The sequence below is a fragment of the Bufo bufo genome, chromosome 6 (assembly GCF_905171765.1).
Source record: "Bufo bufo chromosome 6, aBufBuf1.1, whole genome shotgun sequence".
In the NCBI taxonomy this organism is placed as follows: domain Eukaryota; kingdom Metazoa; phylum Chordata; class Amphibia; order Anura; family Bufonidae; genus Bufo; species Bufo bufo.
Window position 1 is genome coordinate 112497248 of NC_053394.1, and position 72089 is coordinate 112569336.

The following is a 72089-nucleotide window of genomic DNA, read 5'->3' on the forward strand; positions in this document are numbered from 1 at the left end:
TGATATACGCATGGGCGTGATCAGTGTAACGGTTGCGGGCATGTTTGGTGTGGGCCGACTTCTCCCTTTTGCAACCCCACTACCTCTTCCAGCCTGTTGCGGTGCTACGGATCCCTCCCCCTCTGTACTGCTGTCCTTGCTCGGCTTTTGACCTTACCATGTTGGGTAAATGACCTCATCGTCCAACAACTCCTCTTCCACTTCCTCACTCTGTTCATCCTGCTGTCTTGACCTAACCACAAGCTCAGTGATTGACAACTGTGTGTCATCGTCATCCATCTCGTGAACTAATGATTGACGTTCACCATCGTCATCTTCTTGAGACTGTGAAGGCTCAAGAGGTTTGGAATCAGGGCACAATATCTCAGGTCCCTCTTCAAGCATGCTGGCCGCGAGGACCATATCTAATAGTGGAGCTAAAAAGAGCTACTGGGAATATCTGAGTGTGGGATCACTCATTTGGCAGGCCTCTCCATGGTGGGAGGAAGGATGATCTGAGCGAGGAGTTGGCTGACCAGACTCTTGGCTACAGAGACTGGACTTGGTGGAAGAGAGGGTGGTGCTTAGCCCACTGGAAGCATTATCGTCAGCAAGCCAACCGACAAACTGTTCACACTGGTCTGACTTGGACAGTGTTGTTGTGCACCGCCTAGCTAAGTTGGACATGAAGCTGGGTACGGTTGTATAAAAAAAATAATTTTGTGCACTGGCAGCAGGCACAGTTTCATTGCGCTCAGTGCCATGACCATCAGCATAACACCCACTTCCCCGTCCCTTAGTGCTGGCCTTCTTCATATTTATGTATTTTTTACTGGTTGTGACGCTGTTTTTTTTACTGTCCACAAAAGGCAGTTTTCAAATACAGGGCAGTACATATATGACACAAAACAGCACAGATTTTGGACATTATTTTAGCTACAGATTATTGTAATCTGCAGTACAGACACTGTTTTATGATGTTGTTTATATTTATGACTATATTATTCCCAATATATGGGCCTGAAGCGCACAGACGGTACAGAAATGCAACGCGCTGCGATAAACAGTTTCTACTGCAGACAACAAAACTGTGTGCAGAATCATTGAAATTTATATATATATTGATTTTCACTTTTTCCCAATATATGGGATTGAAGTACTCAGACGGTATAGAAATGCAATGCGCTGCGATAAACGGTTTCTGCCGCAGACAAGAAAACTGTGTGCAGATTCAGAGAAATTTGTATATATATTGATTTTCACTTTTTTCCAATATATGGGATTGAAGCACTCAGACGGTATAGAAATGCAATGCGCTGCGATAAACGGTTTCTACCGCAGACAACAAAACTGTGTGCAGAATCAGTGAAATTTGTATATATATTGATTTTCACTTTTTCCCAATATATGGTATTGAAGCACTCAGACGGTATAGAAATGCAATGCGTTGCGATAAACAGTTTCTGCCGCAGACAAAAAAAAACTGGGTGCTGATTCAGTGAAATTTGTATATATATATTGTTTTTCACTTTTTCCCAATATATGGGATTGAAGCACTCAGACGGTATAGAAATGCAATGCGCTATTATAAACGGTTTCTAGTGCAGACAAGAAAACTGTGTGCAGATTAAGGGAAATTTGTATATATATTGATTTTTACTTTTTCCCAATATATGGGATTTAACACTCAGATGGTATAGAAATGCAATGCGCTGCGATAAATGGTTTGTAGCGCAGACAAGAAAACTGTGTGCAGAATCTGTAAAATTTGTATATATATTGATTTTCACTTTTTCCCAATATATGGGATTGAAGCACTCAGACGGTATAGAAATGCAATGCGCTGCGATAAACGGTTTCTGCCGCAAACAAAAAAACTGGGTGCTGATTCAGTGAAATTCTTCCTATCTATGCCCCTGATACACAGAAGGTATTGCACAGATGTTTGAAGTCACTGCAGACACCTTCTATTAAGATAGCCAATGAAGCGATTTGTTGTGTAAATTAAAACCAAAAAAAGTGCAAATCTGCACTTTAAATTGCTGCCAACACACACAGTAGTCATTAAAAGGACTTTTGGGTCTTTGAAATGTCTTGAGAAAGAAAGTAATTTGTGATCCCAATCTCCCTACACTGTCTGTCCCTTCCTAACAGCAGCTCTCCCTGACTCGCAATGGGCCGAACCTGCGTGACCGGGTGCTATATATGATGACGTGTTCCGGCCAGCCAATCACTGTAATGCCAGTAGAAAACATGGCTAATGGCATTACAGTGATGGCAATACTTACCAGCATGTTTAGTGGCTGCTTAGAAGGCGCCAAACGTGCGGGGAGGAGACTCGAGCATGGCGCTCAAGCACATGTGGTACTCGGCCGAGCGCTCGGATCTGCCGAGCATAGCGATGCTCGAGCCGAACCGGTACTCGGCTTTGCATGCTCGCTCATCACTAATAACCATTTTCCCAAAAAAATCTATTTTCCATTGATTCTCTAAAAACTAAATGCCTCTGATTCCATGAAAAACTTGATTGAACTGGTCATCATATTAATTTGAATGAGGAAAAGATTGTACTTGCCCTGCATTACCACTACTGAAATAAATAAGAGATAAGGAACCATGTACGTTATTGGGATCTATGTACACTGATTATACACTGACCAAAAATATAAACGCAACACTTTTGGTTTTCTCACATTTTGCATGAGCTGAACTCAAAGATCTGAAACATTTTCCACATACACAAAAGACCCATTACTCTCAAATATTGTTCACAAATCTGTCTAAATCTGTGTTAGCGAGCACTTCTCCTTTGCCGAGATAATCCATCCCACCTCACAGGTGTGGCATATCAAGGTGCTGATTAGACAGCATGAATATTGCACAGGTGTGCCTTAGACTGCACACTGCACAATGCCAGAGATGTTGCAATGTTTTAGGGAGTGTGCAATTGGCATGCTGACTGCAGAAATGTCTACCAGAGCTTTTGCCCGTGCAATGAATGTTCATTTCTCTACCATAAGCTGTCTCCAAAGGCGTTTCAGAGAATTTGGCAGTACATCCAACCGGCCTAACAAACACAGACCAAGTGTAACTACACCAGCCCAAGACCTCCACATCCAGCATGTCCACCTCCATGATCGTCTGAGACCAACCACCCGGACATATGCAGCAACAATCGGTTTGCATAACCAAAGAATTTCTGCACAAGCTGTAAGAAACTGTCTTAGGGAAGCGCATCTGCTTGCTCGTCGTCCTCATCGGGTCTGGACCTGACTGCAGTTCGTCGTCGTAACCAACTTCAGTGGGCAAATGCTCACATTCTATTGCGTCTGGAGAGGCGTTCTGTTCACGGATGAGTCCCGGTTTTCACTGTTCAGGGCAGATGGCAGACAGCGTGTGTGGTGTTGTGTGGGTGAGACGTCAACGTTGTGGATTGAGTGGCCCATGGTGGCGGTGGGGTTATGATATGGGCAGGCGTATGTTATGGACATATGAACACAGGTGCATTTTATTGATGGCATTTTGAATGCACAGAAATACCGTGATGAGATCCTGAAGCCCATTGTTGTGCCATTCATCCACTACTATCACCTCATGTTGCAGCATGATAATGCACGGCCCCATATTGCAAGGATCTATGAAAACATCCCAGTTCTTGCATGGCTAGCATACTCACCGGACATGTCACCCATTTAGCATGTTTGGGATGCTCTGTATACGACAGCGTGTTCCAGTTCCTGCCAATATTCTGCAACTTCACACAGATATTGAAGAAGAGTGGACCAACATTCCACAGGCCACAATCAATAACCTGATCAACTCTATGAAACGGAGATGTGTTGCACTGCGTGAGGCAAATGGTGGCCACACCAGATACTGACTTGTTTTTTTAGTCCCCCCCCCCCTTCAGTAAAGCAAAACTGTGCAAATTTCAGAGTGGCCTTTTAATGTGGGCAGTCTAAGGCACACCTGTGCAATAGTCATGCTGTCTAATCAGCACCTTGATATGCCACACCTGTGAGGTGGGATGGATTATCTCGGCAAAGGAGAAGTGCTCACTAACACAGATTTGGACAGATTTGGGAACAATATTTGAGAAAAATTGGTCTATTGTGTATGTAGAAAATGTTTCAGATCTTTGAGTTCAGCTCATGCAAAATGGGAGCAAAACCAAAAGTGTTGCGTTTATATTTTTGGTCAGTGTAGTTTCATGTAACATTACTGACTTGTGTGAGTTATATGCCATCAAATTAGCGCATACCATATAGGCAGCATATATGGCTGCCATGTTGCCCTTGGTCAGAGGGGACAGTTATTTACCTATGAGGGGCTGTCCAGCAGGTGAAGAAGCACCTACCTGCAGCTGGATTAACCGGGCATTTCACGCAGCCTGACAATATCACTCTGGCACCGCTGTTCTGATTAGCGGCACAGCACTGAAACAGTGACAGCTCATGTCCCGTTACCCTACCCAGAAATGTAGTAGCGTATGCTCAGCTTCTGCTCTAGCCTCTGCTCTTCTGCCGCTACTCAGAGCAGAGATGCAGACACAAGGTTTGTCAGGACCAGGTGAGATGTCCAGCTGTGTCAATCAAGTAGCAGGTGGGCACTTCTTCACCTGCAGGGACAACACCTCACATTTGAAGAACTCTTGCTGATGAGAAAAATCTATTTGCTTGGAGGGTTTTTGACTGGCATGCTTTGAAAAACCTTTAGTTTCTGTGCCCCTTTCCCAGATATAATAAAATCTCTGTGCAGTTTTTTCCAGAATCTTGAATTATATTCCACTGGCTTTATTTGCTTCTTGGTCTTGTTATACTTAGCAGTTCCGGGTCAGTTTCTGCTAGGTGTATTCCTCTCATCAACGCTCTCCACTTGGAGAAAGAGGTTGTCATGTAATATAATGTCTGATTCTCAATTTGTACATGAATCATGGGACAACTACTTTAATTGAGTCATCTCAAATCTTTACCATATATGGTAACAAGTGTGCCAATAAACTATTGAAGCACTGAGCCACCACACAGGTGTCTGACCTAGTTGTGACCTAGCTACTTCAGTCATGTTAGGGCATTACTCAAATTAGAGGTAGTCCACTTTAGGAAATCCATTTTTATATACTTTGTTAGAAAGAATTACCAAATCCTCATCCTTTGGCCACAGATTACTAAGACCAACTCTTACTCTTAATCTGTCCTTTATTGCAAAGACAACACAATGATTTGAATTATCACTGTGTAAAGCTTAATTTCCCCTGTAGGGAAAGTGAACATTTACTGCCAGGTTTACCCACATATTATGGCTTATTGCTAAAGATCCCAGCAATGGGACATTTTGTTATAACCATTGTCAAGGGAATCTTCTAACAAGTAAATGTCATCTAAAGCGGATACACCCTTCATATTAAAAAGTAAACTTGTAAAATATATGTGGTTCTATCATGACTTATGATGATTAATCAATGTCATAGAAACATAGAAACATAGAATGTGTCGGCAGATAAGAACCATTTGGCCCATCTAGTCTGCCCAATTTATCTGAATCCTATGAATAGTCACTGGCCCTATCTTATATGAAGGATAGCCTTATGCCTATCCCATGCATGCTTAAACCCCTTCACTGTATTTGCAGCTACCACTTCTGCAGGAAGGCTATTCCATGCATCCACTACTCTCTCAGTAAAGTAATACTTCCTTATATTACTTTTAAACCTTTGCCCCTCTAATTGAAAACTGTGTCCTCTTGTGGTAGTTTTTCTTCTTATAAATATTCTCTCCTCTTTTACCTTGTTGATTCCCTTTATGTATTTAAAAGTTTCTATCATATCCCCTCTGTCTCTTCTTTCTTCCAAGCTATACATATTAAGGTCCTTTAACCTTTCCTGGTAAGTTTTATCCTGCAATCCATGTACTAGTTTAGTAGCTCTTCTCTGAACTCTCTCTAGAGTATCTATATCCTTCTGGAGATATGGCCTCCAGTACTGCACACAATACTCCAAGTGAGGTCTCACCAGTGTGACTTCGCTGGCTCAAGCTGGCAACTGACCAGTAGCCCCTCCCTCAGTTATTTATATACAGCCCGCGAAATTACCAGCTCCCCCCACTCCGTCCAGCAGTCCAGCCCCCAACCATACACCAACCCAGCATCATTAACCACTTACTAGCCTACAGTCTTCCCCCTAAGTCAGCCTCGCTCCGTTGCTATTATTCTGTACAGCGGCATAAGCACTTCACTCTTTCTACTGTCCATAAAATATCATATTTTGGTCTATAATTGTTGGGTCACTTATTAACAATTCATCCCAGGACCCTCTATTCACTATTTGTTTTTTTATGGTAGCAACAGAAAACAATGAATCTACTAGAACAGTAGGGTTACTTTAACACCAGGAATTAGAAGAAAATAATAGACTGAGACTTTCAATGGTCTTGGTTTTTCTTCCAAAAGCAAAATAATCAGCAGTCAGACGGAAAAAAAACAGATAACCTGTAAAGCTCAATAGTAAAAGCAAGCTAGAAAGACAAGATTGACAATAGAAAAAAATCCGCTGGTTGTGTTGTCAGCCATGGCAGAGACTGACTATGACCCCAAGGCAGGTATTCCATGTGTGAAATAAAATAAAACTGAATTTAACAGATCGTTTCTTACCGGAGGCGAGGTGTAAATTCCTGATAAGAAACTAAATGCATGAGGTCGGTGTGGAGATTAATATAAAACTATTCTTTCCCCACCTTTGTCCTTCTGTGACGAGCCTAGAAAGAACAGAAGAAATTATCAGTGAAAGAGGAGGCAGGTTCCAACCCTCAGGAGAAATATCACATTTAACAACAGAAAAGTAGACTCAGCCGGCACTCTGCTTATCATTGAAATACAAGCTATTTTGTGAGTAATGATCCCTTCACAGTGTGCAGCACATTGCTATTAAGTATTTTCTTTTATATTCTATTTTTTAATTAACCTTGTTTGGGAACTTTTGAACTATAGCCAAGGATTTCAAGGTCTTCTAGTGGGCAACCATAGGCTAGCTCTATTATTGAGCCTAATAACAGTATTATAGTAATTATATTGTTGCACATAGATGATCAGGTTTTTTTTTTTTTTTTAATCCTAACACGGGACCCCACTTGAGGATGGTGCAGTTAGGAGGCAGACAAGTAGCAGTGAACATGTATTAAACATACTTGAAGGGGGCACACTGGAAGATTGATGATTATAATCGCAATATATTTACAAGACTTGGCAGTTACGGAGTCTATTAAAAGGCACAAAGCTTGTATGCTTCTAGTGGAAACAGAACAGTCCTTCAGGGAGGGAACACAGTGTAATGGTCACATCCTCTCTTTGAGGGCACACACCATATTAGTTACAGTCTTCTCGGTGAGGGTTCACAGTGTATTGTAGAAGTTTGAACAGGCACTTGGAGAAACTCACGTTAATTAAATTTGGTGGGGCACCTTGGGTTGGCACTCCCTTAGTGATCACAACAGAAGAATTCTCCAGGGCTTTCCTCAGCCCACAGTACAGACATTCTCCAGAAAGTAGTCCAAATATCTAGCAATGCTTTCAGGGAAATTTCTGATTAAAGGCTCTCCCCAGTACTGGTCAACATGACAGGGCAGCAGTTCAACCCTCAAAGTGTAGGAGGACCAACAGCTTTAGCATGGCTATCTGACACAATTCTACTCTCACAAACCTAGCCAGTTTGCTGCACTTGTTATTCTAGTACCATGCTTCCTGACAGCTACACCTCACACACTGTGCTTCTCTACTGCTCTGTACACACTCCAACTATGAGACACGCAACTACGATCTCAGAGGAAATCATGAGGTCCTAGTATCTGAACATGGAACAAGGACCAGCACAGTCCCAAGGTCCACCTGCAAGAGTTCATATATCACATAACAGTAGTTAACTGCAAAACACAGCACCTGTAAAGAAAATCAGTCACAGTGCACATTGGTACACAAGACCGAACACAGCAAATATAACATGGACCAGTTAACCTTACCGGGCCATTAACAGTCCAACACACAGCAAATAAAGCTCACAGTAGATGCACTTTCTAGGAGGTTGTATCTTTGGTAAGATAGTGTCATTCTGGGTTTAATTGGTTTAGCTCAACCACTAGCTTAAAGCTATGTTATAGTTCAAGGTGGGGCAATATTATAATAGTTATACAAATGAGTCAGATTATTATGATCACTTCCTACTTTTACAGTCAGCAGCATGTAGCTGAAGAAGGAAGTCATGTCATGAGCTGGCTTAGTAGGTATATAAGGTGTCTGCAACACATATCCCTTGTTGCTGTCATGGGTAAAAGGGACAATTTATCAGAGTTACAAAAAGGGATGATTATTGGCGTCTGGGCAAATGGTGGCATTATTTCAGAAACTGCACAGTTTGTGAACTGCTTGCTGCTAAGGTAGGACCATTGCTAAAAAGCAACATGAAAACTGGGGAGCACCACATGCTAATGATTAGTGTTGAGCGTGAATATTCGAATAGCGAATATTAATCGCGAATATCGCAACTTTGCTAATTTGCGAATATTACGAATATAGTGCTATATATTCGCTATATCGAATATTCGTCATTTTTTTACATCTGAAAACATGATTCCTCCCTGCTTCTTTCTTGTGGGTCAATGAGTCATTGGCCCACAAACAACTTAAGCAGGAAGGAATCATGTTTTCATATGGAAAATAAAATAACGAATACTCTGAAAAACGAATATATAGCAATACAGGCGTTCCCATGGTGACGGGGATGCTTGTCGGGGAGGAGTATGCCAAAGTGGAATAACTATATATGACGATCTGTGAGGCCAAGTGAGCAGGCTTGACCAATTACTCCCAAAAATTAAATGGCAAAATGTACTGATCCCCTAGGGGACAAAGGGGTAAAACTTAACATTTAATATAAATATTTCTAAAATAGATGAGCGATAACAGGAAGAGCCTCTAGAACAAACAAACATAAGACAGCCCAATAGGGCCTAAACTAGACATACGCAGTATGGTAACAAAAAAGAGATCTAGCAAAACAGGAACGTTCTCACCCATGTATGCAGTAAACCTGGATGGTGGAGTCTCTTTCGTGTTGCAAATATCAGGCGGTAGACATTGTTGATGTGTCACCATACCGGATCAGTGCCAGCGTATAAACCACAGCATAGACAGGAACCGGGAGCAGCAGGCCCTAAAACACCCAACTGGAGGGGCATGGGCTATAACGCCCTACCTGTCTATACAAGGTAATTGCCCCGCAAGGAGCGTCTCCGTCCGGATACCTATCCCTGTGTGGGGCAGATTCCCTAGTACACCCTATTCAGGTAACTCCCGACGTGTCACGTTTCTGTCTTATGTTTGTTTGTTCTAGACGCTCTTCCTGTCATCGCTCATCTATTTTAGAAATATTTATATTAAATGTTAAGTTTTACCCCTTTGTCCCCTAGGGGATCAGTACATTTTGCCAAAGTGGAATAACAGTGCAGATTGAAAAAAAACAAAAAAAATGAATATTCTAAATAACGAATATATTCGCTATATTGCTATAACTTTGTTTTTTAGAATATTCGTCATATTCATCATATTCTAAATTTTAGAATATGACGAATATTCAAAAAAGCAAAGTTATAGCAATATAGCGAATATTCGTAAAATACACATAGGCCCCTTTCACACGAGCGAGTTTTCCGCGCGGATGCGTTGCGGGAGGCGAACACATTGCATCCGCACGGAATCCTGACCCATTCATTTCTAGGGGGCTGTTCACATGATTTTGTGCGTTGCTTGAAAATCGCAGCATGCTCCTCTTTGTGCGTTTTTCACGTAACGCAAGCCCCATAGAAATGAATGGGGTTGCGTGAAAATCGCAAGCGTCCGCAAGCAAGTGCGGATGCGGTGCGATTTTCACGCATGGTTGCTAGGAGACGATCGGGATGGAGACCCGATCATTATTATTTTCCCTTATAACATGGTTATAAGGGAAAATAATAGCATTCTGAATACAGAATGCATAGTAAAACAGCGCTGGAGGGGTTAAAAAAAAAAAAAATCATTTAACTCACCTTAATCCACTTGATCGCGTAGCCCGGTATCACTTCTGTCCCCTTTACTGAATAGGACCTGTGGTGAGCATTAATTATAGGTCAAGGACCTTTGATGACGTCACTCCGGTCATCACATGGTACATCACATGTTCTTTTACCATGGTGAATCACCATGGTAAAAGATCATGTGACGTACCATGTGATGACCGGAGTGACGTCACCACAGGTCCTGCTGCTGCACAGAGATCAGATGAAGCCAGAAGGAGATGTCGGGCCGCGAACAAGTGGACTAAGGTGAGTTAAAAAAAATTTACATTTTTTTTAACCCCTCCAGCGATGTTTTACTATGCAATCTGTATTCAGAATGCTATTATTTTCCCTTATAACCATGTTATAAGGGAAAATAATACTATTTACAGAACACCGATCCCAAGCATTGGGTACCAAACACGCGCGATTTTTCTCACGCGAGTGCAAAGCGCATTACAATGTTTTGCACTCGCGCGGAAAAATCGCGGGTGTTCCCGGAACGCACCCGCACATTTTTCCGCAACGCCCGTGTGAAAGAGGCCATACAGACTGCAATTTAGCTAATATAGTGCTACAGATTTTTTTTTTAATAGTGTACATTTTTTCCAAATCTGAACTTCAGAAGAGATTAAAAAAATGAGACTATAAAAAAAGATTATAGCACTATATTAGCTAAATTGCAGTCTGTATGTGTATTTTACGAATATTCGCTATATTGCTATAAATTTGTTTTTTAGAATATTCGTAATATTCTAAAACAAGAATATATAGCAATATAGCGAATATTCGTAAAATACACATATTAGCCATAGCCATAGCCAACCAATAGGAAAGTTGCCTTATACAGTTAAAAGAAAATCGCAATACGCGAATAATTAAATCGCATATTATTCGCGATAAATAGAATATAAGACGAATATTCAATTGAATATTTGTGAAATATCGCAAAATCGAATATGGCACCTCCCGCTCATCCCTACTAATGATGTGAAAGGTAAATGTCAGCTACAAAGGAGCGTGAAGGCAGACTGACACACTACAGTGCAGCAGCTCACTGGGAAAATGAACCAGGATGTTACCACACCTGTGCTGAAAATAACAGTTCAGCGAACTCTACTGCGTATGGGTGTTACGATCCCCCGAGGGAACCAGCGCTACTGGGAGGCCTGTTCTGATATTGGAGCCCTGGGCCAATAAGGTGGCACACCGGGACTCCAGAGCATCAGGACGTGATGCCAGCAGATCCAATAGGGGTGCTTGTTCTCAGGCTCCTTCTGTTGTTCCCTTGTGTTATTGAAGACTACTTTGGCTGTTTGATTTCTGGACTGGTATTGTGACTAAGTTTTGGCTTCTGGCGATTTGGAATTATATTGATCTCCTGGTTTTGACTTTCTGGCGTGTTGGTTTTCTCGTTTGACTCTGGCGTTTTTGAACATCATTGTCTGACTGGCATTTACCCCTTTACTGGACGACTACTCTTTGTGTTTGTGTGTCGCCCTCACACGTATTCCAGCGTAGGGGCTGCCGCCAAGTTTTGGGGTCACTGCCTAGGGCGACCGTGCAAGTAGGTAGGAATAGTGGGTCCAGGACATTTTAGGACTGCCCTATCCCTGTTTGTGTTTGACGGTAGTCCTGACAATGGGGCTCTGAAGCAGATGGATGGTCGCTACACCTTTGCTAACTAAGTTGTATCAGCAAAAAGCTTCAATTTTCGTGGCTGTATCGGAACTGAACCTCTGCTTATTGGCAAAGGATTGCCTTCTCAGATTAGTCACATTTTCTGCTTCATCGAACAGTAGTGTTGAGCGCAAATATTGTAACCGCAAATTTTTATATCGAATATCGGCACTTCGAGAATGCAAGAAAATGTAGAATATAGTGCTATATATTCATAATCGCGAATATTTCATTTTTTTTCCATCAGGAACTTCCCTTCTTGCTTGTGGCGCAATGAGAAGTCTGCAATATCTTTGTCAGAGCTTAGAAACATTCCTAGCAACCAATAGGGAAGTTGCCTACCCTATACTATATAAGAAACTCCCCAGCAGCCATTTTTCGGTAGTTTTTTGCAGTTTTGAGAGAGCGAGAGCAGTGTCATTACTGTGCTCTGTGCTTTGCAGACTCATCTGGATCCTTATTTAATTAATTAGATAGTTAGTTTGGCTACTTTTTACACCTGCGTTAGGTGCGGATCCGTCTGGTATCTGCACAGATGGATCCGCACCTACAATGCAAACGCTTGTATCCGTTCAGAACGGATCCGTTTTCATTACCATGAAAAAAAAAAAATAATGCAAACGTTCATGATAATGCAAACGGATCCGTTTTGACTTACAGTGAAAGTCAATGGGAGGCGGATCCGTTTTCAATTGCACCATATTGTGTCATATTGTGTCAGTCAATTATCTATGTTGTGGCAGCATCGTATATATGTTATATGTTTACACTACACTATCACTGGTAGAGTGTTATAGGGAAAGGAGGGAAGGTACGCGGACAGGGAACCCCACCATCAGGGGCGACCCCTGGGCAAAGGTTAGATAGAGTGCATATTAGGGAAAGATTTCCCACACCAACCATCTACCTTCCAATTCACATTATACACTGTGTAAGTCTGTATTGTCTGTATGTCATAACTGTGGCGGATACTATCATACAATAAGAGTAGCCGGCTAGAGGCCTGTACTCTATGTATGACATCAAGCCACCACTAAGGGGCATTTATTTAAAGTATAAATAATAAAAAGTATATTTTAAAAGGGTCTGCAAACTGACTTCAGAGAGAAAAAAATAAATAATTTTATATATATACAGTATGTAATAAAAATACAGAGGGGTCCATTATATATCCTAATATTACAGAGGGGTCATTATATATAATAATTATACAGAGGGGCCATTATATATTATAATTATACAGGGGGGCCATTATATATAATAATTATACATGAAGGCCATTATATATTATACAGAGGGGCCATTATATATAATAATTATACAGGGGGACCATTATATATTATACAGAGGGGCCATTATATATTATACAGAGGGGCCATTATATATAATAATTATACAGGGGGACCATTACGGTATATATTATACAGAGGGGCCATTATATATAATAATTATACAGGGGGACCATTATATATTATACAGAGGGGAATATCACAGCCTGATGAACGTTTTAAAAATAAAAAAACAAAACCTTTATTAAAAGTCTGTTTAAAAGGGGGGACGGGACGGACCCATATGTCACAGTCTGTGACCATCAGGCAACCAGTCTCAAAATCTATACAGGGAAGGGGAACAAATAACTCCTCTTCACAGTAGAGGGACTGGGCTAAAACCCAACTTGCTAGCTGGTAATTGCTAAGAATACGCAAGCCAGGGTTAGGGACACGGTAGCCAGTGTGAATGGATACAGGGTGTGTGTATAACCGGTGATCCTGTAAGGTATATATATACAGATGTGGTGGTTGTGCCACCTAGTACATAGATCCTGTAATGCTCAATACAATTGATCACACTGCCTCTGTCAGATAGACGTCTCAATGGACTTAGATACACTTAAATATGGTGCAGAGTTCAGACCAATATATATGTATGGCCAATGGTCAATGATGTTGACCACTGGCCATACATATATATTGGTCGGAACTCTGTGTATCTAAGTCCATTGAGACGTCTATCTGACAGAGGCAGTGTGATCAATTGTATTGAGCATTACAGGATCTATGTACTAGGTGGCACAACCACATCTGTATATATATACCTTACAGGATCACCGGTTATACACACACCCTGTATCCATTCACACTGGCTACCGTGTCCCTAACCCTGGCTTGCGTATTCTTAGCAATTTACCAGCTAGCAAGTCGGGTTTTTGCCCAGTCCCTCTACTGTGAAGAGGAGTTATTTGTTCCCCTTCTCTGTATAGATTTTGAGACTGGTTGCCTGATGGTCACAGACTGTGACATATGGGTCCCCCCCCCCCCCCTTTTAAACAGACTTTTAATAAAGGTTTTGTTTTTTTATTTTTAAAACGTTCATCAGGCTGTGATATTCTTAGTATTTAGGAACGTCTACCAACTCATCTGTTCAAAGTGTGAATTTATTATACAGAGGGGCCATTATATATTATAATTATACAAAGGGGCCAACATATATTATAATTATACAGGGGGGCCATTATATATTATAATTATACAGAGGGGCTATTATATTTTATACAGAGGGGCCATTATATATAATAATTATACAGGGGGTCCATTAATAATGAGCTCTCTGTATAATTATAATATATAATGGCCCCTCAGTATAATATATAATGGTCCCCCTGTATAATTATAATATATAATGGCCACTCTTTATAATATATAATGGCCCCTCTGTATAATATGTATTGGCCCCCATTCTTTTGCCCACCGCCATAATGCCCCCAGTATGGCCCCTAGTACTTACATAAAAAAATAAAATAAATACTTACCTCTCTTCATCGCCTCTTGTAGCCCTTGCTAGGGCGCAGGCGGTCAAGAACACATCACCCTGCCCTCCTGCACCGCGTCATCACGTCACTCAGCGCAGGAGGTCACGGTGGTGTAATCGCAATCTCCTGCGCTATTCTACTGCTTCATAGGCTTCAGGCCTGGTCTGAAGCTTATGAGGCAGAACGAAGGGGATGGGAGCCAAAGGCTTCCATCACCCTCATTATACTGCCTGCTGCCTGGCGCCCCCTACAATTTGGTGCCCAGGGCAACGCCCCCCCCCACGCTACGCCACTGGACATAGTGCTGTGATATCACAACAATATGTAGTGCACCAATCAGTAATATCTACTCAGACCTGATAAAATGTGAAGTTGCATGTATTGCACCAAAAATATGCAAATTATTAGTGCCGATATGCGCAATTGCAAATATATTGGAGCACTCTATCAGGAGTTCTTCCTTACAATCACGAAAGTTGCTGCCAACCATTTTCTCCAGTCTCAGGAAACTTTTAGCAGCTTGACAAATGTAGCAAAAGTAAGCCATGCATGTTTTGCGCCCGCAATACTCGCAAATTGCATTGCCGATTTTCGCAATCAAGAAAATAATGACTGGAGATCGCAAATTCTAGAATTTGCTAATTTATGGTGCGAAATTTTGCGAAAACTAATATTGCCTATGCCGCTCATCACTATAGAACAGATGGATGTTGGCATGTCAGGCAAGAAACACCAGAGAACAAACACCCTGCAAACAAAGATGGAAGATGACAAGCTGATGGTAGCTGCATTCTGGTCTGGGAAATATTTTGCTAGAATTCTCGGGGCCCACTCATCCATGTGGAAGTTACTCTCAACTGATTTGGGTATGAATCCATCCTTGCAGATCACGTACATCCATACATGCTGATTGTCTTTCCTGGGGTGGATGGGATCTGCCAGCAAGACAATGTCACATATCACATGGCTAGAAATTATTTAATTTAATTATTTGGAAGAGCATGACCAAACCTTTTAAGTACTACCGTGGCACCTTAATACCCCAGACGTGAACATGATTGAGCATCAGTGGGACCACCTTGATCATTGTGTTCGCTCTATGGATCCTCCCCAGCTGTGGGATGCACTGCAGTCAGCATGGCTCCAGATACCTGTGACAACCGACCAGGGCCATACTGAGTCATTCCCACTTACGCTCTGGATTACTGATGAGTAAATCAAAGCTGACGAAGTGGAATTCGATCCGAATTTCAAGAATTATTCGATTCGCACCGAATTCAAATTTCCTCACGTTTCATGGTAACGAATCTCATTTTTTCCTAAAATGGCTGCTGCACATGTTAGGACATGGAGCAAGGAACTCTGGGAATGAGGGATCACCCACAATGCCATGCATGCAGCCAATCAGCAGCCAGCCAGCCCTGTGATGTCACAACCCTATAAATAGCCTCAGCCATCTACCAGTGTACTTAGTGCAGGGAGAGACGTTAGCAGGCGCTAGGGACAGTGCTAGGAAGGACTTGAAAACTTATATTTTGCCCAATAGAAGTTTAGGGAAAGATTATTAGAAGTGTAGGGAAAGAGCATTAGAAGTGTAGGGAAAGGATAGGGAGGAATTATTCCACAGCATTGAAGCAGAATAGGGTACAATAGGGGTGTTTCCAGCCTGGGTAATAGGAACAATCCTATTACACCTTGCTGCACTGACTGTGGATCCAAATTGCCAATATACTGCTGCTCATTTCAGGTTTCCAATACCTCTGTAATTCCAGCAAACCGTTCTTGTTATTAGCCGTTGTGTGGTGAAGTGAGAAAATTAAAGCCCCTTTTGGCGTGTATTAGTGGTATAAAAAAACTTTACTTACCGTTCACAGCCACAGTTATATGCTTTAAAGCCTTTTTTTTGCCATGTATTAGTGGGGAAAAAGAAAAAGGGCTTATTAGCCATTGTGTTGTGAAGTGAGAAAATTAAAGCCCTTTTTGGTGTGTATTAATTTCCTTTTTTTTTACTTATTTGATCTAACAGTATGTCAGACAGAGAAGTGACAGGCCCTGCACAGGGGAGGGCACAGTCCTAAATGTTTCTGGCGCAGGCACAGGTCGCAGCAGAGTAAGGGGGTGTGGCAGCAGGGGTCATTTTGAGAGGCCTGAGCTCCCAGTGTCAGCTAGAACTCATGTCTTGACCAGCAACCCAGCGGTTCTTGAATGGTTGACTCGATCCTCGACTTCATCGCAAGGGATATCAGACACCCCCAGCCAAGAGTCAGTGGGTTTGTCAGACACAACCCTTAGTTGTCATGCCCTGTGCCCTCACCTGTCCTCAACCTGCCTCTGTCCTTTTCTGTTCCCTCAGCCAGAGAAGTACTATATGCTGTGGGCTCAGTTTAACTATACAGCGGGGACGAGCTACTAGAAGACAGTCAGCACCTACTGCCCAGCCAAGATCCGGGGTAAACAGCCGCCGCTTCCTCCGGTAGGCGGGCAAGTAGTAATGAGGAGAGTGGCGTGGGAGCTGGTGTTGCGAACTTGCGAGCAGTCAGGCCCCTGGCTCAGAGATCGTTGAGGAGGACATCAGTAAAGTGCAGACAGTACTCGATGATGATGTAGCCGATCGCAATTGAGAGCCAGGTGACGAAGGGGGTTTATCATCATCAGAAAAAGAAGGTGGCAGCTTGCGCGTGAGGCAGCAGCGGAACCAGCAAGTCGGTAACGTGGCTGGGAGTCAGCAGGGTGGCAGCAGTGGGAGGTTGGCAGCCAAACGTGCCCGGGGTAGACCACCTGCTTCGCATAAGCCTACCTACCTGGAAAGTAGTAATGCAGCGGTTCACAGAGGCAGTGGCGGTAGCAGTCAGTCAGTGTGGACTTTTGGGGGTAAAATCACCTACTCAGCGGTGTGGAAGTTTTTTGTTAATCCGCCGAGGGAGGTGAACATGGCCATTTGTCGAATCTGTGGGCAGAAGGTTAAGCGTGGCCAGGGTGCCAATGTTGGCACCATGGCCCTGTGTTAACATATGGAGCGCCACCATAAAGTGGCCTGGAAGAACCGTGGCTCCAATGTGGTGGTCCAGGCTGCCGTAGCAACCGATGCATCACCAAGTGGCACACACCCGATTTCAGGCAGTCAAGGCTCCAGCACCTCAGCCGAAGGGAGCTGTCTGTCCTTCCTATCATCTGCTGGTCCTGATGCTCCTGCTCCTCCTCCTCCTAGTCAGTCATTCCTTCAGATATCGATCACTGAAGCTATTGCCAAGAGACAACAGTATGCGTGCACTCATTCAACGGTGCAGAAGCTGAACGTGTTCCTGTCTAAGTTGCTGGTGCTGCAGTCCCTCCCTTTCCAAGTGGTGGACTTTGCACCTTTCAGAGAACTGATGGCTTGTGCCGAGTCGAGTTGGAGAGTCCCAAGCATCATTTCTTTGCCAAAAAGGCAGTACCAGCCCTGCAGAAATATGTAGAACAGAAGGTGGGTCAGTCCTTGAGCCTGTCAGTGTCTGCCAAAGTACATGGCAGCGCCAACATGTGAGGCTGTAACTATGGTCAGGGACAGTACATGTCCTTTACGGCCCTCTGGGTGAATGTGGTTCCTGCCTAGCCAAACCAGCAACTTGACCAGATAACGCAGCTTCCGCCTCCACGTTGTCACGCCGTTGGTCCTGCGACAATGTCTGCCTTTGCCTCCTCATCCTCCACTTTGTCCTCAGTCTCCGCTTCAGGGAAAATTCACAGTGCCCCACCAGCATACCACATGTGCAGGGCATGGCAGTGTCACGCTGTTCTGCACCTAGTTTGCCTGGGCGATTAGAGTCACACAGGGGAGGAACTGCTCCATGTCCTTCATCAAGAAATCGAATCCTTGATTTATCCGCGCCAAATCAAAATCGGAACCATGGTGATCGACAATGGGAAGAACATGTTCTCAGAGCTGCGTCAAGGAGGGCTGAGCCATGCACCCTTCATGGCGCACGTGTTCAATCTGGTTGTCAAGCGTTTTCTGAACTCTTCCACCCATGTGCATGACATCCTAAAAACACTTCACTGCACTTCAGCCACTCGTACACCGCCAAGCACACCCTCCTTCAGCTACAGTGGCAGAACGGCATCCCTCAACAGAGGTACTCCCCTGTGTAACTTTAATGTTAGCCAGTGGCAGCTCATGCGTGACACCTGCCGTTTGCTCGTGCCCTTTGAGGGGGTCACTTTATTTGTCAGTCACCAGGACTACAGGATGAACAACGTCATTCCACTGATTCGAATCCTGGAAATATGATGGTAAATTTGGCTGGTCAGAGGACTGGAGACGTGGCGCCTATATCTCACGGCCACATGAGCCCTGTGGGGACTGAACTGGAGGAGGAAGCGGAGGACATTGGAGCACAAGCAATGTGTAGCGAAATGGGTGGTTTTTACACACAGGTGACAGGAGAGGAGGAGCAGGACCAGCCGGAGGAGCAAGAGGGAGATGAGGAAGATGAGGCAGATGACCCAGACACACCGTGGCAGTATGCAGTGAATATTAAGGCAGGGAGTCCCGATGCATGCTCACTTGCTTGCTTAGTGACAGCCGAATTGTCACCATTTGTCAGAGGCATGACTACTGGCTCTCCACCATGTTAGACCCTCGCTACCGGTCCAAAACAGGGGTCTTTTTTACACCCGCTTATAGGGAGGACAAACTGAACTACTATAGAGACATCCTATGTAGTCAGTTGGCTGCTGGCTATCTGCACCATCGTCCATCCTCTCGCATGTCTGACCGGGGGGGCCCTCTGCGCTCATATTCCACTGCCATGGCTGCTGGGTGGGGGTGGCAGGAACAGTACCAGCTCCATAAGCAGCAGCCTGAGTCTAGAGTCGCTGATAAGCAGCTTTCTTCACCTTCATAGTGAAGAAACTACTCACCAGCAGCTAGACATAGAGCAGAACCTGAAATAGCAGGTGGTGGCATCAGGGCCGGCTCCAGGATCATGTGGGCCCTTGGGCGATAAAGTCTCAGTGGGCCCCCTTACACAGTGGTAACTCTCTGAGTACAGATAATAGAGTAGATATCACCTGCAGTCCTATGTAACAGCATAGATAACACAGTCATGGCTATCTGAGTATAGAAAATGTAGTAGTGTTACCTGCAGTCCTATGTAAAACCACAGATAACACTAGTGCTGATAATGTGATAGTGTTACCTGTAGTCCTATGTAACACTAGATAACGGAGAAGACACAGTCGGCACTCGGTATGTCAGTAATACGGTGTGCTCGTCTAGGATAAATCCACACGTACTTGCACAAAGAGGACCGGCACTTGCTCAAGTAGTAATTATGGAATATTTAATGGTCACATACAGAAGGCAAGTAGCCTTCTGTATGTGACCATTAAATATTCCATAATTACTACTTGAGCGAGTGCCGATCCTCTTTGTGCAAATGCTTTGTCAAGATAAATCAGGCGTGGACCAGCCAGGATTTCCACCCACCAATGCCTGGTGCATCAGATTACATCCAAAAATACAATCAAATACAGCCACCACAGGAGCTGTTCCTACTCATGGGACAAGATGTAGTCCTACAAGGCTACCGCCATATGCAAAGAGACCAAAATCTAAAAGGGCAGTAGTAAAATATAACTTTTAATAATTAGTCTAAAAGTTCAATAAGCCCGTAATGTAACCATAAAGCCACACCAATTAGGCAATAAACATCACAAAATCCATGTCGGACACGTGTATGTTAGATCAACCAGTAATCTGTAATATACACACCGCTTACCATAATAAATGTGTAGGTAGAGGTAGACAGAATCAACGTCCACACCATTTAAATCACGTCCTCACAGATAGATGAATTGGAATTCTGTTGTATTTCACAATCCTCAAACACGTCACCCCTTCATCGTCTAATTTGATAGTGTATAGTGTTTGAAAGGACAGTAAAAGAGATAGACCCTATCATTGATAATAAGAAAGGGTGAAGATGCCCAGATTACATTACCCATGCTGCCTCACCCAATCCTTGACAAAAGAGACCAGTTTCTTCTGGTTACTTGCCTCAGCTACTATTCTGATGCTGCCACCCGCCTGATGCCACACATCTGATGCCAAGTGCTCCTTCTTACACCCACCATCGTCAGCTTGGTACTGTTAGTGCCACCCACCTTCCCACTCTATCATTGTGACACTCTGTGGTCTCCTGATCCTGCTGCCACCTTTACACTATGTCATTGTGCCACTCACTCTGTGGTCTTCTCATGCTGCTGCCACCTCCACACTATGTCACCTTGCTACTCTGTGGTTTCCTGATCCTGCTGCCACCTCCACATAATGTCATTGGTCATATTGGTCATATGTCATTTTCATGCTGTCCCCACCCTCCCCACTCCATGACTGGGCCACTATTTTGCCTTTTTGGCCTGGTTGACATCATCATTTATTTGACCCTTCTTCTGATCTGTCAGAAGGAAGGAAAAATGAGACACACAACGGATCTGTGTAGCAGCTGTAAGGCCTTTATGGTCCCATCAGAATTGGCTTATGATTTGGTAGCCAAAAGCAGGAATGGGTACAAAACACAGAAGACATGCAAATATTCCATTCACGTGTCATCTCTGTTTTGGGCATTAGCAATACTGATGGATTACTGATCAAATGCTGACCGAGTGAAGGCGGATGCTCAACAGACAGGATCCATTTTTTGGGGGGTTATTGTTCTGACGGATCAGAGGAAAGGCAAAATAATCTGTGACATTAACACAGACTTACTGCTGACACCCTCTCCACTCTGTCAGGGAGGCTCTACTTGTATAGGCGTTTAATAGAACAGGTTCTGTAGACATCTATGTGAAATCAGCTGACGACGGTGTTGAAGAGGTGCGCTCTTTCACGCTATAGTAGGATCTTGGGCCTCTGTACGGTTCTTTATACCTGATACTAACATTGACCTGTAAGGCTGAGTTCACACTTGAGTTATTTGGTCAGTTTTAGCCTCCAAACTGCCCAAAGAAGTGAAGTGTGCAGTGATTCTAAGAGCGATGCCTGTCATCTACATGTCATACTGACTCACAGTATTGTTTCACTACCAGAGCAGACTCCCTATGCATGTTGCTGCAGGGCACAGTGTTCTACACCACTATACAGGCTCTCTGCAGCCAGGAAATAACAGTTTTTAACACGATTCTCCACAAATTAATTTGGATCGAATTGTTTTGGAAAATTCAGCAAACCGACCGAATCAAATTTTTGAGAAATTCCCTCATCTCTACTCTGGATATTAGCCAATGGTCATAATTACAGTATGCGACCTGACTGTGTTTTATTGTGTATAGAGGACAGTGTTATAGTATATAAATTCTTGTATATTGGAAGCAATGCTATAGTTTTTATACTCTTTTGCCTAAGGGCACTATTATAGTATTTATATTCTTGTAAACAGAGGGAATTAGTATAGTAATTATTTCCTTATTCTTAGGGTACTGTCACACGTTCAGGTTTTTTGATGCAGTTTTAAAAACAAAAATCAGGTAACATAAATGTGACTCATAAAAGGAGAGAAAGTATACAGGACAGATACTACTTCTCCTCTTTTTGAATCCACTCTTGGCTTTGGCTTTAAAAGTTGCATCAAATAACCTGAATGTATGGCTGTTACAATGGGGGCAGTAGTTGATCCACTTTTCTCCATAACAAAAAAATAAAGCTAGCGGTTCCGGCGCTGGTATGTGAGGCAGCAGGGACCTTGGCTCCTCACCGCCGCATGAAAAACTCCAGACGCTCCGACTATCTCCCGCAACTTTGGGAAAATATCTGCAGCCCACCAAGCTCCAGCCCCTGTATGGAGCGTTACTTACTCAGGAGCGGGCAGAAATCCTCTTCCACAAGCCGGCGGCAAAGCGTACAGGAGCGTGAAGCTGACCCAGGACGCAGCGGTATCTCCTATAACGGAGGAAGAGAGCGGAGCGCAATCCCCAATACCTGCAGACACGCAGGTCGACATGTTCGGCACAGCAGGGGGCACAGTGGACACTAAAACCCTGGCCATAGAAGTGGCAAAGCTACTGGCTCCTGACATCATCGCCTCCCTGGCATCCACAGTGCAGACTGCCCTGAACAAGCTGCAGGAGGAGGTGACAGGCCAGGGTAACAGGCTTACAGAGGTGGAGCAGAGAGTGGCTAATGTGGAGGAGGAAGCTACAGAGGCCTCTGTGAAAATTCTAGATATAATCCAAATGGCTGACAAGCTGAAAGATAGGATTGAGGATCTAGAGAACAGATCCAGGAGGAGCAATGTCAGAATGGTGGGGGTTCCGGAGTCTGTACCTGTAAAGGACTTGCGGCAACTGTTTGAATACAACCTACCGCAGGCCCTGCATCTGCCGGGTAGAAGGAAGGTGGAAAGGGCGCACAGAGTAGGCCCCCCGAGAGAAGAATCGACACGCGCCATATCTGAGGCGAATAACAGACCCAGACAGCTTATATGCAAATATCTGGACTTTACTGACAAGGAAGAAGTATTGAGAGCATACAGAATGAGGGGGGAGCCACTGGTGATCAGAGGTGTTAAGGTTCTATTGTTTGCCGACTATTCCTCAGCCTTCAGTGAATTATGCTCTAAGCTACACAAAAATGGAGTCAAGTTCCAATTGGCGTACCCAGAATCCGATGCAGTGATGGTACGCTGAAACAATTTGCCGACCCAAAAGAGGCAGGGGACTTCCTACTATCCTCAGGAGAGGGCGTCTCGGAAAGAGACAATCCAGAGCGGCGGGAAGGACCATCCGCCTCAACAAGACGTTCACCTTGGCAGACAGTGCCCTCACGCCACGCGAAGACGACTAGTGGATCCCCCAGTGTGCAACGTTCTCAAGCGGGAAACCGTCTCAGAGACACTCCGTGATGGGGAAGACATATTGATTTGGGACACATTTACAACTTGTCTGAGATGGCGCCGGAAGAAGATAAATGACAACAGCGGCAACGGTGGTGAAGACTGGTTGAGATTACCAGAAAAAAGGAAGTTTAAGAGAAATTTGAGTAGTGATTGTTACACTATATATTGTTTCTTAAATTGAAGTTTTACCAGTTATACTACTTAACTTTCCGGGGATGTCGACTGAATATGTTGTAATTATGTGCAGAGTGGGGGGTGTGTTCGGCTGGGAAACACTTCTCCACTGTAATGTTTTTCAGATCATCAGATCAGGAGCCCTTATGGCTTGGATATATAGGGGGATGGATCCTCGTGCAGTAATGTAGTATGAGAGTTATCTCATGGAATGTCAAGGGGCTGCGCTCCCCTAATAAGCGTATTAAAATCTTACGTCATCTCAAAAGACTGAAAACAGACATTGCATTGCTGCAGGAGACCCATCTCGTGAAATCAGATTTTCCCAGGATGGAGAGGCTGTGGGTGGGAAAGGTCTTAGGATCAGAGGCGGTGGAAAGAAAAGCAGGTGTGTTAATCTTGATAGGGAGACATCTTTCCCATCTTGTCCACAAGGTGGAGACAGATTCAGAAGGCCGCATGGTGTACGTGCACATTTCAGGACCTTTTGGTGATTACAATATTTATAACATATATGCTTCAAATACAGGCCAAGAAAAGTTTATCAATGCCTTGAGCAAAACAATATTGCAGAATTCCTGCTCGAACTTAGTAGTGGGAGGTGACTTCAACATGGTCATGCACACGCAGATGGACAGACAGAATGACAGGTCCAAGGGGAAACAAGAGGTGTTGGCGGGGTTTGCTACCCTACTGTCACTTAGGGACAGTTGGAGACTATATCATCCACAAGATAGAGAGTATACACACTACTCTCACGCCCATGATACTTGGTCCCAAATAGATTACTGTTTCCTATCCAGTAACATCCTTCAAAAAGTTGTAGAAGTCAGTATTAAAGACATGGTTATTTCTGACCACTCTCCGTTGCTCTTGGAGTTAGTGGACCAGTACCCATGGAATAAGGAATACGTGTGGAGATTCCCAAACTTTCTATTGCGCAATGAAAACTTCATAAAAATAATGCAAGGGTGGTGGATGGAGTTTGTGGGAGACAATGCAGAGCATGTTCACTCTCCCTTGCTGTTCTGGGAGACGGCTAAGACGGTGCTGAGGGGCCGCCTGATAGCCTATGTTTCTACCATTAAAAAGCTTGTCAGGAATAAATACGAAGCAGCCAGTGATACTCTGAGAAAGGCATATGTACACTTCACCTCGGTCAGGACTAGGGAGGCTAGAGAAAAATGGGTATTGGCCATGAGAGACTTTGACATGTGGGCAACTAAGCAGGAAGATATAAAGAAAACCCAATATGACATAGAATTTCACAAATACGGGAACAAATCCGGAAAGTTATTAGCATCCCTAGCCAAGGGTAAACGGAAAATGACACATGTACACAGCTTACTTGGGAGGGATGGGAAAAAGGAGGATAGACCGAAAAAGATCATAGAAATCTTCGGTGACTACTTCGCCAACTTTTACAGGAGTGAGGAAGAGGTGGGAGGCGGAAAACCGTTCCTGGAGACCCTGCCACTATCCAAACTCACAGAAGAACAAAGCAATTCCCTAAATGCCCCAATAACGGCCCAGGAAGTGCAGGAAACCATAAAATCTTTCCCCTCTGGGAAGACCCCGGGTCCCGATGGGTACACCCCTGATTTTTATAAAGCCCTGAGTACGCAGATAGCACCGACGCTCACCACTTTATATGCTTCAGTAGCGGCAGGGAACAATATATCGGACCATATGAATACAGCTTATGTCACATTGATACATAAGGAGGGGAGGCCCCAGGATAGCCCTTCGTCATATCGGCCGATCTCCCTGATCAACCAGGATTTGAAAATACTATCTAAAATCCTGGCGAATAGACTGGCCAACATACTGCCTATCCTCATATGTTCAGACCAGGTTGGCTTTGTAAAAGGAAGATCTGCTGTCACCAATATTAGGAAAGTTTTGCTGGCCTTGTCGGTTGCGAAGACGGAGAGATATGCTGGGCGAAACCCTGCCATAGTAACATTAGATGCTGAAAAGGCTTTTGACAGCCTGGGCTGGAGCTGGATGAACTTGGTCTTAGATGAAATGGGGTTCACAGGCCTTTTTAGAACAGTGCTAGGAAAGATTTACCATAACCCTAAAGCAAGGATATGCAATGCAGGCCATATGTCCAGTACATTCAATCTTCAGAGAGGGGCCCGACAGGGATGCCCATTGTCCCCCCTCCTGTTTGACCTGGCTATCGAGCCACTGGCGAGATATCTGGACACACAAGGAGTATTTGAGGGGTTGGAGGTGTGTCAGAAGAATCTGCGAGTAGCACTATTCGCGGATGATATTGTGCTATTTATGGCAGACCCTATTGGGGAATTACAAACTTTGTCAGATTTTGGATCTTTCTCCGGGGCTCCGAATAAACCGGATCAAAAGTGAAATACTCTTCCTTAGAAACAAAAAAGGTGTCGAAACTGGGGGTCAAACAACGTCCATCGCAGGTGTGCCAATAGCGAGATCTAGTATAAAATATCTGGGAATACTTATAGGTAGCACCTTAGAATCCATATATCGGCTGAATTATGTCCCACTGATGGACAAAATAGTGAAGGAACTGAAGAAATGGCATGATTTGCCATTGTCCCTGATGGGTAGGAACCACCTATTAAAAATGATGTCTATGTCCAAACTGCTTTATCCCCTGCAAATGATTCCTTTACTGTTAAAACACCAAGATGTGCAGAAACTAAACAAAGCTTTGACCACATTCTTGTGGCACGGAAAACGGCCTAGAATCGCACTATGTAAACTGATGACTAGAGTTGAGCGAACACCTGGATGTTCGGGTTCGAGAAGTTCGGCCGAACTTCCCGGAAATGTTCGGGTTCGGGATCCAAACCCGACCCGAACTTCGTCCCGAACCCGATCCCCATTGAAGTCAATGGGGACCCGAACTTTTCGGCACTAAAAAGGCTGTAAAACAGCCCAGGAAAGGGCTAGAGGGCTGCAAAAGGCAGCAAAATTTAAATCCCCTGCAAACAAATGTGGATAGGGAAATGAATTAAAATAAAAATAAAATAAATAAAAATTAACCAATATCAATTGGAGAGAGGTCCCATAGCAGAGAATCAGTCTTCATGTCAGCAGAGAATCAGTCTTCATGTCATAGCAGAGAATCAGGCTTCACGTCACCCACCACTGGAACAGTCCATTGTCAGATATTTAGGCCCAGGCACCCAGGCAGAGGAGAGAGGTCCCATAACAGAGATTCAGGCTTCATGTCAGCAGAGAATCAGTCTTCATCTGATAGCAGAGAATCATGCTTCACGTCACCCGACATTGGAACAGTCCATTGTCATATAATTTAGGCCCCGGCACCCAGAGAGAGAAGAGAGGTCCCATAACATAGAATCTGGCTTCATGTCAGCAGAGAATCAGTCTTCATGTCATAGCAGAGAATCATGCTTCACGTCACCCACCACTGGAACAGTCCATTGTCAGATATTTAGGCCCAGGCACCCAGGCAGAGGAGAGAGGTCCCAAAGCAGAGAATCTGGCTTCATGTCAGCAGAGAATCAGTCTTCATGTCATAGCAGAGAATCATGCTTCACGTCACCAACCACTGGAACAGTCCATTGTCAGATATTTAGGCCCAGGCACCCAGGCAGAGGAGAGAGGTCCCATAGCAGAGAATCTGGCTTCATGTCAGCAGAGAATCAGTATTCATGTCATAGCAGAGAATCATGCTTCACGTCACCCGCCACTGGAACAGTCCATTGTCAGATATTTAGGCCCAGGCACCCAGGCAGAGGAGAGAGGTCCCATAACAGAGATTCAGGCTTCATGTCAGCAGAGAATCAGTCTTCATGTCATAGCAGAGAATCATGCTTCACGTCACCCACCACTGGAACAGTCCATTGTCACATATTTAGGCCCAGGCACCCAGGCAGAGGAGAGAGGTCCCATAACAGAGATTCAGGCTTCATGTCAGCAGAGAATCAGTCTTCATGTCATAGCAGAGAATCATGCTTCACGTCACCCAACATTGGAACAGTCAATTGTCATATAATTTAGGCCCCGGCACCCAGACAGAGGAGAGAGGTCCCATAACATAGAATCTGGCTTCATGTCAGCAGAGAATCAGTCTTCATGTCATAGCAGAGAATCATGCTTCACGTCACCCACCACTGGAACAGTCCATTGTCAGATATTTAGGCCCAGGCACCCAGGCAGAGGAGAGAGGTCCCATAGCAGAGAATCTGGCTTCATGTCAGCAGAGAATCAGTCTTCATGTCATAGCAGAGAATCATGCTTCACGTCACCCGCCACTGGAACAGTCCATTGTCAGATATTTAGGCCCAGGCACCCAGGCAGAGGAGAGAGGTCCCATAACAGAGATTCAGGCTTCATGTCAGCAGAGAATCAGTCTTCATGTCATAGCAGAGAATCATGCTTCACGTCACCCACCACTGGAACAGTCCATTGTCAGATATTTAGGCCCAGGCACCCAGGCAGAGGAGAGAGGTGCCATAACAGAGATTCAGGCTTCATGTCAGCATAGAATCAGTCTTCATGTCATAGCAGAGAATCATGCTTCACGTCACCCACCACTGGAACAGTCCATTGTCACATATTTAGGCCCAGGCACCCAGGCAGAGGAGAGAGGTCCCATAACAGAGATTCAGGCTTCATGTCAGCAGAGAATCAGTCTTCATGTCATAGCAGAGAATCATGCTTCACGTCACCCAACATTGGAACAGTCCATTGTCATATAATTTAGGCCCCGGCACCCAGACAGAGGAGAGAGGTCCCATAACATAGAATCTGGCTTCATGTCAGCAGAGAATCAGTCTTCATGTCATAGCAGAGAATCATGCTTCACGTCACCCACCACTGGAACAGTCCATTGTCAGATATTTAGGCCCAGGCACCCAGGCAGAGGAGAGAAGTCCCATAGCAGAGAATCTGGCTTCATGTCAGCAGAGATTCAGTCTTCATGTCATAGCAGAGAATCAGGCTTCATGTCATCCACCACTGGAACAGGCCACTGTCAGATATTTTTAGGCCCCGGCACCCAGACAGAGGAGAGGTTCATTCAACTTTGGGTTGCCCCGCAATATAATGGTAAAATGAAAATAAAAATAGGATTGAATGAGGAAGTGCCCTGGAGTACAATAATATATTGTTAAGGGGAGGTAGTTAATGTCTAATCTGCACAAGGGATGGACAGGTCCTGTGGGATCCATGCCTGGTTCATTTTTATGAACGTCAGCTTGTCCACATTGGCTGTAGACAGGCGGCTGCATTTGTCTGTAATGACGCCCCCTGCCGTGCTGAATACACGTTCAGACAAAACGCTGTAGTCCGCACATGTTAAAATGTGGGCAACTCTGCTGGCATTGCGCAGGCACTGCAGCATGTAGTCGCTCATGTGTGCCAGGCTGCCCAGAGGTAAGGACAAGCTGTCCTCTGTGGGAGGCGTATCGTCATCGTCCTGCGTTTCCCCCCAGCCACACAACAGTGATGGGCCCGAGCTGCGTTGGGTGCCACCCCGCTGTGAACATGCTTCATCCTCATCCTCCTCCACCTCCTCCTCATCCTCGTCCTCCAGTAGTGGGCCCTGTCTGGCCACATTTGTACCTTGCCTCTGCTGTTGCAAAAAACCTCCCTCTGAGTCACTTCGAAGAGACTGGCCTGAAAGTGCTAAAAATGACCCCTCTTCCTCCTCCTCCTGGGCCACCTCCTCTTCCATCATCGCCCTAAGTGTTTTCTCCAGGAGACATAGAAGTGGTATTGTAACGCTGATAACGGCGTCATCGCCACTGGCCATGTTGGTGGAGTACTCGAAACAGCGCAACAGGGCACTCAGGTCTCGCATGGAGGCCCAGTCATTGGTTGTGAAGTGTGTCTGATCCACAGTGCGACTGACCCGTGCGTGCTGCAGCTGAAACTCCACTATGGCCTGCTGCTGCTCGCACAGTCTGTCCAGCATGTGCAAGATGGAGTTCCACCTGGTGGGCACGTCGCATATGAGGCGGTGAGCGGGAAGGCCGAAGTTACGCTGTAGCGCAGACAGGCGAGCGGCGGCAGGATGTGAACGCCGGAAGCGCGAACAGACGGCCCGCACTTTATGCAGCAGCTCTGACATGTCGGGGTAGTTGCGAATGAACTTCTGCACCACCAAATTCAGCACATGCACCAGGCAAGGGATGTGCGTCAAGCCGGCTAGTCCCAGAGCTGCAACGAGATTTCGCCCATTATCGCACACCACCAGGCCGGGCTTGAGGCTCACCGGCAGCAACCACTCGTCGGTCTGTTGTTCTATACCCCGCCACAACTCCTGTGCGGTGTGGGGCCTGTCCCCCAAACATATGAGTTTCAGAATGGCCTGCTGACGTTTACCCCGGGCTGTGCTGAAGTTGGTGGTGAAGGTGTGTGACTGACTGGATGAGCAGGTGGAAGAAGAGGAGGAGGAAGCCGAGTAGGAGGAGGAGGCAACAGGAGGCAAAGAATGTTGCCCTGCGATCCTTGGCTGCGGAAGGACGTGCGCCAAAGAGCTCTCCGCCTGGGGCCCAGCCGCCACTACATTTACCCAGTGTGCAGTTAGGGAGATATAGCGTCCCTGGCCGTGCTTACTGGTCCACGTATCTGTAGTTAGGTGGACCTTGCCACAGATGGCGTTGCGCAGTGCACACTTGATTTTATCGGATACTTGGTTGTGCAGGGAAGGCACGGCTCTCTTGGAGAAGTAGTGCCGGCTGGGAACAACATACTGTCGGACAGCAACCGACATGAGCTGTTTGAAGCTATCTGTGTCCACCAGCCTAAATGACAGCATTTCATAGGCCAGTAGTTTAGAAATGCTGGCATTCAGGGCCAGGGATCAAGGGTGGCTAGGTGGGAATTTACGCTTTCTCTCAAATGTTTGTGAGATGGAGAGCTGAACGCTGCCTTGTGACAAGGTTGAGATGCTTGATGACGCAGGTGGTGGTGTTGGTGGTACATCCCATGTTTAATGGGCGGCAGGTGCCAACGTTCCTCCAGAGGCAGAGGAAGAGGCCCCAGATGGTGGCGGTCAGTAGCAGGCGGAGTCTCTTGGCGGCGGGTGTTCTGCTTTTGCCCACTGCTCCCTCTTTTGCTACGCTCGGTCTCACCACTGCCTCTTCCTCCGAACTCTGAAAGTCAGTGGCACGACCTTCATTCCATGTGGGGTCTAGGACCTCATCGTCCCCTGCATCGTCTTCCACCCAGTCTTGATCCCTGACCTCCTGTTCAGTCTGCACACTGCAGAAAGACGCAGCAGTTGGCACCTGTGTTTCGTCATCATCAGAGACGTGCTGAGGTGGTATTCCCATGTCCTCATCATCAGGAAACAAAAGTGGTTGTGCGTCAGTGCATTCTATGTCTTCCACCGCTGGGGAAGGGCTAGGTGGATGCCCTTGTGAAACCCTGCCAGCAGAGTCTTCAAACAGCATAAGAGACTGCTGCATAACTTGAGGCTCAGACAGTTTCCCTGGTATGCATGGGGGTGATGTGACAGACTGATGGGCTTGGTTTTCAGGTGCCATCTGTGCGCTTTCTGCAGAAGACTGGGTGGGAGATATTGTGAACGTGCTGGATCCACTGTCGGCCACCCAATTGACTAATGCCTGTACCTGCTCAGGCCTTACCATCCTTAGAACGGCATTGGGCCCCACCAAATATCGCTGTAAATTCTGGCAGCTACTGGGACCTGAGGTAGTTGGTACACTAGGACGTGTGGCTGTGGCAGAATGGCCACGTCCTCTCCCAGCACCAGAGGGTTCACTAACACCACCACGACCATGTCCGCGTCCCTTACCAGATGTTTTCCTCATTGTTACCGTTCACCACAATAAGAAAAATATTATTTGGCCGAATGTATTGAATTCAAATTCAGGCCTTTTTTTTACAGACACCTAACATTATCTGGCTATCTATTTAGGTAACATATTACACTAATACAGGCACAGCAGTAATGACAGATTTAGCTGAATATAAATTTGAGGCCTATTATTTAGGCGCTGGTGACAGGTATACGTTTACTGACAGAATTACACTTGGATATGCACAGTAGCGTGTGTGTGAAGTTATTGAGAATGACCCTATCAGCACCTTGAATCTAATATACCCTTTTAGGGATAGATTTAAAGTAGGCCTGATACAGCAGAAACCACTAATTTAGAAAATTGCTAGGTTGGGAATTGTATTTCAACCCAGAATAAACACTGTGCTTTGACGGACACAAAATAACTTGACCGGCTACAGCAATAGCCACAGATTTAGCTGAATATAAATTTGAGGCCTATTATTTAGGCGCTGGGTGACAGCTATACGTTTACGGACAGAATTAGACTTGGATATTCACAGTAGCGTGTGTGTGAAGTTATTGAGAATGACCCTATCAGCACCTTGAATCTAATATACCCTTTTAGGGATAGATTTAAAGTAGGCCTAATATAGCAGAAACCACTAATTTAGAAAATTGCTAGGTTGGGAATTGTATTTCAACCCAGAACAAAAACTGTGCTTTGACGGACACAAAATAACTTTACCAGCTACAGCAATAGCCACAGATTTAGCTGAATATAAATTTGAGGCCTATTATTTAGGCGCTGGGTGACAGGTATACGTTTACGGACAGAATTAGACTTGGATATGCACAGTAGCGTGTGTGTGAAGTTATTGAGAATGACCCTATCAGCACCTTGAATCTAATATACCCTTTTAGGGATAGATTTAAAGTAGGCCTGATACAGCAGAAACCACTAATTTAGAAAATTGCTAGGCTGGGAATTGTATTTCAACCCAGAACAAAAACTATGCTTTGACGGATACAAAATAACTTGACCAGCTACAGCAATAGCCACAGATTTAGCTGAATATAAATTTGAGGCATATTATTTAGGCGCTGGGTGACAGGTATACATTTACTGACAGAATTACACTTGGATATGCACAGTAGCGTGTGTGTGAAGTTATTGAGAATGACCCTATCAGCACCTTGAATCTAATATACCCTTTTAGGGATAGATTTAAAGTAGGCCTGATACAGCAGAAACCACTAATTTAGAAAATTGCTAGGTTGGGAATTGTATTTCAACCCAGAACAAAAACTGTGCTTTGACGGACACAAAATAACTTGATCAGCTACAGCAATAGCCACAGATTTAGCTGAATATAAATTTGAGGCCTATTATTTAGGCGCTGGGTAACTGCTATACGTTTACGGACAGAATTAGACTTGGATATGCACAGTAGCGTGTGTGTGAAGTTATTGAGAATGACCCTATCAGCACCTTGAATCTAATATACCCTTTTAGGGATAGATTTAAAGTTGGCCTGATACAGCAGAAACCACTAATTTAGAAAATTGCTAGGTTGGGAATTGTATTTCAACCCAGAACAAAAACTGTGCTTTGACGGACACAAAATAACTTGATCAGCTACAGCAATAGCCACAGATTTAGCTGAATATAAATTTGAGGCCTATTATTTAGGCGCTGGGTGACAGGTATACGTTTACGGACAGAATTAGACTTGGATATGCACAGTAGCGTGTGTGTGAACTTATTGAGAATGACCCTATCAGCACCTTGAATCTAATATACCCTTTTAGGGATAGATTTAAAGTAGGCCTGATATAGCAGAAACCACTAATTTAGGAAATTGCTAGGTTGGGAATTGTATTTCAACCCAAAACAAAAACGGTGCTATTACGGACACAAAATAACTTGGCCAGCTACAGCAATAGCCACAGATTTAGCTGAATATAAATTTGAGGCCTATTATTTAGGCGCTGGGTGACAGGTATACGTTTACGGACAGAATTAGACTTGGATATGCACAGTAGCGTGTGTGTGAACTAATTGAGAATGACCCTATCAGCACCTTGAATCTAATATACCCTTTTAGGGATAGATTTAAAGTAGGCCTGATACAGCAGAAACCACTAATTTAGGAAATTGCTAGGTTGGGAATTGTATTTCAACCCAGAACAAAAACTGTGCTTTTACAGACACAAAATAACTTGGCCAGCTACAGCAATAGCCACAGATTTAGCTGAATATAAATTTGAGGCCTATTATTTAGGCGCTGGGTGACAGGTATACGTTTACGGACAGAATTAGACTTGGATATGCACAGTAGCGTGTGTGTGAACTAATTGAGAATGACCCTATCAGCACCTTGAATCTAATATACCCTTTTAGGGATAGATTTAAAGTAGGCCTGATACAGCAGAAACCACTAATTTAGGAAATTGCTAGGTTGGGAATTGTATTTCAACCCAGAACAAAAACTGTGCTTTTACAGACACAAAATAACTTGGCCAGCTACAGCAATAGCCACAGATTTAGCTGAATATAAATTTGAGGCCTATTATTTAGGCGCTGGGTGACAGGTATACGTTTACGGACAGAATTAGACTTGGATATGCACAGTAGCGTGTGTGTGAAGTTATTGAGAATGAGCCTATCAGCACCTTGAATCTAATATACCCTTTTAAGGATAGATTTAAATAACCACACTAATGATGGTTAAATGGACTTGGTGGCAGCTTGCCCCTGATGTAGGATATAGCCAAAAAATAACCACACTATTGATGGTTAAACGGACTTGGTGGCAGCTTGCCCCTGATGTAGGATATAGCAAAAAATAACCACACTATTGATGGTTAAATGGACTTGGTGGCAGCTTGTGCTGGCACACCACAAGACACAAAATGGCCGCCGATCACCCCAGAAAAAAGTGACTGAAAAACGCTCTGGGCAGCCTAAAAACAGTGAGCAATTGAATAGCAGCAGTTCAATGATCCACAGCTGTAGATCGATCTCTGAATTAAGTGTTTTGGAGGAGTTAATAACTGCCTAATCTCGCCCTAACGTCGCAGCTGCAACCTCTCCCTACACTTGTAACAGCAGAGTGACGTGCAGCGCTACGTGACCCAAGCTTATATAGAGGCTGGGTCACATGCTGCACTGGCCAATCACAGCCATGCCAATAGTAGGCATGGCTGTGATGGCCTCTTGGGGCAAGTAGCATGACGCTTGTTGATTGGCTGCTTTGCAGCCTTTCAAAAAGCGCCAAGAAAGCGCCGAACACCGAACCCGATCCCGGACTTTTACGAAAAGTGACCACTAAAGAAAAGTGTGGCGTTGCCTTCCCGGACATCAGGGGGTACAATTTAGCTTGTATGGCGAGGCATATAGCCGACTGGATCAACGGGACGAGTCATTACTCAGTGTTGTCCTTGGAGGTAGGGTTTTGTGCCCCCTGGTCGCTGGTGGCATTGCTGCATTCTAGACTGTCAGTTATCCCCTCTTGGATAAAACAATCCATCATAATAAAAGACACCATAGCGGCCTGGAGGATCCTGCGTAAGCGATACTGGCTCTCTTTCAGGGTGTCATAACACTTACCGCTCTGGAATAATCCAGAATTCAAACTGGGACAGACAAACAGCCTTTTCTTAGAATGGAAAACGAAGGGTATACTCTTAGTGCAGCATCTCTTACAGGCTCAAGAGCCTAGGTGGCTTAAAGAGCAGGAACTAATAGCCAAATTTTCCTTGAGACCCTTCCAGACTATACAATATGCTCAAATAAAAATGGCCATCATGTCCAACTTGGTGGTTGTTCACAAGGAAATGACCCGAAACACTTTGGATAAAATACTGGACTTGGGGGGTGGGGGAGTATCAATCTTGCAATTATATGCCAGACTAAAAGAGGCAGACTCTCAAACAGACTGGGTAGATGGGTACAAAAAATGGGAAGAGCAACTAGGAATTGAAAATGAATCGCAAATGAAGCATCAGGGCTGGATGAGAGTCAGGAAACATATTATAAATGAAGTATGGAGGGACACGCAACTGAGAATAATACATAGGGCTATATTTGGATTCAACATACCCCCACACCCTGACAAACCTGACAGACTAACACATTGTCCAAAGTGTAAACAGGGATATACTGATTTATTCCATGGACTATGGGAGTGTTCGCACAGCAAAGACCTCTGGAAAGTGGTGGGAAACATGGTGCAAAATATTTGGGGCCAGTCGGTACAGGTCACGCCACAACTATTTTTGTTCCACTATGAGACTGAGGATCACAACACGCGGCCTCTTCCTGTCTTGTTCCACTCAATATGTCTAGTGGTTAAACTATGTATTCTGCAGAGGTGGTTACAGACAGAGGTGCCCACGCTACAGAATATTGTGGAGGAGCTGAAGAAACTCTTCCACTTGGAACGTATAGATACTTTAAGAGTAAAAGATAAAAAAACAAAGAACCTATTTAAAAAATGGAGGAAGTTTATTATTACATACATGACAGAAAACGAAATTCAGGGCACATTGGGCAAATTGAAGGGCACATTGGGCAAGTTATTGTTGTGCACACCAAGTGAGTAGGGGTACTGCCTTGACACCCACTCAAACCCATGCTGAAGATGATGATAAGCTATATGTAAATTGTTGCATCTTTAACAAATGAACTGAGCCGAATTGCAATGTGTTGTGAGATATCCTGGAAAAATTTAGATGTTATTGTTATTAATAATATGTTTATGTTCTTGTATTGTTGGGGTCTGCGTACTCCCCCCCCCCCTGTATGTGAGAAGAAAAAAAAACACTCAGCCCAGCACTTAACAGAGATATGAGGGCTGTGAGGAGCTGCTATGGACGGGATATGATCGTAGCTGAATGCGATCAAACAGCTATTTGACCGGCAGCTCTTGTATCGTTCAGGCTCCTATAATAGAGGTCTCACACTGGCTGATAAGCAATTTATTTGTGTGATTCCGGGGATTACAGCAGCCGCTGGCGACAGGTCATTCGGTCGCTATATCCGGATTTTAAGATGGCGCCTGCACAGTGAGAACAGCCTTCGGTATGGTGCTATGTCCCCTTATGTTGCCGGACTGAGGTAGGCACAATTTATGGGATAGGTTACCTTGCACCAGGCTCGCGGTAGTGTTATTCTTGCCGGCTGGAGCGGAAGAGAAGCTCTGTATTCGGCCTCGCTCCGCTTCAAATCTAGGTCGGGGATTCCTCCTCCGCTAGGCCTCACTCTAAACTCCGGTTCGGAGCGGTCCTGTGGCCCCAGAAAGATCTCAAAACAGGGCAGATGTTATTCGGCGTCGCCTGAGATCTGAAATGAGGTTCATAGACTTTATATAAAGGGCGGATGAGGTTAGATTAGGTGGTTAGATTAGGTCTGCTGTGACAGAGCTGCTGCAGTAGATGTCTTTCCCGGTCAGCAGCTAGCCACGCCCCCCAAAGGTATCATTTGAATCATAGATAGGTGTGCTAGAGAGCCATGTAAGTGGTGTACAATGTCATATTTTGGTGACAGACTCCCTTTAAATGTTTTTATTGAACACACCATGTAAACATTCACAGTGCAGGTGGAAAAAGTATGTGAACCCTTGGATTTAATAACTGGTTGAACCTCCTTTGGCAGCAATAACTTCAACCAAACGTTTCCTGTACTTGTAGATCAGACGTGCACAACGGTCAGGAGTAATTCTTGACTATTCCCCTTTACAGAACTGTTTCAGTTCAGCAATATTCTTGGGATGTTTGGTGTGAATCGCTTTCTTGAGGTAATGCCACAGCATCTCAATCGGGTTGAGGTCAGGACTCTGACTGGGCTACTCCAGAAGGCGTATTTTCTTCTGTTTAAGCCATTCTGTTGTTGATTTACTGCTATGCTTTGGGTCGTTGTCCTGTTGCAACACCCATCTTCTGTTGAGCTTCAGCTGGTGGACAGATAGCCTTAAAGGGAACCTGTCATGTGGATATTTGATTATAATCTAACCAATTATATACAATCATTAACTACTAAAAAGTACCTTAGATGTATTCACTTACTGGTGTGACAGAAGGTTACCTCATAATATACACACAAAGATGCCGCATGCTAATGAGCTGATTCGAGTCCGGCGTGATGTCATTGAGTCCAGCGTATATTTAATTCAGAGCTATAGCCACTCCCCTGCCCACCTGCTGCTAGTTCATATGGAAACAAACTGTCATTCAGCAGCAGGTGGGCGGGGAGAGTCAGGAGCTCATGAATATTCAGGACTCATCATTATCAGCTGGAGATTTTCAATACAAGATGTTGGCAGATTGACTAGGTCAATTAAAGAAAGTGACCCAGCATTGTGCTAAGAGAATCAGTCACTTATTTATGTTGCCCTTAGTTAGGACACCATAAAACTGGTGACAGGTTCCCTTTAAGTTCTCCTGCAAAATGTCTTGATAAACTTGGGAATTAATTTTTCCTTCGATGATAGCAATCCGTCCAGGCTCTGACGCAGCAAAGCAGCCCCAATCCATGATGCCCCCACCACCATACTTCACAGTTGGGATGAGGTTTTGATGTTGGTGTGTTGTGCCTCTTTTTCTCCACACATAGTGTTGTGTGTTTCTTCTAAAGCAACTCAACCTTGGTTTCATCTGTCCACAGAATATTTTGACAGTACTGCTGTGGAACATCCAGTTGCTCTTGTGCAAACTGAAAACCTGCAGCAATGTTTTTTTTGGACAGCAGTGGCTTCCTCTGTGGTATCCTCCCATGAAATCCATTCTCGTTTAGTGTTTTACATATCGTAGATTCGCTAACAGGGATGTTAGCATATGCCAGAGACTTTTATAAGTCTTTAGCTCACACTCTAGGATTCTTCTTCACCTCATTGAGCAGTCTGCGCTGTACTCTTACAGTCATCTTTACAGGACGGCCACTCCTAGGGAGAGTAGCAGCAGTGCTGAACTTTCTCCATTTATAGACAATTTGTCTTACCGTGGACTGATGAACAGCAAGGCTTTTGGAGATACTTTTATAACCCTTTCTAGCTTTATGCAAGTCAACAATTCTTAATCATAGGTCTTCTGAGAGCTCTTTTGTGCGAGGCATTATTTACATCAGGCAATGCTTATTGTGAAAAGCAAACCCAGAACTGGTGTGTGTTTTTTATAGGGCAGGGCAGCTGCCCTATAAAATTGGACTCCAGTTGGCTGACACCTCACTCCAATTAGCTCTTGGAGATGTCATTAGTCTAGGGGTTCACATACTTTTTCCACCTGCACTGTCAATGTTTACATGGTGTGTTCAATAAAAACATGGTAACATTTAATTCTTTGTGTGTTATTAGTTTAAGCAGACTGTGATTGTCTATTGTTGTGACTAGTTGTGTATGAAACTGCACCTAAAAGGAATATGAAAAATTATTTGGGGTGGTTGTAATCTTGTAAACTCCTTTAAACATGCATAATCTGAGACCTCCATATGGACCTGATAAAGTTGTATTGTATGCCATTCTCAATAAGAATTATTTTGCTCATTGAGTTTGATTTGAGACTTTCAGTTATTCCTTGGGCATTGAGGATCTTCAAATGTGTCTTCAGAGGCTGCCAAGTTTTAAAAGATTTGATGAAGTGTTTATCATGCCCACTCCATGTGTCATGTTTTATATTAGATGTCTGTTTCAAAATCAGCTAAGAGAACAAGCTGGTAAAATTTTGAGAATGTATGAGCGTTAAGTTCATAGCCAAACAATAGATAAATGAGTCTTCTCACAGTATTTAGAAAAATGAGCCATCAATAGTAGGAGCGCCAGTGACTTTTCAAACAGCTGATTAACAGGGGCCCCGGGTGTTAGAACCCCACGATCAGATACTGATCACCTATCCAGAGGATAGTTCATCAGTAGTGTTGAGTGAAGTTTACATAAATTTGATTTGGCTGCTTTGCCGAATTTCCCAATGAAATTTGCTTTGTGAGGAATTACTTCGTCATGAACCGCATTTCTTTGTAAGTAGTGGACGCAATGATGGGGAACGGTGATTGTGCTGCCCCCGTCATTGAACCCCTCAGATGCCATGTTCATTGCTGATCGCGACATCTGAGATTAAAATGAGGGTTTTCAGGGGTTAATCAGTTTAAAAAAAAAAAAAGTAATACTCACCTTATCCTTTTGAGCGCGAAGAGGCTGTCGCAGTCATCGAGTTGGCCGGCGTGGTGATGTTATATGTCACCGGACATGAGATTTTGTGTGGGATCTTCAATCAAGATGGCTGTGAAGGCCTCTTCGCGCTCAAATGGATAAGGTGATTAAGATTTTTTTTTTATGTCATTTCAGTGAAATTCAGCTTTGCGGCAGATCAAAATTTTTTCTGAAGCTTGTAAACTTCCTATATCACAAGAGTTTTCAGTCCAAACAGATGGCGGTGAGTTTAGTATGGATACTATCTGGTTATAGGTTACATGCTATACTTTATTCAGATTACTGTATTTTTACTGCTACTACTACTTTCCAACTCATCGACAGGTGTTTGTGCTTTCTGTGACTTAGAATCGTACATCACAGTCCAGCCATGGATGCAAAAGGCATCCAAAGAATAATGAGAGGTAATGGGAAGGGGTGCCTGATTGGGGTTCCCCAATTACTGGACCATCTCAGATCTGCCAATGCTCTGAGCCTCTTATGAAGGTGAAGACTATAAATAGGCATAAGGTCGCATCAGCACTGTTTATTTTCGTTCTTCTGCTCTGTTATAGGAGCAGAAGAAGGAAAATAATGGAAGTACTGGATTTGGCACATGCAGTAACGGACAGGAATGGAGCCTAACAAATCCCATCGACTGTAATGAGATCCATTAGGTTTCCATGCATGCAGGACTTTTGTCTCTACTATTTTTGACAAACTCTTTGATGGAGGCTCCGAAAAGATCCTCCAATGCAAATGTGAGCATAGCCCAAGGAAGGCACAGCTTAACACCGTGTTCCTTGGGCCTAACAGAGGAGCTGATTCTGAGGATCACCATCTACCTATACAGAAAATGTTTCATTGTATTGTAATAGTTGTTGTTGTCACTGTAGAACATATCATTAAGGTCTAATTTTATCTCCTAAGGCCTCATGCACACGACCGTATGTATTTTGCGGTCCACAAAAAACGGATCCACAAAAAATACGGATGACGTCCATGTGCATTACGTATTTTTTGGATCGGAACAGCTGGCCCCTAATAGAACAGTTCTATCCTTGTCTGTAATGCGGACAATAATAGGACATGTTCTATTTTTTGGCAGACCCATTGAAATTAATGGTTGTGAATATGGTCCGCAAAAAAAACAGAACAGACACAGAAAGAAAATTCATTTGTGTGCATGAGGCCTAAGAGATAGACCCTAGAAGCAAATCCAGAGTCTTTACTATTGGTACCCATGATTATTTGTTAGCCTAGACCCAGCAAAGTAATCTCTAGTGTTCCTGTGGGCAAGTTTGCACCTATAGGTGGATGCAAAAGTAGCAGTTGCACCTGGTCACTGGTATCTAAGGGTGCTCAAAGGCCTAACTACCACATAAGAAGACCTGTATAAAATGGACATGATAAGTGGAAGGACCCAGTTAGAGATTTTACATTGGGGCCAGAAGATATGCCTCTGCTGGTAGATTAGTCCATGTGTATGACCATAGGCATATCTGAGTCAGTTACTAGCATCAGAAAAGTATGAGCCTTCCTTTTGTAACGAACACACAGGGAATACTAAGAAGTGTTATTAAAACCCCATTAAAGTCTCATTTTTCTAAAGTGGCAATGAAATGAAGACGAGTATATTGTTGATATTGCAAATAGGAATTAGAAGCTGTATTTTTCAATGTCTTTAAGATCAGATGGCTGTAACCAGAGGAACTGAACTCTCGAAGCTTTATGCATAATACTTATTCTAAAAAGAGACTATGGAAACGAGTGCTATGCTCTGACCTGCTCTGCACTCCCGTCGATCACAGCTCCGTCCATTAGACGTCTAATCTCCAACTAACATCGATTTTTTTTTCCCTTCTAAACCAAGTTTGCAATATCAAATTCCAACATTTAATATAATTACTCTGCAATTCATTCCGTGACTTCTTGGATCCTTCTAGCTTGTGCTCAGTGTATTCATCGCTGGGAGATAAATGAGGAACGATGATTATGTAATAACTTTCATACACTCTGGCCCCAGTATAGACATTAGAGGAGATGTGGTGGTGAGGCCGGCGGAGATTTATCGATGAGGCTTTTGGTGCTACGTGGTAGGAGAAGATGTTTAAATCAAGGCTGACCCTCAGCACTAGCACAGCGGTGACTAAAACTGTGATTAAACCATTTCTTAAATGCGGCCCTCCGAGACCATCAGAGGAACGTCTGAAAGCATTTGTCTGGCTAATAAGTTTTCAGTGAAGTGCAGGGGCTCATCACAAGTATATTAATATTTTATGAATGTTTCATAGAAGAAATAAACCAAGATTAGACAGTCAGAGGCCGGTCACCTCTAGCTGGGGCTATGTTCTCTATTATTGAGATGCTTGGTTTAACAGATCGATATGAGATAGATAGATAGATAGATAGATAGATAGATAGATAGATATGAGATAGATAGATAGATAGATAGATAGACAGAAAAAAAAACATTTAAAAATAAACAAAGTTGCAGGAAGGTGCATTTTGTACCAGAAGAAATGACTGAGATGCTTGGTTTAACAGATCAATATGAGATAGATAGATAGATAGATAGATAGATAGATAGATAGAAAAAAAAATACATTAAAAAAATAAACAAAGTTGCAGGAAGGTGCATTTTTTTACCAGAAGAAATTATACCTTTAACAGGAAACCATTATACAACAATAAAGGAAATAATGATAGCCATTTCATTATTAATACAGAACACTAAATTTCCTTCTCTAGAAGAAATTGCACACACAGTAAATTAGCTGGAGCTGCATAAGAATTGAAGCTGAATCTTAAACTAATTTTAATATTTAATATGCCAGAGGGAATATGTTTTTAGTTGCGATTATTAAAGGGGCATTGATCAAGGATCAGGGAATGAATATGAGATGAATAGAGATTCTGTAACGCTAAGTGGGTAATTTATTAATTGCCATTAGCCTGCTTCATAGGTATGTCTGCGAAATGTCAAACACTCCAAGTACAATGTACTTTGTATTCTGTAACGAGAAAAGGAGGGGATATGATCTAAAAGAAGGATCGACTGAAAGCGATTGTTTGATCTAGTCAGCTTCCTCTTTTTAAAAGGGCCCCCATCATAAACTGAATATGTGGTGTCCAGCTGCAGGAACCCCAGTGATTAAAGGGGTTGTGTCATCTCATACATTGGGGGCATATCGGCTATTTTTAGCAGTCTATAGAAATGAATGGGAAAACACAGTGAAATTGTGTCCACTCTACTTCTCTTTGCAGGCTCTGTTTTAGAGCTGTAAGTCCCAGAAGTAGGACCAGCAATTATCAGACACTGCGGTCATATCCTAGTGATATGCCCCCAATGTAGGAGATGACACAACTCCTTTAAACTGTGGGGTAACCTGGCAGGGACACCATAGAAAAATTAAGTATTACATAGTCCCACTGAAATCATGGACCGCTCCGACCCTCCAGAATTACACTCTTTGCAGCTGCTCTGCCCTCTAGCTAAAGGAGTTTTCCAGGAGTTTAATATTGATGACCAAACCTCAGGATAAGTGATCAGTATCTCATTGGTAAAGGTCCAACTCCTGGCACCCCAGTCAACTGTTTGAAGAGGTCACAACATACTAAGCACAGCATTATGGAGAGCACCCAACGGTTTAGGGAGGGTGATGAGAGACTGATGGTGCCCCCATCCCCTTCCCGGGTTATGAGAATGGGCCCCCTCCCCCTGTTTCTTCTCTCCTCTGCCTTAATCCTGCAATCTGTGCCCGTTTGGGCGATGTGGAGTTAAGGGAGTTGGGAGCGGGGGGTGGAAGGGTTAAATGTGCAGTGGTGGGGCTATGGAGCAGGAAGAGGAGGAGACAATGACAAGGTGACATACAGTACAGAACAAAAGTTTGGACACACCTTCTTATTCAAAGAGTTTTCTTTATTTTCATGACTATGAAAATTGTAGATTCACACTGAAGGCATCAAAACTATGAATTAACACATGTGGAATTATATACATAACAAACAAGTGTGAAACAACTGAAAATATGTCATATTCTAGGTTCTTCAAAGTAGCCACCTTTTGCTTTGATTACTGCTTTGCACACTCTTGGCATTCTCTTGATGAGCTTCAAGAGGTAGTCCCCTGAAATGGTTTTCACTTCACAGGTGTGCCCTGTCAGGTTTAATAAGTGGGATTTCTTGCCTTATAAATGGGGTTGGGACCATCAGTTGCGTTGAGGAGATCAGGTGGATACACAGCTGATAGTCCTACTGAATAGATTGTTAGAATTTGTATTATGGCAAGAAAAAAGCAGCTAAGTAAAGAAAAACGAGTGGCCATCATTACTTTAAGAAATGAAGGTCAGTCAGTCAGCCGAAAAATTGGGAAAACTTTGAAAGTAAGGGCTATTTGACCATGAAGGAGAGTGATGGGGTGCTGCGCCAGATGAACTGGCCTCCACAGTCACCGGACCTGAACCCAATCGAGATGCTTTGGGGTGAGCTGGACCGCAGAGTGAAGGCAAAAGGGCCAACAAGTGCTAAGCATCTCTGGGAACTCCTTCAAGACTGTTGGAAGACCATTTCAGGGGACTACCTCTTGAAGCTCATCAAGAGAATGCCAAGAGTGTGCAAAGCAGTAATCAAAGCAAAAGGTGACTACTTTGAAGAACCTAGAATATGACATATTTTCAGTTGTTTCACACTTGTTTGTTATGTATATAATTCCACATGTGTTAATTCATAGTTTTGATGCCTTCATAGTCATGAAAATAAAGAAAACTCTTTGAATGAGAAGGTGTGTCCAAACTTTTGGTCTGTACTGTATACTCCCCCCTCTGCTCCTGCCTCTTCCTCTGTACGGTGAGGGCAAGCTGGTCCCGCCCTCCCTCCCTCCCTTTATGGTTATGTTTGTTTGTATTTAGATGGTCATGTTGTTTTTCTTTTGTTTGAGGTTCCTGAGTTGGAGCAGAATTTGGAAGTCACAGCTGGCGGCAATGTAGAGAACAGGAGCATGGTGGGAACAGATTTGGCGCACGTGCCCTCTGGGGTCCAGGGATTGGCACACCGCACTGAAGGAGTGGTTGGAGGAGGAGTTTAATTTGCCGTTATAATGTTTAGCTGTGGCTGATCATCACCCAGTAAAGCAAGTTAAAGTTAAATGGTGTTCGTGTCCTTTGTTATAGGATAAGTGAATAACGGGGGGCCTGGTGGTATTTCTCTTATCCTAACCCCTGTCCTGAGTACCAGCAGTCTATAGTGGCTGTGCTTGCTTTTTTGCAGAGGTCCATTCATTTGAATGGGTCTGAAAGGCACATAAGCGATGTGACTAATGTCACTGGCCTAGAAAGAGTCTGCGGCACTCACTCGAGTGCCATGGCATCTCCAAACAGCTGATCAATGGGGGTGCTCAGAATTCAATCAGATATTCATGCCCTATATTGAGGATGGGTTATCAATATTTTACTCCCAGAAAACCCTTTTAATAAATGTGGATCCTAAACAGAAAACTCCACCCCATTAACTCAGAATGCATAACACACATACTGTATATAGACGCAGATACAAACAGGCAATGCAGATACATACTGCACCACATATATACATATGGTAGATACAAACCAGTCATCAGGGCTTGAAACAGAAAAGTGTGTTCGGCATTTTACCGTGCAGTAAATAAAGATTAAGATTTTATCAAGGTCTTGGGGTTGTTTAAGACACAACCTTGGACCCGAGAGACACAGTTGTTATAGAACTCGGAGGTTAGGGAGATGCCACATTTGAGTTTTGTGGGAATGGATATAGCCATAGTGGGTGAGTAGTTCAAAACCCTTTACCATATATGAAGTGGGGAGCATTTTATTTTTTCTATAGGGACCTTAGTTTGTATTATATAGTACAACCATAATGAGACAGGTATTAAATAGAGTAGTTTCCTGCCTGACTGAGATCACCTTGCCATGGTAGGCAGGCACCAGGCTCGGACTGGCCAACCAGGGAGGCGGGGGATTCCTGGGTGGGCCCCCAGTCTCCTGCGCCCGGAGATAAGACGGAGAAGTAATTAGTTCTCTTGTTTTCTCAGGAGAGATAATTATTGTAGCCACTAGGTGGCAGTATCGCACAGTGATGCAGCCTCCTACTGGTGTAAATTGTACAGGAGGCCCCACAGTATCTTCTAAACTTCCAGACTGCTGGCAGTGAAGGAGGAGAGAATATGTCTGGGCATCCTCCTGCCCTCCCTGCTGTCAGAAAACTGGCTGATGGAGAGAAGGACTCCTCTGCGGTGCTGGGCGGATTTCTCAGGTGTGTGACAGTAGTGAGCTGTAGGAGACTGTAAGGGGGAAATAGGGGATTTGTTTATAGCAGACTTAGATCTGTGTATGTGTGCTGCTCTCTGCAGAATTCAGAGTGGCATTGGGGAGACTCTGCCCTAGGTCCCCCCAATGAATCCGCCCCGGGTGTCGGCTCTGACGGGGGTGCCAGCAGGCCCAGAAGCAATGAGCGCTTCCATCAATACAGATGGAAGCGCTCATTGCTGAAGCGCTGACCCCCGTGACCCAGTCCCACATACTGCGGCGGGGCAGGGAGCGGAGCGCATAGTTCCCTGATGACGTCATCACGCGCCTGTGCCGGGACTCAGCAGCACAGTGCTGGGACTCTGCCAGCAAACGCAGGTAAGTATTTAGCTTTAGGGTTTCCTTCTTTCTTTTTTCTTTTTTTTTCTTTTTTCTTTTATGTGCCAACTTTGGGGGACATGAGGGGGCCGGGGTGCACAGAGGATGTGTGGGGGCAAACTTTTATTTTATATTATAATGTGGCAACTTTGGGGGACATGAGGGGGCCGGGGTAGACAGAGGACGTGTGGGGGCAAACTTTTATTTTATTTTATAATGTGGCAACTTTGGGGGACATGAGGGGGGTGCACACATGAGGACGTGGGAAGAATATGGTGGGATACTGTGTGGCACAGTGGGGGGGGCAATTTATTATGGGAGGGATGGCAATGTGGGGGACACTACTGTGTGGGGGGCAGCGTGGGGGACACTACTGTGTGGGGGGCAGCATGGGGGACACTACTGTGTGGGGGCCAGCGTGGGGGACACTACTGTGTGGGGGGCAGCATGGGGGACACTACTGTGTGGGGGGAAGTGTGGGGGACACTACTGTGTGGGGGGCAGCGTGGGGGAAATTACTGTGTGGGGGATACTACTGTATGGGGGCAGTGTGGGGGACACTACTGTGTGGGGGAAATTACTGTGTGGGGGCAGCGTGGGGGACACTACTGTGTGGGGGGCAACGTGGGGGACACTACTGTGTGGGGGACACTACTGTGTGGGGGGCAGTGTGGGGGAAATTACTGTGTGGGGGGCACTACTGTATGGGGGCAGTGTGGGGGACACTACTGTGTGGGAGGCAGCATGGGGGCCTTTCTATTGGAGAGGCACTGTGGAGGCCAGTCTATTATTTCTGGACACACTGTAGAGGGATTATTACCTGGAGCACAATATAGGGTGTTATTATTATTACTAGGGGCACTCTAGAGGACATTATAGCTGCTGTAGACACTATAGGAACATTTGGGGTCATTTATCAAACTGGTGTAAAGTAGACCTTGCTTAGTTGCCCATAGCAGCCAATCAGATTCCACCTTTCATTTTTGACAGCTCTTTTGGAAATCCAGTTCTACTTTACACCAGTTTGATAAAGGCAGGGCTTTTTTTTCTCAGAGAAAAGGTGGTGGAACTCACCCCCCCTCCCCTGGCCACGCCCCTACCCACCTTTAGGACCGCCCCCTAAAACCGCCCCTTTAGAGAACAGGGATGCAAGTAAAATTTGGGGGGCTATAAAAGTCCAGCCCAGCAATGAAACCCCCCAGATGGGGATGGCACTGTTAATGGGGGATCTGGGGATGGCACTGTTATGGGGTGGAGGATCTGTGGATGGCACTCTTATGGGGGATCTGTGGATGGCATCCACAGATCCCCCATCCTATAACAGTGCCATCCACAGACCCCCCCATCCTATAACAGTGCCATCCACAGACCCCCCCCCCCTATATAGTGCCATCCACAGACCCCCCCACCCCATAACAGTGCCATCCACAGACCCCCCACCCCATAACAGTGCCATCCACAGACCCCCCCACCCCATAACAGTGCCATCCACAGACCCCCCACCCCATAACAGTGCCATCCACAGACCCCCCCACCCCATAACAGTGCCACCCACAGACCCCCCTTAACAGTGCCATCCACAGACCCCCCCACCCCATAACAGTGCCATCCACAGACCCCCCCTCTCCATAACAGTGCCATCCACAGACCCCCCCACCCCATAACAGTGCCATCCACAGACCCCCCCACCCCATAACAGTGCCATCCACAGACCCCCCCACCCCATAACAGTGCCATCCACAGACCCCCCCACCCCATAACAGTGCCATCCACAGACCCCCCACCCCATAACAGTGCCATCCACAGACCCCCCCACCCCATAAAAGTGCCACCCACAGACCCCCCTTAACAGTGCCATCCACAGACCCCCCCACCCCATAACAGTGCCATCCACAGACCCCCCCTCTCCATAACAGTGCCATCCACAGACCCCCACCCCTTAACAATGTCATCCACAGACCCCCCATTGCCGCTCCAGTACAGTTATAAAATGTGTAATTCAATTAATAATGATTCATGCTGCCCCCTCTGTAGTATAACATTCAATATATCCTACTCACAGGGCTACTGTTATATCGTAATGCAGGCCGGCCGGGCAGACGAGCGGCAGAGTGACTGACTGACGTCACGTGCCTGCGCCGCCTGCTTCATTCATAAAGTAGGCCGAGCAGGCACGTGACGTCAGTCACTCTGCCGCTCGTCTGCCCGGCCGGACTGCATTACGATATAACAGTAGCCCTGTGAGTAGGATATATTGAATGTTATACTACAGAGGGGGCAGCATGATTCATTATTAATTGAATTACACATTTTATAACTGTACTGGAGCGGCGGGGCCAGAGCACAGTGAGCTCCTCCTCCCAGTTCCTCCTCGCTGATACATCGCAGCCTGCGATGCTGGAGCATGGCAGGCTGTGATGTCAAAAGGTGGCGGAACGCCGTTCCGGTGCGTTCCGCCAGAAAAAAAGCCCTGGATAAAGGACTCCAATTATGTATATTAGGGTCACTATTTTTTCATCAGTATAGTACCTGGGACATTGGGGAGCACAACGGGCACAGGTATTGGGGGTGGCAGCAGGAGGACACTGTGGGGACACCAGGATGGGGAGGTTGAATGGAAAAATTTAGAAATCTAACATGTCTGTGTTACAAACTCTGTAGAGACGAGATGCGGCTGAAAGAATTTTTCATGGCGGTCTAACGGAGGAGAAGAGGAAAGAGAAGGTCTATTTCCCGAGTCCCTAAGAACGTACCGGTACGTCCTAACTTTAAATCGCGATTGCGGCGCGGCGGGGGTTAATTGAAACAGGATGTCCGTTGAAATCATTCAGCAGGCATCCTGTCACAACGCCGGGGGGGGTCCCGTGACCCCCCCGTGTCGGCGATCGCCGCAAACCACAGGTCAATTCAGACCTGCGGTTTGCGGCTTTTACCTTATCCGGCGGGCAGCGGGCGGCAATGCCATCGGGTCCCCATGCGGCTGTGGGGGGGACCCGATGGCATGGAAGGCAGCGCGATGTCTATGGAAGGCATCGCGCTGCCTTCCGGTGACGAGCCTGTGAGATCCAGCCCCCTGGATCTCACAGGCCGGAAGCTGTATGAGTAATACACACAGTATTACTCATACAGCCAATGCATTCCAATACAGAAGTATTGGAATGCATTGTAAAAGGGATTAGACCCCCAAAAGTTGAAGTCCCAAAGTGGAAAAAAAATAAAGTAACAAAAAAGTTTAAAGGGCTTCTGTCAGCCCACTAAACCGTTTTTTTTTTTTTGCTTAATAATAACCCCTATACTGCGATTTATCCATACATAAGTAAAATAATAATTTTGGTTCAGTAGAATTTGCTAAAACCCTATTTTTATAATATGTAAATTACCTTGCTACCAGCAAGTAGGGCGGCTACTTGCTAGTAGCAGCCGCATCCTCCGATGGTAATGACGCCCCCTCTGCTTGTTGATTGACAGGGCCAGCGGACAGGATCTTTCTCCGCTGGCCCTGCCTGCTTTCATTCAATATCTGGCGCCTGCGCCGCGGCCGTACCTCTCTTCAATCGGCGCAGGTGCACTGAGAGGCGGCCACTCACTCGGCCGCTTCATCCTCAATGCGCCTGCGCCGATGACGTCACATCTACACCCGGCGCAGGCGCATTGAGGATGAAGCGGCCAAGTGAGTGGCCGCCTCTCAGTGCGCCTGCGCCGATTGAAGATAGGTACGGCCGCGGCGCAGGCGCCAGATATTGAATGAAAACAGGCAGGGCCAGCGGAGAAAGATCCTGTCCGCTGGCCCTGTCAATCAACAAGCAGAGGGGGCGTCATTACCATCGGAGGATGCGGCTGCTACCAGCAAGTAGCCGCCCTACTTGCTGGTAGCAAGGTAATTTACATATTATAAAAATAGGGTTTTTAGCAAATTCTACTGAACCCAAATTATTATTTTACTTATGTATGGATAAATCGCAGTGTAGGGGTTATTATTAAGCAAAAAAAAAAAAAACGGTTTAGTGGGCTGACAGAAGCCCTTTAAAAAATAAAGTTTTCCCGCCCAAAAATTTTAAGTTTCAAGTAAAAATAAATAAAAACGTCATTTTCCCCAAATAAAGTATAGATATTAGGTATCGACGCGTCCGTATCGACCGGCTCTATAAACATATCACATGACCTAACCCCTCAGATGAACACCGTAAAAAATAAAAAATAAAAACTGTGCTAAATAAAACATTTTTTTGTCACCTTACATCACAAAAAGTACAACAGCAAGAGATCAAAGAGGCGTTTGCCCACCAAAATAGTACTAATCTAACCGTCACCTCACCCCGCAAAAAATAAGCCCCTACCTGAGACAATCGCCCAAAAAATAAAAAAAACTATGGCTCAGAAAATGGAGACACTAAAACATCTTTTTTTTGTTTCAAAAATGATATTATTGTGTAAAACTTACATAAATAAAAAAAAAGTATACATATTAGGTATCGCCGCATCCGTATCGACCAGCTCTATAAAAATATCACATGACCTAACCCCTCAGATAAACATCGTAAAAAAATCAAAAATAAAAACTGTGCTAAATAAACCATTTTTTGTCACCTTACATCACAAAAAGTGTAATAGCAAGCGATCAAAAAATCATATGCACCCCAAAATAGTGCCAATCAAACCGTCATATCATCCCGCAAAAAATTAGACCCTACCTAAGATAATCGCCCAAAAAACTGAAAAAAACTATGGCTCTCAGAATATGGAGACACTAAAACATGATTTTTTTTTTTGTTTCAAAAATGATATTATTGTGTAAAACTTACATAAATAAAAAAAAAGTATACATATTAGGTATCGCCCGCATTCGTATCGACCGGCTCTATAAAAATATCACATGACCTAACCCCTCAGATAAACACCGTAAACAAATAAAAAATAAAAACTGTGCTAAATAAACAATTTTTTGTCACCTTACATCACAAAAAGTGTAATAGCAAGCGATCAAAAATTCATATGCACCCCAAAATAGTGCCAATAAAACCGTCATCTCATCCCGCAAAAATCATACCCTACCCAAAGTAATCGCCCAAAAACTGAAAAAAATTATGGCTCTCAGACTATGGAAACTCTAAAACATGATTTTTTTTGCTTCAAAAATGAAATCATTGTGTAAAACTTACATAAATAAAAAAAGGATACATATTAGGTATCGCAGCGTCTGTAATAACTTGCTCTATAAAAATATCACATGACCTAACCCTTCAGGTGAATACCGTAAAAAAATAAAAATAAAAACGGTGTAAAAAAAGCTATTTTTTGTCACCTTACATCACAAAAAGTGTTATAGCAAGCGATCAAAAAGTCACACGCACCCCAAAATAGTGCCAATAAAACCGTCATCTCATCCAGAAAAAATCACATGCTACCCAAGGTAATCGCCCAAAAACTGAAAAAATTAGGGCTCTCAGACTATGGAAACACTAAAACATGATTTTTTTGGTTTAAAAAAAGAAATCATTGTGTAAAGCTTACATAAATAAAGAAAAAGTTTACATATTAGGTATCGCTGCATCCGTGACAACCTGGTCTATAAAAATATTACATGATCTAACCTGTCAGATGAATGTTGTAAATAACAAAAAATAAAAACGGTGCCAAAACAGCTATTTCTTGTTACCTTGCCTCACAAAAAGTGTAATATAGAGCAACCAAAAATCATATGTACCCTAAACTAGTACCAACAAAACTGCCACCCTATCCCGTAGTTTCTAAAATGGGGTCACTTTTTTGGAGTTTCTACTCTAGGGGTGCATCAGGGTGGCTTTAAATGGGACATGGTGTCAAAAAAAACAGTCCAGCAATATCTGCCTTCCAAAAACTGTATGGCATTCCTTTCCTTCTGCGCCCTGCAGTGTGCCCATACAACGGTTTACGACCACATATGGGGTTTTTCTGTAAACTACAGAATCAGGGCCATAATCATTGAGTTTAGTTTGGCTGTTAACCCTTGATTTGTAACTGGAAAAAAATTATTAAAATGGAAAATCTGCCAAAAAAGTGAAATTTTGAAATTGTATCTCTATTTTCCATTAATTCTTGTGGAACACCTAAAAGGTTAACGAAGTTTGTAAAATCAGTTTTGAATACCTTGAGGGGTGTAGTTTCTTAGATGGGGTCACTTTTATGGAGTTTCTTCTCTAGGGGTGCATCAGGGGGCTTCAAATGGGACATGGTGTCAAAAAAACCAGTCCAGCAAAACCTGCCTTCCAAAAACCGTATGGCATTCCTTTCCTTCTGCACCCTGCAGTGTGCCCATACAACGGTTTACGACCACATATGGGGTGTTTCTGTAAACTACTGAATCAGGGCCATAAATATTGAGTTTGGTTTGGCTGTTAACCCTTGCTTTGTAACTGGAAAAAAATTATTAAAATGGAAAATCTGCCAAAAAAGTGAAATTTTGAAATTGTAACTCTATTTTCCATTAATTCTTCTGGAACATCTAAAGGGTTAACGACGTTTGTAAAATCAGTTTTGAATACCTTGAGGGGTGTAGTTTCTAGAATGGGGTTATTTTTGGGTGGTTTCTATTATGTAAGCCTCGCAAAGTGACTTCAGACCTGAACTGGTCCCTAAAAATTGGGTTTTTGAAAATTTCTGAACAATTTCAAGATTTGCTTCTAAACTTCTAAGCCTTGTAACATCCCCAAAAAATAAAATCTCATTCCCAAAATGATCCAAACATGAAGTAGACATATGGGGAATGTAATGTAATAACTATTTTTGGAGGTATTACTATGTATTATAGAAGTAGAGAAATTGAAATTTTTGGTAAATTTTGTATTTTTTTTATAAATAAAAAAGATTTTTTTTAACTTCATTTTACCAGTGTCATGAAGTACATTATGTGACGAAAAAACTATGTCAGAATGGCCTGGATAAGTCAAAGCGTTTTAAAGTTATCAGCACTTAAAGTAATACTGGTCAGATTTGCAAAAAATGGCCAAGTCCTTAAGGTGAAATAGGGCTGAGTCCTTAAGGGGTTAAGTGAATGTAATTTGTCATGCAGTTAATACAAGGCACTAACTAATGTATTGTGATACTCCATATTGCCTCCTTTCGATTACATTATGCACAGCACGTTTCCGTGGTTATTACCACCATGTAATCCAGCAGTGGTGGTCGTTCTTACACACTATAGATAAAAGCTGGAAGTGCGCATAGGCCAACACCTTTACCTATGTGCAAGCACGGCCACCGCTGCTGGATTACACGGTGGTAATAACCACAGATATGTGCTGTGTATAATGTGAGGGAAAGGAGGCAATATGGACAATCACAATACATTAGTAAGTGCCTTGTATTAACTTTCTCTACATGATAAATGCCAATTGCTGAAGTGAGACAACCCCTTTAACCCCTTTGAGTGTGCTACACTTAATAGGGTTAGGCATAAATGTCTTGGTGTGTGCATTGCGTGTTTCCTATGTGTGATTGGTGTGTGCTATATATGATCTATGTATCAGTGGTGTATGTACAGTATGTGACCCAAGTATAAGTGTCTTGTGTGCCACATCTGTCCAGTGAGTGGTGTGCGCTGCATGTGTCTTGTCTCTGACTGACTTAAGTGCAGGGTATCCATATACGTGTAGATTCTGCCACATGTATGTTTGTGCATTTTGCTGTGAATGTCTGCCATCATACTTCATCTTTAATATTTCTGTTATCACTGTAAGTGCTCATGAACACGACCGTTGGATGTTTTGCCGTCTGCAAACTGCGGATCCGCAATTTATGGATACCGGGTGTGTGCATTCCCCATTATGCGGAACATAACAGCCGGCCTCTGATAGAACAGTCCTATCCACGTCTGTAATGTGGACAATAAAAGGACATGTTCTATCATTTTGCAGAATGGCCATGCGGACATACAGACACAAAATAAACACAGAGTCTTTTTTTTTTTCAACCCCATTGAAGTGAAGGGAACGGTACGGACATGGAAAAAAAAAAAAAAGTTTTTGTGCAGGAGCCCTAAGGTGGGCCCCCAGAGTCAGTTACACTGGTGGGTCCGACACTGGCAGGCACAGATGTGTTTTGATCAAAATATATTGGCGAAGAATCTCAGATTTTATAATATCGGAATGAGGTTTTAGTCTATATATAATTTTTGTATCTATTATGAGAGCGCAGTTATTTTCAGTCATTTATTTTCTTCGAAGGGAGAGGTAATAACTCTATAGGTGCATTGTTCAGTGGTCTCCAACCTGTGATACTCCCAGCATTCTGTGATAGCTGGGAGTAATACATACAGCTGAAGTGACTTAATTTGGAAAACGCTATAACTGCTTGTAGAATACCGGCGCTGGCACAGAGAGGGTAAAAAAGGCATACATATATACAGGACATTAATTGTAAGGTCTCTACCTGTATCTGATAGATGATCGTTCCGTAATGTGGTGTGGTCCCGTTATTCCAAGTAGCGCTGTATAGATCTAATGGAACAGACTAGATGGGCCAAATGGTTCTTATCTGCCGACACATTCTATGTTTCTATGGAACGCTTCTTGCTCTAACTCACACCTCGTGCGCTGCTCCGGCCGGTAGCTAGTGCACGCGTGGAGGAGCCTGCACGCGTGCGCTAGCTACCGGCCGGAGCAGCGCACGAGGTGTGAGTTAGAGCAAGAAGCGTTCCTTTAGATCTATACAGCGCTACTTGGAATAACGGGACCACACCACATTACGGAACGATCATCTATCAGAAACAGGTAGAGACTTTACAACTAGTGTCCTGTATATATGTATGACTTTTTTACCCTCTCTGTGCCAGCGCCGGTATTCTACAAGCAGTTATAGCAGTCAGTCACTTACTATCGGTAAAAGTAGGCTGGATACTCACCCCTAAAACCAGGCAGCTTCAACCTAGGTGAACACATCAGCCTCAGAGAGCACCCGACGGCAGCGCAAGTATCTCTGATTTCACAAATTCAGTTGTTAATTTGGAAAACACTGGTCACTTGCAAGGTTTGAAGGGGAGAAATGGAACACTGTAGGCTTATATTAACCACAAATGATAAGAACAGAAGAAAAATTTTGTGATATCACAAATGTATACGAATATTCAGAATCCAATACTCCAAAACATCTGCTGTCTGGATAGTCAACCAATATCTGTGTCTGGTAATAAATCTAGGAATAAAATTATACAGAGTTAATTGCAGCTTCATTTCGTTATATAACCTGCACGGGGGGACGGAGAAGGGGAGATTCAGACAGATGGCCAATAAATGAAATAGTGATACTGATGAATTTGCTTTCGAGGTGGACACTTGTGGTCAATGTCATCTATCAGGGATCCTGCTGTGAGACAGTTGCTTCTTAATTCTTGTTATTAGCTTAAAGACCTCTAGGACTTTGGGGCTATTTATTAAAGTTTTACAGTGGGTTGAGTGGACATAGGAGCACAGGCCCTTTAATCTGCTGTGGACATAGTACAGGTACATCTTCTACTACTACTGATAATAATTTTTATTTATAAAGCACCAACATGTTCCGCAGTGCTTTACAATTCAGAGGGAACATGTACAAACATGTGGACATTACAGATCGAAAAGTCAACAATTCAGACAATAGGAGTGAGGGCCCTGCTCAAGAGACTTTACAATCTATGAGAAATCTTCTGCTGATGTTTATATAAAGAACAACCAAAAAACTTAATGTGTTTCAATGCCAGAATGTATTTTACAGAATTCCACTTTTCAAACTACTACTAATCCACTGCTATCATCATCCTCCCCTAGTAATTTCTCCTCAAAATGCCAATTAACCTGAAGCTTTTCCATCCACTATTGATGTCTGAGTTTCCAGTTAATGAATAGTTGACAGATGTTCACAATGAGCTTCTGTAGCATCTGTAGTGCATTTTTATAAATTGTCTTAGTTACTAGAGGCTAATTCTTAGTTACTGTAGAACATCATAATACAATCTCCAACTACTGCAAAACCTCAAATCTACACAGGAATCATACTATAGGGATGTTAGAGGTAGCAGCAGTGACAGACAGGAGTTCTGTGGGCCCCCTAGAGGAAATTATTCTCTTGGCCCAATCCTCATATCATCAATAAAGTCAAAAGGCGAGGCATATCTATAGGAATTGCAGCGGCTGTAATAATGACTGGGCCCCTAAGCCAGGGGGGCCCATAAGGCCCCCTTGCCTGTAACACACCAACAATTACATTGCCGTCCTCAGGATGGCGATACAGCCAGATGCTGTGGCGGGACATGGGAGCGATGTCTCCATGCTCCGCTGTTACCTACAATAGTGCCTGTAGCCTATCAGAGACCAGCACAGCCGGGCGATGATGTAATCATCATCATCATGTTGTTTGAGCTGGGCAGCATACAGCTCCAGACACAGGCCGGAAGAGGCTTGTGCCTCATCGCTGTGAGCCGCATGAAGGTAAGTATTTGCATTCATAGTTTTTTATTTAGCACCATGCTGTTGGGCCACTATCGGGGGAGGAGCACTATGGGGGCATCTACTAGGGGCATTAAATAGGGGCATATTGTACTGGCAAATAAAAGGGGGCATTTTCTTGTACCAGCATACATTAGCTCTACTAGGGGCAATAAGAGGGGACATTCTTTGTACTGTCACACATTTTAATTGGGCATTTTTTGCACTGGCATGTATTTTAATGGGGCATCTTTGTACTGATACACATTATAAGGGGGTATTTTTTGTATTGGCACACATTATAATGGGGCATTTTTTCTAAAGGCACACATTATGGGAAATTTTTCTACTGGCACACATTATAAGGAGAATTATTAGTACTGGGAACATGATTACTAGCATGGGCACAGTGGGATCATTATTACTATGGGGGACACTATCTGTGTGGTACTAGTATTTTTAGGGGGTCTGTTTCTGCAGTATAGTATTGGGGGTGGCAGGATGGGGTGTTGGGAAGGTGGGAAGGAGGATGGAAAAGTAGGAAATTAAGATGTCTGATTGCCAAACTCTGCAGAGAGAAAACATGGCTGAAAGAAATCATCATGTCGATCTGGTTTGGATGGAGAAGATGAAGAAAGAGAATATCTACATCAAATAAGACATCACTGTATATAAGCGGTATGTGGTGCTGTATTCTGTATGTTTTGTAGCGCTGTAATGTAATGTTTTCCAAGTATGTCTTTTAGGCTAGGGCTACATGGTGACATTGGTTGCGGACAGGATCCCCGAGGAGTGGTACTCTCATAGAAATTAATGGGACTGCTGCGCCAGTCGCAAAACAATCCAGCAGTGTTGGATTTCTTGTGACTCGTGCTTTGATCCCATTCATTCCTATGGGATCACCACAAGTTTGCCATCCTGGCCATGACCAGTGTCGCAGTGTAGCTGTAGCCTAACATTAGGGCTGGAAAGAAGGGGTTAGGTTGCGAATTTGATATGGGGTGGTTGCCGTTTCTATTTTTGCCTCAGGCAGCAGAAAGGCTAGGTGCACCCCTGCTCCTGGCCAGAAAACACTGAGGAAAGGGAAGGGGGGGAAGCTGAACTCTTGCATCAGGAATCATGAGCCTTTAGCTATACCCTTGTTGATAGGTTCTTATTCAAAGAAACAAACCATAGTGGCAAGTGATTAGCTGCAAAGGCAGCTTCAAATGTTTTTTTCTCCTGGACCTTTGGGGCCCACTATGTTATCAGAGCCTGGGTCCAACAGAGGATCCTCTGGTACTCTGGTGGGCCAGTCTGACGCTGCTCCTAGGCCCTTTTGCCTAAGGTAGATCAATGACCCCTCTGCCATATAAGAAGATACCAGTTTTACAAATGGAACATAGCTGGAGGTGGACCAAAGGGTTCTATGCAATGCCTCCTAATCTGCATAAAGTATCAGTTATATCTGCTAAATTGGATATTTAAGATTCTAGAGGATGACTAGTCTTAAAGGATAACTGTCACATTTAGACCCTAATTTCAATTTTCATATATGTGGTTACTAATACCATGATATTCCAGAATCAGTTACTATTAGACTGACTTACCCCATATTTAATAAGATTCAGCCCTTAGCAACCAGTCTGCATAAAACAGCAATTTCACTATTCAGTTAAGATGGCCGCCACTGCCCTCACCCTGAGGCTAATCCCGCCTGCCCTCACTAGCCAGTAACAATAGCCCCCCAAAAGTGTCAGTAACCACAGCCCTCCCCCTAAAGGGTTAATCTCCTGCAGCACAAAGGGGTCCTCTTACCACATGTTGCTTTCATTTATACACTGAGCAGACGGCAGATCTCCCTTCCCTGGTCTGCGCTGCTTCAACTCTGCCTTCTCCAGCTCTGCTGAGTGAGGGAGCGTCTGCCAAGCGCAGGGACAGGGAGAAGTGCACACAGCCCAGGCACTGTTATCAGCTGGTGGGGAGGACCTGGCTTTAATCATTTACTTACAGTTCCTGGCTGTCAGTAAACTAACCTTGCACGCCGTCTATCAACAGATAGACGGAGCATGCCTAGCAACCCTATTTTAAGCACAGGTAAAAGTAGGCAGTACTGTGAACAAAAATGTGGAATTAAGGGGTAATTGAATACACAGTGAAAAGTTGAAATAGGGCCACCAAGGTGATATTAATCACCACAATCCAATACTCCAAAAAATATATATACGACAGTTATCCTTTAAAGAGAGCTTCTGCAGCATCTTAAACCTGAGTTCTAGAATGTACTAGTTGCTGCAAAACCAGAATAAGCTCCTGCAAGAACTTTTTGAAAGGATGGTGGATTTTTTTAATGCCTCTCTAATTAGCTACTTCTCTATATGAGGATGTATATCATTACCAGTTTGTAAATGAATGTACCAGGGAACACAATGTGTATTATTATGTGACTATTACTGAATCTTCCTAGAAACTACAAGGCCTGTATGCCCAGTGCTGTCCATCTTCCAATGAAGTTGAAAGGGAAGGAATTAGTTACTGACTGAACCACTAGCCCTCCCTCTTGTGTTGTCATAAAAAGTAACTCAATAATACCTGCTGAATGATGATTCTGCCATTATAAAATGTTGCACTTGCTGAGGGTTTCTCCCTGGATAGAATTATAGCACTTTACATTTGTTGTCCTTTAGTCTGTAAAAGTGAAGAACCTCATTAAGTAAGACTTGCAAAATGTTATCATGGGTTCCAACAGGAACAGAATAGATAGAACTGCATTGCAAGTGCAGCACCCCAGTACCAGGGTATCTGCAATTGTTTGGTAATGTACTGTAATGTATACTAAGTGTCTGTGCTTTGTGTAGGTAAAGTCAGAGTTAACTATGCAGGCCCAGTCCTCTTAGGGAGCTTAATATGTGAGCTGGCTTCACCCCTAGCTCCAGAGAGTTCCAGTTAGTCTAAGGGAAAGCTTAAAGTAGGTAGGGAGCAGATTCTATGTGCTCCTCTGCTCAGGCTTCCAGCTTCAAGAATCTGGAGACTAACAGATCTCTGTGAGATCGTCTGCTACAGCAAGAGAGGAAGAAAGCTAAGATGGGAGAATCACCAGGTGAGGCATAAGTCACCAAGTTAACCTGGGTAGAGCTTTCTAGACCCTGCAGGGGTAACTTGTTAAGACATCCTACACACCTCAGTATTGACTTGGCCAGTCGTATCATTGAACCTGCATGCTGCCATGTGGATTGCAGGAGTTATAGATAGAATTCAGTTGCCAGGAGCAGATCCTAGAGAGAGAGACTTTAGCAAGGAATTGTAACCAGAAGGCCATTGCTTCCAACATTGCCTAACTTTTGCACAGACATTTGATGAGAATTTGTACTGTGTACAGACTGTTGTTGGATGTACTACAACACCTATTTTCTATTTAAAAACGCAAAACACAAATGCAATAGCACTCTGCAACCAGCATTCTGCCCTGCCTCTATGCTGGATGAGGCATTGGTGTACATTTTGGCCAAAGCGTAAAAAGGCACTCACCACGTCAAGGTCGCCTCTATGGAGTGGTCCCTAACACTAGTTCCTACCTGTTTGTGGGCCATGACAGCCACACAAAGTCCAGGGAGCGCAGGTACAGCATGCACGCCAGGCACACTCTGCTTTTAACCCTGTCCGGTGCCATTACAGCTTTCATCGGATCCAGGGATGCAAGTACCAACATGCATGCTGAGCCCACTATATACTTCTCCTGGAGCCAAATGGCCACTGGTAGGCGCTATATAAGCAGACTCAGTTTTATACTGACTTTAAAACCAGCCTCCAGGACAGATTGACTGGTCAGGTGTGCATGACTGCATGGAGATCGCCACGCCTCCAATATATACTACAAAGAAAAAATGTGGGTGATTGAGTCAGCACAACCCTGTAAGCAGGTGCACATCGCTATGGCGAAATACATATACAAACGCAAAACACAAATGCAATAGCACTCTGCAACCAGCATTCTGCCCTGCCTCTATGCTGGATGAGGCATTGGTGTACATTTTGGCCAAAGCGTAATAAGCCACTCACCACGTCAAGGTCGCCTCTATGGAGTGGTCCCTAACACTAGTTCCTACCTGTTTGTGGGCCATGACAGCTACACAAAGTCCAGGGAGCGCAGGTACAGCATGCACGCCAGGCACACTCTGCTTTTAACCCTGTCCGGTGCCATTACAGCTTTCATCGGATCCAGGGATGCAAGTACCAACATGCATGCTGAGCCCACTATATACTTCTCCTGGAGCCAAATGGCCACTGGTAGGCGCTATATAAGCAGACTCAGTTTTATACTGACTTTAAAACCAGCCTCCAGGACAGATTGACTGGTCAGGTGTGCATGACTGCATGGAGATCGCCACGCCTCCAATATATACTACAAAGAAAAAATGTGGGTGATTGAGTCAGCACAACCCTGTACGCAGGTGCACATCGCTATGGCGAAATACATATACAAACGCAAAACACAAATGCAATAGCACTCTGCAACCAGCATTCTGCCCTGCCTCTATGCTGGATGAGGCATTGGTGTACATTTTGGCCAAAGCGTAATAAGCCACTCACCACGTCAAGGTCGCCTCTATGGCACAGGTATGAGATTACAGGGCCAGGCAAGATGCCTGAATTTGTTAATCAAGGAGAGGGGGGATTGGCAATAAATGCAGAATGGAGGAACTCTAGTGCATCAAACACCTACATTAAGTATTAATATAAAATGAATTTGATAAGGAACAGTGCAACGGATCAACACAATTGAGGTGTTGGTTCTGGAACGTCCTTTCAGAGATGGCAGCTGCATGCTAATCATGCAGCTGCCCAGCGGGGGGCCCACTGTCAGTGACAGCAGGGCACCCCAGACAGAAGGCAGGGACAGTTCCTTGGTGTCACTGCCTTCTAGATCGCTGTATACACAGCGCTCAACGAGATCTCACTATGCCACGTCCTGTCCTGGCCCGGTGGTCATGTGAATGCCAGGGCAGGAGACTGCAGGAACTGTCGGATCTTCCATAGACCACGATCAGCCCTGCACTGAGGCTGTACAGCGCTGTATTATGCTGTACAGCCTCTCTGGAGGGTGTATTTCCCCTGTCTGTTTGACCTGTCTGTGGGAATTCCTGTCATGATTGTTTGACACAGGACTATTCACTCTACAGTACAATATAATTGAATTTGTGCTTGATAAATAGTCAGAGAAATGTGTTGGACTGGTCTAATATGGCACAAATCCCTCTTTTCTAAAATTATTAATTGTCATTAGAATCCATATTGGTCAGTCAAACGTGATATCCTCATTCACTTTTAATGCATAGATTCCTTGCTTTGTAATTCAGTATGGTTAGATGCTATAGGAGAAAAAAAAATCTATCAACATGGAAAAATACTATGGGAAGAATGCATTAAGACTGCCTTTTCTTATGCCAGTCTTAACAAACCCCACAGTGTATGGGGTCATTTATGGGTTAGTTCTAATATGTAAGCCCCACAAAGTGACTTCAGAACTGAACTGGTCCTTAAAAAAGCTAACTTTGGAAATTTTCTTAAAAATTTTGAAAATTGCTTCTAAAATTCTAAACCTTCTAGCATCCTAAAAAAAAAAAAAATATTATATTACCAAAATCATGCCAACATAAAGGAGACATATGGGTAATTTTAATTAATGAATATTTTATGAGGTATCACTATCTGAGATTCAAATTTTCGTTAACTTTTGGATATTTTTTTATAAATAATGGTAAAACATATTGACTCAAATTTTCATTTACCATTAACATGAAGCACAATGTGTCATGAGAAAACAATCTCAGAATGGCTTGGATAAGTAAAAGCATTCCAAAGTTATTACCACATAGAGTGACACATGTCAGATTTGCAAAATTAGGCCTGGTCAGGAAAGGGGTAAATGGCCTGGTCTAGGAGTGGTTAATGATGTCTGCAGCACCACTAGGGGAGCTTGAAATTTTACTGCATATGTTTTATTGTTTCAATGTGTAAATAGTATGCACTAAGCTCCTCCTAGTGTTCACACAGGGAGCCAGAATGTTAGGATTTATGGAGATGTAAAGCATTTAAAACAGAGCTCTGACAGCTATAATGATACATCAAGAAATGAATATTAAACCTATCTAAATCAAACAAGATGGTTCTCAAGGGTTTGCATTCACTTTAAAGTTGCATTACTATTGGGAACCAGTTGGTGGCTAACAGGTGTTGGGTTGCTCTTCTCAATTAGCTGCAAGGCAGCTGCCTGCTTCTATAGTATGCATGTCTTTGCCTACATCTAGCAAGAAAACATGCAACGTCTAATAATCCAGTTGACTTTGAAGCTAAAGTAAATAATTCAGTGGTCGATGATGAATGTGAAAGATCTATGAGCTGCTTGGGACATTAGGTCAATTGACCTGTCTGTGGGAATTCCTGTCATGATTGTTTGACACAGGACTATTCACTCTACAGTACAGTATAATTGAATTTGTGCTTGATAAATACACAGAGAAATGTGTTGGACTGGTCTAATAAGGCACAAATCCCTCTTTTCTAAAATCATCAATTGTCATTAGAATCCATATTGGTCAGTCAAACGTGATATCCTCATTCACTTTTAATGCATAGATTCCTTGCTTTGTAATTCAGTATGGTTAGATGCTATAGGAGAAAATAAATCTATCAACATGGAAAAATACTATGGGAAGAATGCATTAAGGCTGCCTTTTCTTATTCTAGTCTTAACAAACCCCACCGGTGTATGATGTGCCAGAATTATTTAAAGGTGATTTTATCTTCAACAGTTCCTTGCACCAGAAAAATGAAATCTACACCAGCAGGCAACTGGAAAAGGTTTCAGGTATAAGGCGCTTCACTTTTCTGGTACATAAATTGGTAAATGTGTCAGACTACAGGTGACCCTCACACCTTGTTGTAAAAATGGCAAGGGTGGCAGAGAAGGGGGGAAAAGTTGCAAATTTTTATGCAAAATGGCACTTGTAATAAAATTAGCAACTTTGCACACCATAAAACTAGTTTATTCTATTGATACATTCTCCCATGTTTAACCTCCTCAGGACCGCCGTACGCAGGATTGCGTCTTTGCGGTGGTCCTGTTACTCTGGGTGGACGCGCCGGTGCGTCCTCTCGCGAGACGCGAAATTTCGGGCATTGCCGGCCCGCGCATCGCGGGCCGGCAAAAGTTAAAGAAGTATTTCGTCACCAGCCTGCCAGCCAATGATAGTGGCTGGCAGGCTGGCGATTTTCAAAAAATCAAATCAAAAGCCAGATAACACATCATATTAGTAAATATAATGGGTTAAATGGCTTGTCTGCTCCTCTGCTGGACCTTTTCGTCGGTTGGTTCCAGCAGAGGAGCAGACATCACTGTGAGTACCCACCAAACACTACCCTTAGCCCCAGATCACCCCCATCATCCAAATTAACCCCTTGATCGCCCCTTGTCAATCACTTAGTGAAAGACAAAAAGTGATCAGTGTAAACTGTCACTTTTTTTTCCCACTAGTATTGGCTGTTAGGTTTTAGGATAGTTTAGGCCCCTTGGTTAGGTAGTTAGCGATCGGTTAGCGCCCAGCCCACCGCACCGCACCGCAGTCACTGATTCGCTGATTAGCGTATCGCTAATCAGCATTTGTACTTTTATAGTATCTGTAAGTGATCAAAGCTGATCACAGTCAGATCTATAATAGTATTAGTGTCACCTTAGCTCGCCCTCCACCCAAAATGCCCGATCAGGCCTGATCGGTCGCCCACATGTGCGTTCACCCACACCCGCCCCGCCGCAGTGACAAAAAAAGTGGCGAGCACCAGAAGGGCAGTTGAAGCTGGTACGGTGGCACATGCAGTAGTTACCCCGTCGCAGCCACCGCGCAGACAGGCCCGTAGAGCCCCTAGAGTCCCTGAGGTGCTGGCAAACCCTGATTGGCAGTCACCGACTTCAGCCGCACCTGTAGTTCCCCCTTTCACCGCCCAGTCTGGAGTTCGGGTTGAGACAGCTCAGATTGGTTCGGCCCTGGGATTTTTTGAGCTGTTCTTGACTGCGGAGCTCTTGGACTTAGTCGTGGCAGAAACAAATCGGTATGCCACTCAATTTATATCCGCCAACCCGGGAAGCTCTTATGCCCAGTCTTTCCGGTGGAAACCAGTCCAAGTTTCCGAATGTAAAATTTTTCTGGGCCTTCTCCTCAACATGGGTCTAACTAAAAAGCATGAATTGCGGTCATATTGGTCCACGAACCCGATTCATCACATGCCCATGTTCTCTGCTGCTATGTCCAGGACACGTTTTGAGACCATCCTGCATTTCCTGCATTTTAGCGACAACACCACCTCCCGTCCCAGAGGCCACCCAGCTTTTGACCGGCTCCACAAAATTCGGCCCCTCATAGACCACTTCAACCAGAAATTTGCAGATTTGTATACCCCCGAGCAAAATATCTGCGTAGACGAGTCCCTAATACATTTTACCGGGTGCCTTGGCTTCAAACAATACATCCCAAGCAAGCGTGCCCGGTATGGGGTCAAATTTTATAAGCTCTGTGAAAGGGCCACAGGCTATACCCACAAATTTCGGATCTATGAGGGAAAAGATCAGACCCTGGAGCCGGTCGGTTGCCCTGACTACCTGGGGAGCAGTGGGAAGACAGTCTGGGACTTGGTGTCACCCTTATTTGGCAAGGGGTACCATCTTTATGTGGACAATTTTTACACAAGTGTGCCCCTCTTCAGGCATTTGTTCCTAGAACAGATTGGCGCCTGTGGCACCGCGCGAACTAGTCGCGTGGGCTTCCCCCAACGGCTCGTTACCACCCGTCTTGCAAGGGGGGAGAGGGCTGCCTTGTGTAACGAAGAACTGCTCGCGGTGAAATGGAGAGACAAGCGTGACGTTTACATGCTCTCCTCCATTCACGCAGACACGACAATCCAAATTGAAAGGGCAACCCGTGTCATTGAAAAGCCCCTCTCAGTCCACGACTATAATGCGCTCATGGGAGGGGTGGACTTCAATGACCAGATGTTGGCTCCCTATTTAGTTTCCCGACGCACCAGACGCTGGTATAAGAAGGTGTCTGTATATTTAATTCAATTGGCTGCATATAATAGTTTTGTTCTCTACAGTAAGGCTGGGAGAACAGGATCCTTCCTCAAATTTCAGGAAGAGATCATCGAGAACCTCCTGTATCCAGAAGGTTCCGTGGCCCCAACCACCAGTGTAGTTAGCCGTCTACACGAGCGACATTTCCCCAGTGTCGTTCCTGGTACCTCAAATCGACCGCCACCCCGAAAAAAATGTCGTGTCTGTAGCAGGAGTGGAATAAGGCGTGACACCCGCTATTTCTGTCCTGACTGTCCTGACCACCCTGCCCTATGCTTTGGAGAGTGTTTCCGGAAGTACCACAACCAGGTACACTTAGCATAGGGATTGCATTTCACAGGACAGGACAGCACACAGGGCTATTAGGGCCCTTTTACTCACAGCTGCTGCAAACCTCTCCTTTCACCTGGGATAAAGTGCATAATGTACTTCGCCACATCTTTGGGCGATTTGCGCTTTGCACATTGTCCCATGGGGAAGGAGAGGTTTGTTCTATAAAGGTAAAAAAAAACGAAACAAAAAAAAAATTACCGGTAAGTAAAAAAGTTAACGTTCAGTTCAAAAAGTTAAAAAAAGGTTCTATGTTCTGTTCTTATAAAGTTAATAAATTTATTGCGTTGCGGCCTGGTTTTTTCTTTTTTGTTTTGTTTTTTTTTACCTTCCAGGTGGACCAACCGATCGACTAGCTGCAGCACTGATGTGCATTCTGACAGAAGCATTGCGCTGCTGTCAGATTACACACAAGTCGGTGTATGCGGCGCTGCAAGACGAGATTTCTCCTCTGCAGTAAAAGATACGTTTGCCGAGGCATATGAGCTGAGGAGGTGGCGGTGTTCATATGCTTTGGCAAACACTTTGTATATATTAAAAAAAAAATCTCGGCAATGATTTATTCATTCACATCGATTGATGTGAATGGAGAAATCTGGTTTGCCAGGGCATACGAGCTAAGTGGGTATGGATGTTGGGCGGAGCTCCTATGTCCTGGCAGACGCCTTTCCCCTCCTCTTTTTTTTATTTGGCAGATATTTTTTCATCCACATTGATCGATGCGAATGAAAAAATCTGTGCCGTTCATTTTTTCTTTCAGCCCAGAGGCTGAACGAAAAAAAAAAATCTCATTACCCGTATGCTCAATATAAGGAGAATAGCAGAAACTCCTAATGCTGGCCATACATGTAATGATTGCGGAGACCCTCAAATGCCAGGGCAGTACAAACACCCCACAAATTACCCCATTTTGGAAAGAAGACACCCCAAGGTATTCACTGAGGGGCATATTGAGTCCATGAAAGATTGAAATTTTTGTCCTAAGTTAGTGGAAAGGGAGACTTTGTGCGAAAAAACAAAAAAAAAATCAATTTCCGCTAACTTGTGCCAAAAAAAAAAAAATTCTAGGAACTCACCATGCCCCTCATTGAATACCTTGGGGTGTCTTCTTTCCAAAATGGGGTCACATGTGGGGTATTTATACTGCCCTGGCATTTTAGGGGCCCCAAAGCGTGAGAAGAAGTCTGGTATCCAAATGTCTAAAAATGCCCTCCTAAAAGGAATGTGGGCCCCTTTGCGCATCTAGGCTGCAAAAAAGTGTCACACATGTGGTATCTCCGTACTCAGGAGAAGTTGGGCAATGTGTTTTGGGGTGTCATTTTACATATACCCATGCTGGGTGAGATAAATATCTTGGTCAAATGCCAACTTTGTATAAATAAATGGGAAAAGTTGTCTTTTGCCAAGATATTTCTCTCACCCAGCATAGGTATATGAAAAATGACACCCCAAAACACATTGCCCAACTTCTCCTGAGTACGGAGATACCACATGTGTGACACTTTATTGCAGCCTAGGTGGGCAAAGTGGCCCACATTCCAAAGAGCACCTTTCGAATTTCACCGGCCATTTTTTACAGATTTTGATTTCAAACTACTTACCACACATTTGGGCCCCTAGAATGCCAGGGCAGTATAACTACCCCACAAGTGACCCCATTTTGGAAAGAAGACACCCCAAGGTATTCCGTGAGGGGCATGGCGAGTTCCTAGAATTTTTTATTTTTTGTCACAAGTTAGCGGAAAATGATGATTTTTTTTTTTTCTTACAAAGTCTCATATTCCACTAACTTGTGACAAAAAATTAAAACTTCCATGAACTCACTATGCCCATCAGTGAATACCTTGGGGTGTCTTCTTTCCAAAAATGGGGTCACTTGTGGGGTAGTTATACTGCCCTGGCATTCTAGGGGCCCAAATGTGTGGTAAGGAGTTTGAAATCAAAATCTGTAAAAAATGGCCGGTGAAATCCGAAAGGTGATCTTTGGAATGTGGGCCCCTTTGCCCACCTAGGCTGCAAAAAAGTGTCACACATGTGGTATCTTCGTACTCAGGAGAAGTTGGGCAATGTGTTTTGGGGTGTCATTTTACATATACCCATGCTGGGTGAGATAAATATCTTGGTCAAATACCAACTTTGTATAAAAAAATTAGGAAAAGTTGTCTTTTGCCAAGATATTTCTCTCACCCAGCATGGGTAAAATCACACCCCAAAACACATTGCCCAACTTCTCCTGAGTACGGAGATACCACATGTGTGACACTTTTTTGCAGCCTAGGTGGGCAAAGGGGCCCACATTCCAAAGAGCACCTTTCGGATTTCACCGGCCATTTTTTACAGATTTTGATTTCAAACTCCTTACCACACATTTGGGCCCCTAGAATGCCAGGGCAGTATAACTACCCCACAAGTGACGCCATTTTGGAAAGAAGACACCCCAAGGTATTCGCTGATGGGCATAGTGAGTTCATAGAAGTTTTTATTTTTTGTCACAAGTTAGTGGAATATGAGACTTTGTAAGAAAAAAAAAAATAATCATCATTTTCCGTTAACTTGTGACAAAAAATAAAAAGTTCTATGAACTCACTATGCCCATCAGCGAATACCTTAGGGTGTCTACTTTCCAAAATGGGGTCATTTGTGGGGTGTTTGTACTGTCTGGGCATTGTAGAACCTCAGGAAACATGACAGGTGCTCAGAAAGTCAGAGCTGCTTCAAAAAGCGGAAATTCACATTTTTGTACCATAGTTTGTAAGCGCTATAACTTTTACCCAAACCATTTTTTTTTTTACCCAAACATTTTTGTTTTATCAAAGACATGTAGAACAATAAAGTTAGAGAAAAAATTATATATGGATGTCGTTTTTTTTGCAAAATTTTTACAACTGAAAGTGAAAAATGACATTTTTTTGCAAAAAAATCGTTAAATTTTGATTAATAACAAAAAAAGTAAATATGTCAGCAGCAATGAAATACCACCAAATGAAAGCTCTATTAGTGAGAAGAAAAGGAGGTAAAATTCATTTGGTTGGTAAGTTGCATGACCGAGCAATAAACGGTGAAAGTAGTGTAGGTCAGAAGTGTAAAAAGTGGCCTGGTCATTAAGGGTGTTTAAGCTAAGGGGGCTGAGGTGGTTAAATAAAAAAACAACAACATGCAAATTGAGTGGATTTATTGAAATGTTTTCAGATAATCTTGTGAATAGCCATCATGTAATACTACATTTTTCCTGTAGTGGCCACAGCCTAAAAAAAATGACTGGCTGGCCGTGGCTTCTCCTGGCAGAATCCACTGACTGATGGAGCTGTTTTTGCTCCAATATATCAATCATATAAAATGGAGCAACTTTGTAAATAGGGAAGAAAAGAAAAAACAGGAGGCAGCGCCTCGTGTGTAGAACCGTCTGTTTGGTTATTATAAAAAAACACAGTTTGTGCTTACCATTTAGGGTTGTGCCTTGCTGGAATAATCCCGTCCAGCGTACGGGGTTTTCTGCTTCTGCTGCCACGGTCTATGCCCTTTTTCCGTTGGTTGCAGAGTTTTGGGATGGAAAGAATTGCGGATGAGAAGAAAATCAGACCTTTCTCAGCGGCGCTGATGCAGAGGAACTCAGAACCAGGATGATGTAGGTAAAGGAGTTCTTACATATGAACATGGTCATATGTAAGTTTTATTGTCCCGATGAAGGGGGCCATTCGCCCCAGAAACGCGTTGACAGTCCTTTGAATAAAGAACTCCTTTAGCTACATCATCCTGGTCCTGAGTTCCTCTGCATCAGCGCCGCTGAGAAAGGTCTGATTTTCTTCTCATCCGCAAAACTTTGTAAATAGACTTCATAAAAGACTTACCATTTTGTATAATCAGCTCCTATGCAGATTTGTGTGTTTCCGTGATTATGGAATACAAGCTTGTTACTTTCTTTCGTCTGTTCCCACTTCTACTGTTTGAAGGTTAGAAGAAGGAAAGGACACAAAGGGAACGGAATAACACAGTCCAGTAGTATCTGATTACACACTGTTTGTAAGCTGCACAATAGCACATGCCTATTATTTCAGATTACACACTGTTAGTAATCAGTATTCATGGTGACACATAGGTTTTCATAGTGAATTTATATATTAAGTTGTAAAAAAATAAATTAAAACTGTTACACAGTTGATTTACTTTTTTATATTGGATTCTTTAGAGCAGCAAAAACTGTTGCAAAGTTTACATACCCTTTAACGGTGACTTCTTTTATTTATTATTCATTCTACTATTTCTTAAAGCATTAATGTAATTTTATTCAGCATGAAAAACTTGTAACTTTTGTAATTTACTTTCTGTTACAAAAATGCAGTCGTGATATATTCTCTCTACTTCATTATAATAGCACATCCTAGTGTTTTCCCTGTATAGCAATGTGCACATCTTCGGTTTCATCCTCCAACTGGAGAAGAGAACAGGACAAGCCCCCTGAGAAAGGACATGCCCCATGACAAAGAACAAGTCTCCTGAGCTGCCAGTGTGAAAAAATTCTAGTAGAGCGGTTGGAATAGAGATGAGTGAATTTTTTGAACTTTGTTTCTTGTTCAATTTGGTGAAAGAGAGAGTGTTTTGTTTTTTTTTGGAAGGAAAGTTATTTTGCATGCCTATGGGTTTCCAGGAAAGAGCTGATATCAGTGGTGTCACTGCAGTTAGTAAATCCAGTAATATACTCAATTGGCTAACTATACATATGGTCCAAGCTAAGTTAAGTGAGGTTAATGTGAACAGGGCTCCAGGTCTAGATGGAATACACCTAAGTGTTCTTAAAGAACTCAGTTCAGTTATTGCTGTGCCCCTGTTTATAAAATTGTAGAGATTCTCCAGGGACTTGTACAGTGCCAAATGACTGGCGCAAAGCTAATGTGGTTCCCATATTAAAAAAGGGCTCTAGGTCTTCCACAGGTAATTACTAGGGATGAGCGGACGTGTGGATGTTCGGGTTCAACCGAACTTCGGGTCAAAGTTCGAGTTTGGGACCCGAACTTGACCCGAACTCGAACCCAAACCCCATTGAAGTCAATGGGGACCCAAACTTTGGTGCACTAAAATGGCTGAAAAATAGTCATAGTGAGGGCTAGAGGGCTACAAAAGGAAGCAAAATGGGGGTAAGAGCAGGACAATTGCCCTGTGGATAGGGAAATTACTTAAAATAACATAGAATAGAAAAAAAAAAATAATAATAATCTTGAACTAGGAGGCGGAGGTCAAAGTGGAGTAGGAGGTTGAGGAGGCGGTAGACGTGGCGGTGTAGGTGGAAGCGGTGGTGGAGGAGGAGGAGATAGCCAATTTGTGAAGGCCCCAAAACTTAAGGAAATGGAAAAGAGAACGCAAAGAGAAAGTGCGCTGGAGTATAACAATGGCTGGGTGCGGACGGTATACATGTCTAATCAGCACAAGGTACGGACAAGTCCTGTGGGATCCATGCCTAGTTCATTTTAATGAACGTGAGCTTGTCCATGTTGGTTGTGGACAGGCGGCTGTGCTTGTCTGTGATCACCCCCTCCTGCCGTGCTAAACACACATTCAGACAATACACTGGCCGCAGGGCAGACCAGCACCTCCAAGGTGTAAAGGGCAAGCTCAGGCCATGTGCCCAATTTGGAGACCCAGAAGTTGAATGGGGCAGACCCATCAGTCAAATTGTGTAGGCGTGTGCACACGTACTGTTCCATCATGTTGCTGAAATGCTGCCTCCTGCTAAGACATTTCGAATCAGCTGGTGGTGCTGGTTGTTGTGGCGTGCTGACTAAGCTTTTCCACATTTTGGCCATGCTAACCCTCCCTTCTGAGGTTCTGGCGGTGCCCCAGCTGTGTTGGCGATTTCTTCCTCCTCCTCTGCCTTCGCCTTGTGCTTCCACTGAGACCCTACTGTCGGGTGGGAATGCCATCAGCAGCGCGTCTACCAGCGTGCGCTTGTACTTGCGCATTTTCCGATCACGCTCCAGTGACGGAGAACGTTGTGTTTGTAGCAGGGATCCAACAGTGTGGCCACCCA